The 72,089-nt window shown below is 41.1% G+C and overlaps 4 protein-coding genes across 4 annotated transcripts in view; 2 read left to right on the plus strand and 2 right to left on the minus strand.

Moving 5' to 3' along the window:
- Positions 1 to 179, minus strand: part of LOC139433410 (zinc finger protein 583-like) — a 5,759-nt gene extending 5,580 nt beyond the window's left edge. The window contains exon 1 of the mRNA XM_071202412.1: positions 8 to 179. Within this exon, the coding sequence (XP_071058513.1) occupies positions 8 to 179 (172 nt within the window). The remainder of the gene's footprint in view (positions 1 to 7) is intronic.
- A 9,895-nt stretch (positions 180 to 10,074) lies between these two features.
- LOC139433411 (zinc finger protein 570-like) lies at positions 10,075 to 21,720 on the plus strand. The gene is made up of 3 exons (XM_071202413.1): positions 10,075 to 10,354; positions 19,793 to 19,894; positions 20,232 to 21,720. The coding sequence occupies exons 1-3, from the start codon at positions 10,162 to 10,164 to the stop codon at positions 20,990 to 20,992; spliced, it is 1,056 nt and encodes a 351-aa protein (XP_071058514.1). The 5' UTR covers positions 10,075 to 10,161; the 3' UTR covers positions 20,993 to 21,720.
- Positions 21,721 to 27,928: 6,208 nt separating this feature from the next.
- LOC139433404 (zinc finger protein 260-like) lies at positions 27,929 to 41,822 on the plus strand. Its single transcript, XM_071202406.1, has 2 exons — positions 27,929 to 28,208; positions 37,661 to 41,822. Exons 1-2 carry the CDS (start codon positions 28,016 to 28,018, stop codon positions 38,860 to 38,862), a joined length of 1,395 nt encoding a protein of 464 aa, XP_071058507.1. The 5' UTR covers positions 27,929 to 28,015; the 3' UTR covers positions 38,863 to 41,822.
- Positions 41,823 to 60,721: 18,899 nt separating this feature from the next.
- Positions 60,722 to 62,778, minus strand: LOC139433406 (zinc finger protein 501-like). Its single transcript, XM_071202409.1, has one exon. The coding sequence runs from the start codon at positions 62,775 to 62,777 to the stop codon at positions 61,773 to 61,775; it is 1,005 nt and encodes a 334-aa protein (XP_071058510.1). The 5' UTR covers position 62,778; the 3' UTR covers positions 60,722 to 61,772.
- Between the last annotated feature and the right edge of the window lie 9,311 nt (positions 62,779 to 72,089).

Here is a 72,089-nt window from a genome sequence, read left to right on the forward strand (position 1 = left end):
TACATACCTTTCCTGAAGTTCATAATCAGGGTCTGATTGTTGTCTGACTGTTCTGTTGCCTGCTGTTGACTCTGTGTTCGTCGTTGTGTTGTCGCTTTGCTGTGTTCGTTGCTGCTGAGCTGGAGCGGTTGTGCGGCTGCCTCTGCTACGTCTGTGCGTAAAGCAGCCGCTGCTGGCATTATTCATACTACGCAGGATCCTATCTCTGGAACCCATTGGTCGATTTGGGTGATTGACACCTTTTTTGAAACTTTAGAGCCAATAGAATGGAGGGAGAGTTAGTAAATCCCGCTTTTAACTTACGTCAAGGAGAGAGAGGCTTGCGTAAACAGCACATTAGACACCCTGAGCCCCGGACTGCAACACTTTATACCTACTCTGCGGCCATGAATGTAATGATGGATTATCAACAACAATTCTAAAGTGACAAAGAGACATTGGATTAACCTTGAGCAGCGTTTTTATTCCCTTGAACACGACTTTTGATCACAAAACAGCAACGGTAAGACATAATTATTGTTTTGGTTTAGAACACTGTTGTTGTTTTCTTGCTCTGTTCTGGCTGATAGCTCAGTGAGTTTGTGTCCTACAGTGATGATACTTATATCAAAAATAATCTGTGGAGTATCAGCTTTCAGTTGATATGTAGTTATGCAGACCATATTAAGTTTTTAAAGATCGTTTAGCTAGTTAGCACCGGATAGTAGCATCAGTCTGTTTTCACTAAGGGCTAATGCTAACGCTTCTTGGGAGACTTGTGTTTTGTTTCGGTAAAAATGGCTCATATCTTCAGGTTGCTGAGTTTTTTCCTGTTATTTGAGTATAAGAAATTCATAGGTTTTTAAATATTAAGAAGCCCCCCAGACGCTGTCCCCTGCAGTGACACGGGGGGGGGGGGGGGCTTAAGAGGTTAACAAAAAGGAAAACTGTAAAAATGGAATACATTATTTATCAGTTTTTAATTGTGAATTTAACAAAACTAACCAAAAAAATAAATGATTTTCTGTTGGCAAATTAGCTGCATTTTCTGTAATTTAACTAAAAAAATACTTTTGTTATGCCTATATATCACTGTCAAAATACATAATACTGTTAATACTCATTTAAAAAATTATAATTGCAAGTCAATATATGAGTAAAGAAAGAAATATTTTGTAATTTTGCTTAATTTAACCACTACCTTATATTGATAAACTGAAAAACACAGGTATTGACATTCCCATTATAGTAAAAAACTACATTTTAACCACATTTTGACTTACATTACATTGTTAGTGATGAGTCAGATTCTGTCCCCCAGGGTGGTCTTTCAGCTTTTCTGCTTTAACTTTTGACTTTCACTTTTAACACGGGAGAATAAGCGGAATCTCTCTCTCTCAGCTCTCTGCTCTCTGCTCCAGTAATGAGTGACCCGGCAGTGAAGAATAAGCATATTATAACAAATGTAGCTTGTTTCAGAGCTAGATCCAAATAGCTATTTGATATATATATATAATTTCTGCTTCAAACACGTTGCATACCGCCATTTTATTGTCCTTTTCGGACACTTAAAATACGCCAGACTGGTGAAGCCATTTTGGTGAGCTGTTTTGCCGCGCACAGAGAAAAGTGTCATGTATTTTACGTCATGAGGCTCGCGATCGGCATTTTAGGAGAGCCCGATCGATCGGTAGAGAGTGAGTATCGGCCGATATTGATCGGTGGCCGATCGATTGGAGCATCCCTAATATTTATTCATTGATTTCTTTATGAATTATTTGTCACATATGCAATACAATGCATACAGAGTTAAGGCTGTTATGACAGTGTTACGACATGCTTTTACGGCATGCGATGGACTGCTTTACTTCAGAGTAAGCCCGCGAGTTGTGTGGTTGCTGCCTACTGTAATGTCCTTGACTTACTGTATAATAACCTGAGTCGTGAAAGATACTCGACCCTCGATCATTCTACATGGTGTCAGGAATTAAACAAGACAAAGTAGAGGAATATAGACGACGGAAATGGCCAAGTTTAATCCCCCAGTGAACTTTTCGTTTGATAAGCCGACTGAATGGCCAGAATGGAGGCACGCTTTGAGCGGTACAGACTCGCTCCCAGGCAGAAAACATATTCAAGTCTTTCACTTTTGCCGAAGAAGATGACGGCGATGACTTTGCCGTTGTGGTGGGAAAGTTCAACGAGTACTTTTTCCCGAGGAGGAACGTTATCCACGAGAGGGCATGTTTCCACCAGCGGGTCCAGCGGCCAGGGGAGAAGGCAGAGGGTTTCATCCGAGCCCTGTATGATCTATCTGAACACTGTGAGTTTGGCGTAAGCCGAGATGAGAATATATGAGACCGAATTGTGTGTCGGGAAACGAGACAGAGCTCTCGCGCAGGCTGCAGCTGACGGCGGACCTAACACTAGCACTGACGATACGGACCATCAGGCAGTCAGAGGAGGTCGCAGCACAAGTGAGTCTGCAGGAAGACACAGTGGGATCAGTACAGGAGGTGAGATTCAAAGAAAAAAATAAACAAATGGAACCTCAACAACATCAAGGCAAGTCAAAAGACAGAAAATGGGGGGGGGAAGTGAAAGGAAATGTGGTAAATGTGGGAAATCACACAGCATAGCAAGGAAGAAGGGTGTCCTGCAGCTAAAGCTACATGCACAAGTGCAATAAAATAGGACATTGGGCCAGAGTGTGCCGAAACAGCAACATGATCAGTGAATGACTGGTCACATGGACTGTACAGGCTGAGCAGACCCCTTATTGCTTAGGCTCAGTGTGCAGTGCAGATGAGAAAGAGCAGTGGACAGTACAGCTCCAGGTGGATTCTACTCCAATGGAATTTAAAATTGACACAGGAGGTGATGTCAGCGTCTTATGTGAGGATGCATTTCACACACTCACTCCACCCAAAACACTGAAACCAGCTGACATCCCATTCGACAGCCCAGGAGGTGAACTGTTGTGTCTGGGACGCTTTAATGCTACAGTTAGTTACAAGGGAAAGAATTACCTATTTGAAGCACATGTAGTCCGTGGCCAGAGTGTCAGTAACCTACTCAGCCGGGATCTGTCAGTGGAGATGAACCTGGTGAGGCGTGTTGATGAAGTGAAATTCACTACCAGTGAACACCTTCAAGCCTCTGGTGAGCACGGCACACTACAAACTGAACCTGTTCAAATCCAATGAAAGGATGGGGCTCAACCATATGCAGTGCATACAGCACGTCGTGTGGCCTTCCCAATGTTACAGTATGGTAAAAGAGGAACTGCAGAGGATGGAGAAGAACGGTGTCATCGAGAAGGGAAACACAGCCAACTGAATGGTGTTGCTCCTATGGTGCCCGTTCTAAAGAAAACCACAGGCAGAGCCAGGATCTGTGTGGACCTGGGAAAGACTGAATGAGTCAGTCAAAGGAGAGCGCTACATCTTACCACCTCTGATGAAATAACTGCAAAGCTAAGTGGTGCAACTGTGTTTTTCCTCTCTCGACGCTGCAAGTGGGTTCTGGCAAATCCCACTGCACCCAGTCAGCTGTAATTAACAACCTTTATAACACCGTTTGGCAGGTACCGTGTTCAAAAGGTTACCTTTCGGGATTTCCATGTGCGCCTGAGATCTTCCAGCGGAAAATGCTAGAGACTCTGCAGGGGCTGGAAGGCGTTGAAGTCTTCATGGACGATATCCTGGTCTATGGGACATCGACAGAACAGCACGACGCCAGACTCGAGAAGGTACTACAGCGTGTTGTAGTCAGCAGGCTTAAAAACGTAATAACTTCCCAGCCTGTAAGCGCCAACACACCAGAGACTGTTACCCATGAAAACCAAGTGAGGTGGACGACCCACCACCAACACCAGGACGTGTTTCAGACCAGGTCTGGCCGTGTCAGTAAGCCGGCCACTAGGTTGGACTTGTAGACAGGAGTATTTTGGGGTGTTTCACAATGACCTCTGGGGTGAGAGAGAAAAAAAACACCTATGGCCTTTGGGGGGTGGGGGAAACACAGGTGGACTCTGAGTCTGCAGCAATTCTGGGGTTCTGTTTATTGTCGATGTTATGCACAAGTGATATTACTGCTGCAATGTTTAGAAAAGAAAAATTGCATCTTGAAATTTTATAACAGCACTACTGAAGGTATTGGTTACCCATCTTTATCAACATTAAGTTACCCTGTATCAGAGGACACTTTTGGTTGGTCAGTACGACTGAATGAACATTTGCTATCACAGTTTGACTGTTGTTTACTATTACAGGATGAAGCTGTGACTAATCTGTCAAAACTCTTTACCAGTTATTTAAAATTAAATAACTAGGAAAAAGGGGGAGATGTCACCAGATGCATACAATGCAAACAGAGTTAAGGCTGTTAGACAGTGTTGCGACATGCTTTACGGCATGCGAGGGGACTTGCTTTACTTTCAGAGTAAGCACCGCGAGTTGTTTGGTTGCTGCCTACTGTAATGCTTGACTTACTGTACAATAAACCTGAGCCGTGAAAGATACTCGACCCTCGATCATTCACATTATTCTCCCGGCAATTTTGAATCATAATCCAAAGTATTTGTTTTGTTTTTACACATTTTAAAAGAAAAGTTGAATAAAGAAGCACATTAAAACTAAAGTATCAATGTATGTCACAATTTAACCACTACTAGTGCCGCACATGCATGGGTCATATGTTAAATCAGTACATTAAATGGCATATTATTCACATGTATGTATTTTTATAAATATATTTATTTTGGTAGGTTTGCTCTTCCGTAATACATTTCAATTATTAATAATAAAGTGCATGTGTCTAATAATACTTACATTAATTTTACTTACGATATGAATGCAGTACTTTAACTTGTAATGGATTATATTTCACAGTGTGGTGTTTGTACTTTTACTTCAGATCTGCTACCTGCAGCAAGTGCTGATAAAGGGTCTAAAGTGTTATTAATGTGATAATAAAGTGGCTACTGAAGAGTTGTAAAAGTGTTAATGAAGGGTAAGGGAACAGACCTGCTCTGTGGATCCGAAGCTGAGGCTGTAAAACAGCGTCCCAGTAGCTTCTGGAGTCTCTTGTTCTCCTCTTTGGAAAGAAACAGCTCCTCCTCGAGCTCTGCTATTGTTTGTTCAACAGAGCAAATAATCTCTTCATTAGCAGCAGTGACTCGCTGCTTCTTCAACGACAGCAGCATTTGGACTTTACTCATGTTTCCTAGTCACCTTTTCCTGCAGACTCCGTTAAATCACACCGTTTCTCTCTCCATCAAACTCTCAATCTGACTAGTGTTGCTAACGTGTTTCCAGCTAGCATGCTAAGCTAGCTCCTGTAGTCCGAGGTAAACGCTCCAGAAAAAAGAGCACACAGTCCATTCGGAGGTTTATCCAGACACACAGACGATGGATCAGTAGAGCTGGAGCTCACACACACGTTCTCAGGAACACAGAGAGAGAATCGTAGCGACGAGACGCCAAGTGGATCCAGGTTCTTCTTCTTCTCCTTCTTCCATAGCCGCGGGAAGTAGGGGTGCTGGGGGTGCTGCAACACCCCCTGTTGGCGAGTGGTGTACATTTGAAAAACTGAGTGACCACCTAAATAAAAATGATGAAACTACATAAAATAGTTATGATTTTACTTAAAATAAAATTGGCTGTATACAGTAGCATATAATAGTCATAGTATATATTTGTATCAGTCAGGTGGCTTGAATTTATTTTCCAATTTTTTTTTTTAAATGATGAGTACATTATGATGGAAAATATGACAAATTAATCATACAGCTTAATACGTTTTCTTAATATATATTTGTATTAATAATCAGTTATTCTCTAAAAAATGTTTGTATTATCTTTTGTTTGTCATTCATTACATTGATGGTGTCCTTCTGTTATAAACATTCTTAACACAATATTAAACAGTAATATCAACAGTAAACATATTTTAAAAGCATTTTTAAAGTGATTTCTGTCTTTATAATATTATATAATTTTGAACAGTAATATGAACAATTAACATATATTTTTAGCATTTTGAAAGCTACTTATGCCTTAATAATATTATTAGAGCCGGGACTCGATTAAAAAAATTAATCTAATTAATTAGAGGCTTTGTAATTAATTAATCGAAATTAATTGCATTTTTTAATCAAATATACATATTTGACCTGAGAACAGTGAGAAGGCAATTTTCACATGGATTTTACTCCAAGTGGAGTGCAATCCAGTGAGCCAGGGAGTTGGTTATTTTCTCAGACGTGGACTTACTTATCCTGGCCCTGACACCAGTCTAGTTGAGTGTGGGTTGGGTCAGGGTGTGGTTCCTTGCACTCGGAGTCGGGCTAACGTCCACGCTAGCTGCTACATGCTTTGCATTTAGGTGATACTTTAGGCTTGATGTGCTGCGGTGATATGCAAATTCTTTTTTGCATAATTTGCACACAACCGTGCTCTTATCGACGCTTCCATCCGTCCGTTTTTTTAAAACAAAGTGTCCCATCCACGGGGCCGACCAAAGCGTCTCATCAGCTTGTTCGTTCATGTTTGACTATTGTTCACCGTGGTTTGTTGTTGTTTGAAGTCCCATGCTGAAGTCATGAACGTTAGTTGGTGCTCCAGTATAATCGGTACGCCTGAAACTCATCCAGTAAGAAACGTTCCGCTGTGCAAAAATAAGTGCGATTAAAGTGCGATTAAAATTGCTCAGGGGGTGCTGCTAAAAGTGGGGAGGGGGCCACTTCGGCTGTCAGCGATACGAGCCGCATACATTGTTTGTTAAAGGCGAGACACCACAGGGGTCAGGGGTCTTAAACCAAGAAACGAAATCTCATTGGCTGGTGTCAATTTCTGACAACGTGATTCGTTCGGATGCGTCACGTGGTGTGCTAAAACACTTCCTACACTTTCCGCTAGAAATGTAAATCTCAAAATGGCAAAAGAATGGCGAAAAAAACGTTCACAGAGAAGACAACAACAATTGTCACTTGCACGAAGCAAGGTTATACAAAAAACAAATGACCCCGAACATGAAATGCCTTCACGGAGTGCGTCGAGGCGCAAGCTGTCATCCAAAGAACAGGAGGGTTTAGCTCGCGCCTCAAGGCAATATTAAAAGGTCGTTTTCTCAAAATGAGTTTTTTCTCCTACTCTGAGTCCGAAATTTCCACTTCAGTAGCACTTACATACACCAAACCTTCCAGTTATATTTATATCAATATTATGAAGGCTTTTACAGAAGGGTTTGTTCATATATCATTCATAGCCTGAATTATATAAGATTGTATACCTAGAATTTAGAAACATGGCAAAATTTGATATTTTAGGGCTGTTGACAGTATTTTCTGATTTATGGAGTGATAAAAAGAGATATCCAAAATCCCTTCTGTAAAAGCCTTAGATACTAATATGACTACAAAATGAAACGAGAATTTTGAACCTGGCTTTATCCAAAGTTCAGATTTCGGTTCCTGAAATGTGTTAAAATATGCGCACATTTAATGAGATAATAGATAATTTGCATATTCAGAAAACTTGTAATCCAAGAAAAAATTGCCTCATTGTAGGTAATTAACTGTAGAAATGTCTAGCTGATATCTTTAAGTGAAAAAAAAATTACCCTATTCACCTGGGGTGTCTCGCCTCTGTTAGGCTTAATCAGAGTTGGGTACTGTAATAATATTACTTTGTCGGTAACGGAGTAGTGTAACGCGCTACTTTTATAATTCGGTAATCACACTACAGTTTACTAACATTGCCCCGACACGCGTTACTTCGTTACTTTCTAAAATCAGTCATAATCAAACCTCAACAAACACCTGCAAAGAACACATGCTAAGGTGAAGCTAACGCACATAGCTGTTGTTTATTTATATCACACACGTAGTCTGTTCTTCTTCTCTGTTTTCCGTTTGTTGCCTGTTTTGAATGACGAATACACACTACCGCCGCCTGCTGGTAAGGAGAGTTATTGCCACCTACGCATGCGCAGTTCGTACGTGCTCGGCTGAAGTCTTTGCGGTGTGCTCCAGTCTGGCTCCAGTGCAACATGGCCAACACGCAGGAGAACACGCTGACGCAACAGCGTGAGCAGAGGTAGACTGCGCAAAATATACAGATAGCAGGAGACAGAGGACAGCCACGGTCAGATAGGAAAACATTCAGGATCTGGATCAGTCTTATGCGACAATGGAAACTGAACTAAACATGAACATTTGAAACTTTAGCAGTCTGCGTGATCTGACTGTAGGGAGCAGCGGGCCGGCCCTGCGAGTAAAGTAACGAGTAAAGTAACAAGTAAAGTAACTAATTACTTTATGTAGAGAGTAACGAAGTAGTGTAATATATTACTTTCTTTTTAAAGTAATATATTACTTTTTTTTAGTAACGACCCCATCTCTGGGCTTAATAAACCATTATAGACCTACATCACTAACTATGGGTCTTACAAACCTACATAACATTACAAATAGTCAGAAAATATTATTTACAATATTAATAAGACTATGAATTCAATTGTAACTGATTGACCAGGCAAAACACTGCACAGCGGCAGCAGCATTAAAGGAAACATATCGTTTTACCTTGTGTTGGGGCTTCACAAAACTCCAAATGTAGCCTGGGGTGGCACTAATGAAGACCCTCATTAGAGCAGATACATCCACATTGTCCAAAATGTTACTATGGACATGCATCAAAGTCAGATGTGTCCGTCTCTTCTGTGTCATATTACTCTAGTTGTAGAGGTGGTGGGCTGAGGAGTGGTCCACTCTTTTTATTGGATTGTTTGTTGGAGAAAAAAAAAAATCCAAAATCCTTTTTTGAGCCATTTAAGAAAGTTGTCACAGTGTGTGTGTCGCGTTAATTACGTCACTCTCCCACGACCTATGACCTAGATCAGTGTTTTTCAAAAAAAAATTTATAGATGTTATTAATAATTGCATATCTATCAATCTATGTGTCCTTTGATGCCAATCTTTTAATATTTTTTATTTATTAATATTTTATTTTATTGTTTTTAAATCTCATGACCGCCCTTCAAGCCAATCAGAATCGAGCTGCCTCTACTGAGCGTGAAACTGTGTATCTGCTCAGCTTTTGGAGCAAGTGAGAGCTAGTGAATATTTCGCTCTGCAGCTGGATGAGAGCACGGATGTAACAAATATTGATGTTTATATATATGAATATAAATATGTTTATTGTTAATATTACTGTTGAATATTATATATAATATTATTAAGGCATAAGTAGCTTTCAAAATGCTAAAATATATGTTAATTGTTCATATTACTGTTCAAAATTATATAATATTATAAAGACAGAAATCACTTTAAAAATGCTTTACTGTTGATATTACTGTTTAATATTGTGTTAAGAATGTTTATAACAGAAGACACAATCAATGTAATGAATGACAAACAAAAGATAAATACAAACATTTTTTAGAAGAATAACTGATTATTAATTATTAATACAAATATATATTAAGAAAACGTATTAAGCTGTATGATTAATTTGTCATATTTTCATCATAATGTACTCATCATTTAAAAAAAAAAAATTGCAATGGAGGGGTCCCCGCTAGACGATAATGCTATATGGGGTCCTTGGCATGGCAAAGTTTGGGAACCCCTGACCTAGATGACTCGGATTTTATTTATTTGGAAAATAAATTCAAGCCACCTGACTGATACAAATATATACTATGACTATTATATGCTACTGTATACAGCTAATTCTATTTTAAGTAAAATCATAACTATTTTATGTAGTTTCATCACTTTTATTTAGGTGGTCACTCAGTTTTTCAAATGTACACCACTCGCCAACAGGGGGTGATGCAGCACCCCCAGCACCCCTACTTCCCGCGGCTATGGAAGAAGAAGGAGAAGAAGAAGAACCTCGATCCACTTGGCGTCTCGTCGCTACGGTTCTCTCTCTCTCTGTGTTCCTGAGAAAGTGTGTGTGAGCTCCAGCTCTACTGATCCATCATCTGTGTGTCTGGATAAACCTCCGAATGGACTGTGTGCTCTTTCTTCTGGAGCGTTTACCTCGGACTACATGAGCTAGCTTAGCATGCTAGCTGGACACACGTTAGCAACACTAGTCAGATTGAGAGTTTGATGCAGAGAGAAACGGTGTGTTTAACGGAGTCTGCAGAAAAGGTGATCTAGGAAACATGAGTAAAGTCCAAATGCTGCTGTCGTTGAAGAAGCAGCGAGTCACTGCTGCTAATGAAGAGATATTTGCTCTGTTTGAACAAACAATAGCAGAGCTCGAGGAGGAGCTGTTTCTTTCCAAAGAGGAGAACAAGAGACTCCAGAAGCTTCTGGACGCTGTTTTACAGCCTCTGCTTCGGATCCACAGAGCAGGTCTGTTCCCTTTACCCTTAATTAACACTTTACACTCTTCAGTAGCACTTTATTATCACATTAATAACACTTTAGACCCTTTATCAGCACTTGCTGCAGGTAGCAGATCCTGAAGTAAAAGTACAAACACCACACTGTGAAAATACTCCATTACAAGTTAAAGTACTGCATTCATATCGTAAGTAAAATTATGTAAGTATTATTAGACACATGCACTTTATTATAATAATTGAAATGTATTACGGAAGAGCAAACCTACCAAAATAAATATATTTATAAAAATACATACATTGAATAATATGCCATTTAATGTACTGATTTAAATATGACCCATGCATGTGGGCACTAGTTGGTTAAATGTGACATACATTGATACTAGTTTTAATGTGCTTCTTTATTCAACTTTTCTTTTTAAATGTGTAAAAACAAAACAAATTCTTTGGATTAATTCAAATTGCGGGAGAATAATGTAGAATGATCGAGGGTCGAGTATCTTTCACGGCTCAGGTTTATTGTACAGTAAGTCAAGACATTACAGTAGGCAGCAACCACACAACTCGCGGGCTTACTCTGAAGTAAAGCAGTCCCTCGCATGCCGTAAAGCATGTCGCAACACTGTCATAACAGCCTTAACTCTGTTTGCATTGTATGCATCTGTGACATCTCCCCCTTTTTCCTAGTTATTTAATTTTAAATAACAGTAAAGAGTTTTGACAGATTAGTCACAGCATCTTCCTGTAATAGTAAACAACAGTCAAACTGTGATAGAAAATGTTCATTCAGTCGTACTGACCAACCAAAAGTGTCCTCTGAATACAGGGTAACTTAATGTTGATAAAGATGGGTAACCAATACCTTCAGTAGTGCTGTTATAAAATAAAATTCAAGATGCAAGTTTTCTTTTCTAAACATTGCAGCAGTAATATCACGTGTGCATAACATTGACAATAAACAGAACCCAGAATTCTGCAGACTCAGAGTCCACCTGTGTTTCCCCCCCCCCCCAAAGGCCATAGGTGTTTTTTTTCTCCTTCACCCCCAGAGGTCATTGTGAAACACCCAAAACACTCCTGTCTACTAGGGGTGTAACGGTTCACAAACATTTCGGTTCGGTACGTACCTCGGTTTTTAGGTCACGGTTCGGTACGTTTTCGGTACAGCAGAAAAAATTATCACAAAACATAACATATTTTTTTTAAATTATTATTAAACTGTGAATAATGTATTCACTCACATAAATACAAAATATAATAAAATAAACATTAAGGTGCAGCATTTCGATGAACTGAAATAATCTGTATTTGAACTTTACTGTACTAGTACTCACAAAACATAAACTATTAGTTTTGGGTTTTTAATTATTATTAAACTATGAATATTCACTCAAATAAATATAAAATATAATAAAATAAACATTAAGGTGCAGCTTTTCGATTAAATGAAATAATCTGTATTTGAACTGTACTGTACTAGTACCTAAGCAGCCAGTTTGACATTAGGACTTGCTTGTCATTGTATTTTCATGTTTTTTTAAAGAAAAATGTACTTGTCCACATTCCTTGCCGAAAGGGCAGATCTGCTGGCACTAGCAATGTCTCCTGCTGTGGAGAACACACCCTCTCGCTAGGGACAGAGGTAGTAGCAGATACAGCCAGGTAGCACTTTGCTAACATGGCAACATAAGGATATTTGCCGTTTGTAATAGCTTTGGCTCGGTCTGAAGTTTTTGCGAGTGGTGGAGGCTTAAATGCTAGCGGGAGTTGGGTTTGCACTTCAGTCTTTTGGTACCGGTGATATTCACGTTCGGGGGATGCCTTTTCAAATGAGTGTGCAAGTTTGATGTATTGCCAGCCGCGTAACCAATTTTAGTTGAACAATGCCGACAAACAGCTTTGGTTCGGTCCACCTGTCTTTGTCCGTCATCCTTGTACGTAACTGCGAAACCAAAATGTTCCCAAACCGGAGACTTCAATGATGCTGGAGGATTTTCGTGCTCAACTTTATCTGCGTTCGCCATTTCGACAGTTCCTCAAATTACTGACTACATTGAACGCATCCCTCTGACCAGCTCATCCAATGAAATGACTTGCTCGCTCTATGACGCGTTGATCACAATGGGTGCAAATTACTCTGAATGCTGCGACGCAGCACCTGAGATTACTTCCAAGAAGTTGTTCACGTTCTCAATTTTTTCCGTTTAACATTATATGCGTTCGGTACACTTCGGTACAAACGTGTACCGTACCGAAGGGCCCGTACCGAATAATTTCGGTACGGGTACGTGTACCGTTACACCCCTACTGTCTACAAGTCCAACCTAGTGGCCGGCTTACTGACACGGCCAGACCTGGTCTGAACACGTCCTGGTGTTGGTGTGTGGGTCGTCACCTCACTTGGTTTCAGGGTAACAGTCTCTGGTGTGTTGGCGCTTACAGGCTGGGAAGTTATTACGTTTTAAGCCTGCTGACTCAACACGCTGTAGTACCTTCTCGAGTCTGGCGTCGTGCTGTTCTGTCGATGTCCCATAGACCAGGATATCGTCCATGAAGACTTCAACGCCTTCCAGCCCCTGCAGAGTCTCTAGCATTTTCCGCTGGAAGATCTCAGGCGCACTGGAAATCCCGAAAGGTAACCTTTTGAAACGGTACCTGCCAAACGGTGTTATAAAGGTTGTTAATTTACAGCTGACTGGGTGCAGTGGGATTTGCCAGAACCCACTTGCAGCGTCGAGAGAGGAAAACACAGTTGCACCACTTAGCTTTGCAGTTATTTCATCAGAGGTGGTAAGATGTAGCGCTCTCCTTTGACTGACTCATTCAGTCTTTCCAGGTCCACACAGATCCTGGCTTTGCCTGTGGTTTTCTTTAGAACGGGCACCATAGGAGCACACCATTCAGTTGGCTGTGTTCCCTTCTCGATGACACCGTTCTTCTCCATCCTCTGCAGTTCCTCTTTTACCATCTGTAACATTGGGAAGGCCACACGACGTGCTGTATGCACTGCATATGGTTGAGCCCCATCCTTTCATTGGATTTGAACAGGTTCAGTTGTAGTGTGCCGTGCTCACCAGAGGCTTGAAGGTGTTCACTGGTAGTGAATTTCACTTCATCAACACGCCTCACCAGGTTCATCTCCACTGACGGATCCCGGCTGAGTAGGTTACTGACACTCTGGCCACGGACTACATGTGCTTCAAATAGGTAGTTCTTTCCCTTGTAACTAACTGTAGCATTAAAGCGTCCCAGACACAACAGTTCACCTCCTGGGCTGTCGAATGGGATGTCAGCTGGTTTCAGTGTTTTGGGTGGAGTGAGTGTGTGAAATGCATCCTCGCATAAGACGCTGACATCACCTCCTGTGTCAATTTTAAATTCCATTGGAGTAGAATCCACCTGGAGCTGTACTGTCCACTGCTCTTTCTCATCTGCACTGCACACTGAGCCTAAGAAATAATGGGTCTGCTCAGCCTGTACAGTCCCTGTGACCTCATTCACTGATCTATTGCTGTTTCGGCACACTCTGGCCCAATGTCCTATTTTCTTGCACTTGTGGCATGTAGCTTTAGCTGCAGGACACCCTTCTTCCTTGCTATGCTGTGATTTCCCACATTTACCACATTTCCTTTCACTTCCCCCCCCATTTTCTGTCTTTTGACTTGCCTTGATGTTGTTGAGGTTTCCATTTGTTATTTTTTTCTTTGAATCTCACCTCCTGTACTGATCCCACTGTGTCTTCCTGCAGACTCACTTGTGCTGCGACCTCCTCTGACTGCCTGATGGTCCGTATCGTCAGTGCTAGTGTTAGGTCAGCTGCAGCCTGCGCGAGAGCTCTGTCTCGTTTCCCGACAACAATTCGGTCGCGGATATTCTAATCTCGGCTTACGCCAAACTCACAGTGTTCAGAGAGATCATACAGGGCTCGGATGAAACCCTCTGCCTTCTCCCTTGAGCGCTGGACCCGCTGGTGGAAACATGCCCTCTCGTGGATAACGTTCCTCCTCGGGAAAAAGTACTCGTTGAACTTTCCCACCACAACGGCAACATCATCGCCGTCATCTTCTTCGGCAAAAGTGAAAGACTTGAATATGTTTTCTGCCTGGGAGCGAGTCTGTACCGCTCAAAGCGTTGCCTCCATTCTGGCCATTCAGTCGGCTTATCAAACGAAAAGTTCACTGGGGGATTAAACTTGGCCATTCCGTCGTCTATATTCCTCTACTTTGTCTTGTTTAATTCCTGTGACTCACCGGTCACTTCTGACACCATGTAGAATGATCGAGGGTCGAGTATCTTTCATGACTCAGTAAAGCAGTCCATCGCATGCCGTAAAGCATGTCGTAACACTGTCATAACAGCCTTAACTCTGTATGCATATGTGACAAATAATTCATAAAGAAATCAATGAATAAATATTAGGGATGCTCCAATCGATCGGCCACCGATCAATATCGGCCGATACTCGGGCTCTCTAAAAATGACGTAAAATACATGACACTTTTCTCTGTGCGCGGCAAAACAAGCTCACCAAAATAGCTTCACCAGTCTGGCAGTATTTTAAGGTGTCTGAAAAGGACAATAAAATAGCGGTATGCAACGTGTTTGAAGCAGAAATGATATATATCAAATAGCTATTTGATCTACTTCTGGAACAAGCTAAATTAGTTATACATATGCTTATTCTTCACTGTCGGGTCACTCATTACTGGAGCAGAGAGCAAGAGAGCGAGAGAGAGAGCTTCCGCTTATTTCTCCCGTGTTAACAGTGAAAGTCAAAAGTTAACAGAACAGCGAAGACCACCTGGGGACAAGAATCTGACTCATCACTAACAATGTAATGAAAGTCAAAATGTGTTAAAATGTAGTTTTTTTTACTATAATGGGACAGTAAATACCTGTGTTTTTCAGTTTATCAATATAAGGTAGTGGTTAAATTAAGCAAAATTACAAAATATTTCATTCTTTACTCATATATTGTCTTGCAATTATAAATTTTTTAAACGAGTATTAACAGTATTTTGTATTTGACAGTGATATATAGGCATAACAAAAGTATTTTTAGTTTAATTACAGAAAATGCAGCTAATTTTGCCAACAGAAAATCATTTATTTTTTCGGTTAGTTTTGTTAAATTCACAATTAAAAACTGATAAATAATGTATTCCATTTTTACAGTTTTTTTTTGTTAACCTCTTAAGCCCGGCCCCCCCCCCCCCCCCCGATACCGGGGGGAAAAACGTGTCACTGCAGGAGACAGCATCTGGGGGCTTCTTAATATTTAAAAACCTATGAATTTCTTATACTCAAATAACGGGAAAAAACTCTGAAGATATGAGCCATTTTTACCGAAACAAAACACAAGTCTCACAAGAAGCGTTAGCATTAGCCCTTAGTGAAAACAGACTGATGCTACTTCCGGTGCTAACTAGCAAAAACGATCTTTAAAACTTAATATGGTCTGCACAAACTACATATCAACTGAAAGCTGATACTCCACAGACTATTTTGATATAAGTATCATCACTGTAGGACACAAACTCACTGAGCTATCAGCCAGAACAGAGCAAGAAAACAACAACAGTGTTCTAAATCAAAACAATAATTATGTCTTACCGTTGCTGTTTGGTGATCAAAAATCGTGTTCAAGGGAATACAAACGCTGCTCAAGTTTAATCCAATGTCTCTTTGTCACTTTAGAATTGTTGTTGATAATCCATCATTACATTCATGGCCGCAGAGTAAGGTATAAAGTTTTGCAGTCCGGGGCTCAGGGTGTCTAATGTGCTGTTTACGCAAGCCTCTCTCTCCTTGACGTAAGTTAAAAGCGGGATTACTAACTCTCCCTCCATTCTATTGGCTCTAAAGTTTCAAAAAAGGTGTCAATCACCCAAATCGACCAATGGGTTCCAGAGATAGGATCCTGCGTAGTATGAATAATGCCAGCAGCGGCTGCTTTACGCACAGACTAGCAGCAGAGGCAGCCGCACAACCGCTCCAGCTCAGCAGCAACGAACACAGCAAAGCGACAACACAACGACGAACACAGAGACAACAGCAGGCAACAGAACAGTCAGACAACAACCAGACCCTGATTATGAACTTCAGGAAAGGTATGTACTCTCTCTGTTTGTATCTATTAGTTGTGTATTTGGTGTAATCTATAGTAATGCCACACTCGCAAAATACAACATGGACGCCGCTTTGTTGTTGTAGCGTTATCGTTCCGTGAGAAACTAAAACAATGGGAACATCATGTTGGTGAACGTATAAATAGATTAATTGTATTTCGTGACTATAACACGGCAGTATATAAAAAAAGCTGTATTGTATATCAACCCAGTCTATATATATATATCAGGGTTTCCGCTAGGATTTTTTCTCGCCGGTCAAATGTCCGGGCAGAATTTATTTTACCGGACTAATTTGAAACTTACCGGTCATATTTCAATAATAATAATAGTTGTGTAGCAGAGTTTCCGTAGCAGGTAATTACCGGACTATGAGCAGATATGCTTCAGTTTAAAACTCAGTTCACGGGGCTCATTTTTATATTGCTTCAGTTTATAATCGTAACAGATCGAAAAATTCAGATTCCTTTTTCAATAAATGATTCCACAAACAACAACAACATAATTATTACATTCAAACAAACTACTTGTAGTAGATAACGTACATTATTCAGAAGTTTACATCAACTTTGAATAATAACACGGGAGAAACGGATCCTCTCCCTCCCTCTCTCTCTCCACGTCAGTTTCTCATGCAGCTCGCTAAACAGAGGGCGGGGCTTCAGGTGATCCTGCAGAAGCTGCGTGTCTCGGTCAGACTCAGCAGCTGATCTGATCTCTCTCTCGCTCCGGTTACACTTCACTTGCGTTTATGTCCATATGGATCAGATCCAGCTCTCCTGATCGGCCTTTATAGAGAGCACCGATCAAACTATTAAGAGTGAATATCGGCCGATAATGACCGGCGGCCGATCGATCGGAGCCTCCCTAATTATTACCAGACATTTTGACCGTCAGGTTTTTAATTTACCGGTTTTTTATAATTTTACCAGCTAAAAACCGGTAATCTCTAACGGAAACCCTGATATATATATATATATATATATATATTACTGTTATTCCATCACACGCCAAATAGATGCTCTTTTGTAGTTCGACAGGACATTGACTATAGCAGTTTATAAATAAAGCTGTATTGTATATCAGTCTATATGTATCATGTTTATTTCACACACGCTAAAATGGAGGAATTATTTCTGATTTGAGTTACATTTTTAAAAGAATAAGCCAGTGAAGTAATCAAAGTAATTGTTTTTTCCACATTTGTTTTCACAGTGATGAGGACGAGTATCAAATGGCTTCTGGATCACAGCCATCAACATCTGCCTCATCCGAGCTACGACGGGCATCAGATCAGCCTACAGGTGCCCCAGAGCCATCAACATCCAGCTGCGCCGCTAGACGTCTACACCAGTACTACCCAGCCTCCCATCTGCATCTTCTGATTCAGTGGACCGACTGTCAGGAGGAAAGTGAAAGGGCTGGTGTGTGGCAGACTAAGATTGTTACCGTTCCTGACGCTTGTGGTGGACTACAACAAAAGCAATGAGCTGCGTGGATGTGTCCGATGCTTGATTGGGTACTACAGCGTTCACCACAAAACCATGAATGGTACAAGACTTGTTTTTACCATTTTCTGGACACTGCAGTGGGGACAGCTTCCTTCTCTACAAGGAGCTGTACACAAGATGAGGGGTGACCCCTGGCAGGATGAAGCCACACACCCAGAAGTCCTTCAGGGAGCAGCTTGCTGCAGACACGAGGGGTGAAGTCCTGCAGCACCACCACCACTCCCCCCCTCATCACTGCATTCCCAAGTATTATGGGGAAGATGCCACCCGCGCTAAGGAGGGTGCTCACAACGGTGAAGACCTATCTACTGCACTAAGTGCCTGGTGCCTCAATTCAAAAACCACTAACCACATTCAGGTTGTGGAAATTCTTTCTTTTTTGCCAGGTGTTTACAAAAAATGCTTGTGGTGTTATTCGGTTTTAGTGTAGTTTTTTAGTGTGTTATTCTTTAAATAAATCTGCTCCTGTTGGGACTAATTTATCCTATGTTTCCTAATTTGTATTGTGTAAGTAAACATTCCTATAAGTGTTAGTCTGGTGATAAACATGTAAGGACTGCGGCAAAGTCCACACACACACACACACACACACACACACACACACACACACACACACACACACACACACACCACACACACACACACACACACACACACCATTTACATTAAAAAAAAATGTAATTTAAAAAAAATATTTTTTTATAAAAACACTTGTATTGATGGAATGATTACCTATAGTGATAATAAAATTATTTTTACAGTATGGTACCTAATGTAACTTGTTTTGCATCAATCTTGATACAGGGTACTTATTATATGTTCTACTTTGGATTACTAAAGCTTTTAGTCTACCATACCATCATTCAAGCGTGGTTTTCACTATGAGTAATGGTTTTTTTTTTGGCGGAGTTAAGAATTTACCTTTTTTTACTATGTTCCATCTGAATTTACTCTGACACAGAAACATCTATATTGATTCCGACACTTCTACATCCAACTCACAGATGTAACCTTACTTTGATAAAAGAAATTATTCATATAACCCTTTTAGAAGTTAAGTTATAGTCATTTGTTTTGGGCATAGCATTTTCGAGCCTGAAACCTGAAAAACAGGCTCAGGGCTTAAGAGGTTAAAATACATGACACATTTCAATAAACCGTTTATTCTTGTAAATTGATTATGATTTCCTGTAATTATGAAATACACTTTTTTTTTACAGTGTGTTACTGTATATAAAAAACACATTTGAACATTTAGCAGGTTCCCTCATCCATAATAATTTATACAAGCGCAACTTCGAACATGTACAGCAGTAAAATGCAACATACAAAATAATCAAGAAAACAACATAAATTAAACACTGACAGGGAACATTTTACTGCACCATCATTACTGTTTCATAAGAAGGTGCCGTCAAATGTTCTGTTAATACTTGCATACTTTTACTTAAATAAGGTTTGAATGCAGGATTTTAATTTGTAACGGAGTATTTTCATTCTATACTGTAGGCGTAGTGTATCTGTGAACGATCGCAAATAAAATTCATTGTTTACATTGCGGCTTGTGCTATGCCAGAAGAAAAAACCCTTTTACATTTTGAACTGGAAGTGGAAAGGGGCTGGGCTACATGAGGTGACTTGAGCCAACACAAATACACAATGGGTGGGACTAAGAAAGATAATGTGAAAATATAAAAACAAAGGCATTAATTAGGGCTGCAAAATGTCTCCCATTGTAATGGTGATGAGGTTTTTAAATGCTAACACTTAACAGTTTGTTCTGACTGTGTTTCCTGTTTCCTGCAGATGTCCAGCAGCTGGTGGTGGTTAAAGAAGAGCTTCTCCATGACCAGCAAGAGTGGAGCACCAGTCTGGACCAGGAGGACCCAGAGCCCCCCCACACATTAAGCAGGAACAGGAGGGAGAGCAGCTTCAGGAGCTGGAGGAGGCTGATATCACCAAGTCCACTTGCACTCCTGACCCTGTGAAGAGTGAAGATGATGAAGAGAAACCTCAGTCCTCTCAGCCTCATCAAAGACAAACTGAACACATGGAAACAGAAGCTGATGGAGATGACTGTCGAGGACCAGAACCAGCCAGAAACTCAGATCCAGAGAGCAGTTTACAATCAAAGACTGAGGACCACACTGAAGACTCTTCTGAACCTGACACTGGAGACTCTTCTGAACCTGACTCTGAAGACTCTTCTGAACCTGACACTGAAGACAGTGCTGATTGGAAAGAGACCAGAGAACCTGCATCAGGCTCAAACTCACTGAAAATAGACATGAATCTGTCAGTGATCCACAACATAGTGCTGCAAAGAAACCATTCAGCTGCTCAGTCTGTAAGAAAGCTTTTTCATTCAGTGGAGAATTAAAGGCACACATGAGAGTCCACCCAGGAGAGAAACCATTCAGCTGCTCAGTCTGTAAGAAAGCTTTTCCACAGATTGGATATTTAAAGAAACACATGATAGTCCACACAGGAGAGAAACCATTCAGCTGCTCAGTCTGTAAGATAGCTTTTCTACGGAGTGGAGATTTACAGGCACACATGAGAGTCCACACAGGAGATAAACCATTCAGCTGCTCAGTCTGTAAGAAAGCTTTTCCACAGAGTGGATATTTAAAGAAACACATGAGAGTCCACACAGGAGATAAACCATTCACCTGCTCAGTCTGTAAGAAAGCTTTTTCACTTAGTGGAAACTTAAAGAGACACATGAGAGTCCACACAGGAGAGAAACCATTCAGCTGCTCAGTCTGTAAGAAAGCTTTTCCACAGAGAGGATATTTAAAGATACACATGATAATCCATACAGGAGAGAAACCACATAGCTGCTCAGTCTGTAAGAAAGGTTTTTCAACGAGTGGATATTTAAAGATACACATGAGAATCCACACAGGAGAGAAACCACTCACCTGTACAGTCTGTAAGAAAGGTTTTTCACAGATTGGACATCTAAAGTCACATATGAGAATCCACACAGGAGAGGAAAAATAGATCTGCGAAGTTTGTGACAAAATATTTAAATGGCGTAACGTTTAAAAAGACCAAGTGTGTTGGTAAGGGAATACATTTGTCTATTTTGTATCCTGATGACCTAATGCCGTTACATGTAATACGTTACTCCCTAAGCCTGTTTTCACCCACCTGCAACCGATTCGCTAATAATCACAAATGTTTATTTCTTCGACCCCTTGAGACTATTTCTTGTTTAATAATGGTTACATCTCCTCAGGACCAGTGTTGGGACTAACGCGTTACTCTAACGCAACTACTTTTTGCGGTAACTAATAGGGTTACTAGTTACCTATTCCCATTCAGTAACGCCGTTATAGTCACTGTGATTTAAATGGGTGCGTTACTGCGTTACATTATGTGATGGAACTGAACCGAATCTCCCAGCGGATGTAACTTACAGGCGAATACAGCGATGTTCTCTCACAATACCATGTAAAAGTGAAAGTAACCAGAGAGGAGTGATGATTGGTTAACGCTAGGGGTTTCACAACTACCAATATTTACTAGTCGACACGTTTTTCAAAATAGCAGTCGACTAGTCGTTACGTCATAATAAAGACACACAAAGAGAGGTGTCCAACTGTAATTTATATTGGAACTCATACAGTTACATTACACACTGCATTTTAATTTGTGTTACATGGCTGAGTAAATAACAAACAGTAACTGGACTTAGTAATTAACAAACAGTAACTGGACTCACCAAAATCGACAGCAAAAACTCTGTTTACTGAAATACCACGTAAATCCAGTGCGCAACACTTTACTCGCTGTCCTCCACGATAACGTCCACCTTTCCAGATTTTGGTTTGCGTTGAGGAACACCAACGCATCGACATGTGAGGGAAGGAGGCTTGACCGCTTTCGGGTGACAGTGTTGCCTGCCAGGGGAAAAACCCTCTCACTCGGGGTGCCTGTGGTGCCGCTGGAATAGCTAGGTAGCTCCTCGAAAGCTTGGCTAAACGGGGGACGCGATGCGCGTTTTCGGCCCACCACTCCAGTGGGTTATTCACTGTGGGGATATGCAGTGTCCGCTGGCAGTAATCCCGTAGCTCATCATCCGCATCACTGTAGACCCGTTTCATGTTGCTGCTCGTCTGCCTCTGTCCTGTGCTGACGCCGGTCCGTTGCTCACTGGTGTTAGCATTACTGCTAGTGCTAGCTGTCGGCAGCGGGTGTCTCATCTTCAGATGGTTGCGCATAGCAGATGTCATTTCATTTCATTTCAAACCTTTATTTAACCAGATTGGTCCCATTGATGTATTTGTGTTGTACAGCTGTACACAACTGACACTTCACTGTGGAGTTGGTTACATCTTTGTTGAAGTACTGCCATACATAAGAATGTCGGACAAGTTTTGGAGCATTTTGCAGCACCTCGTTTACCTCCATTTTGTTCACGACTAGTTGACTAGGGCCTACAGCGCCGACTAGTGGTAAAGGTAGTCGACTAGTCGATTAGTTGGTGGTGAAACCCCTAGTTAACGCGCGGTTCGGTGGCATGGGTAACATTCAGGGTAAGCCAAGCAGAGACAGAGTTGGGCGGGTCTTGCCTTATGGGGAAAATACACATACACGAACACTTGCTAATGTTAACACAAACACACGGCAACGCTCACCACCAGCACACACACACAATGGCAGATGCAAGTATCAGCGAGAGCAGCAGCGCATTTGCAACTTGGAAATATAACCACTATTTTCAATTTGTGTGGATTGTTGAGAGCTTCTAGTATGAAGTAAATGAAAGTTAATTATAAATCATATGATCAATCATATTCTTGTATGAATCCATGAGGAGAATGCTTCTTGATGGTTTTTGAATATGTATGTATGCTTACAATTTTAGTTGTTGCTGTTTGATAACTTTGCGTTTTAAAAAGAGGGTGTTGAGAGCTTCATAGTATGTTGAATACTTAAAACGAAAGTTAGTTGTAATCAAATATAATCAATTATATTCTTGTATAACCCACAATGAAAATGCTTCATATTTTAGGTTTTTCTATATTTACAGCATAAACAAAACAAAGTGGTTTGTTAAGATTGAGTGTAAGACCTATAATGATTTATGCCCTACTCTCTGATAAGAGAGTAGGCAGGTTCTTTCTTCTCCTCTCACAGCAGGGAGGGGGGCTCCGGACTTAAGGAGAAACACATTGAGGCCTCAAAAGGGTGGTTATGTCATAGTCATAGAATATGTCTAGTCATGTTTTTTCACAAACTTGGGAAGGTGTGTCTTATGCCATAGCCAATGGAATATGGTTGGGTATAGAGGAGGTGTTTGTGGGTTTCTATCCGTTTTTTTGAGCATAAAAAGACTTTTTTGGATTTCGGGGGGAGAGGGGGAAACCCCTGGTATACTCTCCTGGTAAGCTCTGTCCTTCAGAGCTGGGTTAATAGTTCTCGGTAAGGTTCTCTCAAACTTGGTAAATATCTCTTGAATTTCTTGGTTGAAATGCTGAGTGAATTTCTTGGATGAAATGCTGAGTGAATTTCTTTGAATGCTGAGTGAATTTCTTTGTTTGCTGAGTGGAATGATTTGATGGGAGATGTGTTTGAGTATTAGTACCCGCCACCTGTGAGGACCTTCCTCCGAATTCATGTGGATAGGAATGGGTTTTGAATGTTAGTACCCGCCATCTGTGACGGAAAAAAGGTATAGAATTGATGTGAATTGATTTGGTGAAAGTGCTTTTTATTATCACCGGTCTTTTGATGAGGAAATGCCTCTAAATTATATCGGGAGATTTTGAAATGTCACAACTGAATTGGGTAATAAATGTAAGACTGTGAATTAAAGTTTCATATTTGAACATGATCACAGCATCATTTTTTTTAGTATGATTATAATGTTGTAAAGAGAGAAGGTAAAAACCCTGTATTAGTTTGGACCTATTTTTTAGAGCCGGGACTCGATTAAAAAAATTAATCTAATTAATTAGAGGCTTTGTAATTAATTAATCGAAATTAATTGCATTTTTAATCAAATATACATATTTGACCTGAGAACAGTGAGAAGCAATTTTCACATGGATTTTACTCCAAGTGGAGTGCAATCCAGTGAGCCAGGGAGTTGGTTATTTTCTCAGACGTGGACTTACTTATCCTGGCCCTGACACCAGTCTAGTTGAGTGTGGGTTGGGTCAGGGTGTGGTTCCTTGCACTCGGAGTCGGGCTAACGTCCACGCTAGCTGCTACATGCTTTGCATTTAGGTGATACTTTAGGCTTGATGTGCTGCGGTGATATGCAAATTCTTTTTTGCATAATTTGCACACAACCGTGCTCTTATCGACGCTTCCATCCGTCCGTTTTTTTAAAACAAAGTTCCCATCCACGGGGCCGACCAAAGCGTCTCATCAGCTTGTTCGTTCATGTTTGACTATTGTTCACCGTGGTTTGTTGTTGTTTGAAGTCCCATGCTGAAGTCATGAACGTTAGTTGGTGCTCCAGTATAATCGGTACGCCTGAAACTCATCCAGTAAGAAACGTTCCGCTGTGCAAAAATAAGTGCGATTAAAGTGCGATTAAAATTGCTCAGGGGGTGCTGCTAAAAGTGGGGAGGGGGCCACTTCGGCTGTCAGCGATACGAGCCGCATACATTGTTTGTTAAAGGCGAGACACCACAGGGGTCAGGGGTCTTAAACCAAGAAACGAAATCTCATTGGCTGGTGTCAATTTCTGACAACGTGATTCGTTCGGATGCGTCACGTGGTGTGCTAAAACACTTCCTACACTTTCCGCTAGAAATGTAAATCTCAAAATGGCAAAAGAATGGCGAAAAAAACGTTCACAGAGAAGACAACAACAATTGTCACTTGCACGAAGCAAGGTTATACAAAAAACAAATGACCCCGAACATGAAATGCCTTCACGGAGTGCGTCGAGGCGCAAGCTGTCATCCAAAGAACAGGAGGGTTTAGCTCGCGCCTCAAGGCAATATTAAAAGGTCGTTTTCTCAAAATGAGTTTTTTCTCCTACTCTGAGTCCGAAATTTCCACTTCAGTAGCACTTACATACACCAAACCTTCCAGTTATATTTATATCAATATTATGAAGGCTTTTACAGAAGGGTTTGTTCATATATCATTCATAGCCTGAATTATATAAGATTGTATACCTAGAATTTAGAAACATGGCAAAATTTGATATTTTAGGGCTGTTGACAGTATTTTCTGATTTATGGAGTGATAAAAAGAGATATCCAAAATCCCTTCTGTAAAAGCCTTAGATACTAATATGACTACAAAATGAAACGAGAATTTTGAACCTGGCTTTATCCAAAGTTCAGATTTCGGTTCCTGAAATGTGTTAAATATGCGCACATTTAATGAGATAATAGATAATTTGCATATTCAGAAAACTTGTAATCCAAGAAAAAATTGCCTCATTGTAGGTAATTAACTGTAGAAATGTCTAGCTGATATCTTTAAGTGAAAAAAAAATTACCCTATTCACCTGGGGTGTCTCGCCTCTGTTAGGCTTAATCAGAGTTGGGTACTGTAATAATATTACTTTGTCGGTAACGGAGTAGTGTAACGCGCTACTTTTATAATTCGGTAATCACACTACAGTTACTAACATTGCCCCGACACGCGTTACTTCGTTACTTTCTAAAATCAGTCATAATCAAACCTCAACAAACACCTGCAAAGAACACATGCTAAGGTGAAGCTAACGCACATAGCTGTTGTTTATTTATATCACACACGTAGTCTGTTCTTCTTCTCTGTTTTCCGTTTGTTGCCTGTTTTGAATGACGAATACACACTACCGCCGCCTGCTGGTAAGGAGAGTTATTGCCACCTACGCATGCGCAGTTCGTACGTGCTCGGCTGAAGTCTTTGCGGTGTGCTCCAGTCTGGCTCCAGTGCAACATGGCCAACACGCAGGAGAACACGCTGACGCAACAGCGTGAGCAGAGGTAGACTGCGCAAAATATACAGATAGCAGGAGACAGAGGACAGCCACGGTCAGATAGGAAAACATTCAGGATCTGGATCAGTCTTATGCGACAATGGAAACTGAACTAAACATGAACATTTGAAACTTTAGCAGTCTGCGTGATCTGACTGTAGGGAGCAGCGGGCCGGCCCTGCGAGTAAAGTAACGAGTAAAGTAAAAGTAAAGTAACTAATTACTTTATGTAGAGAGTAACGAAGTAGTGTAATATATTACTTTTTTTTAAAGTAATATATTACTTTTTTTTAGTAACGACCCCATCTCTGGGCTTAATAAACCATTATAGACCTACATCACTAACTATGGGTCTTACAAACCTACATAACATTACAAATAGTCAGAAAATATTATTTACAATATTAATAAGACTATGAATTCAATTTTAACTGATTGACCAGGCAAAACACTGCACAGCGGCAGCAGCATTAAAGGAAACATATCGTTTACCTTGTGTTGGGGCTTCACAAAACTCCAAATGTAGCCTGGGGTGGCACTAATGAAGACCCTCATTAGAGCAGATACATCCACATTGTCCAAAATGTTACTATGGACATGCATCAAAGTCAGATGTGTCCGTCTCTTCTGTGTCATATTACTCTAGTTGTAGAGGTGGTGGGCTGAGGAGTGGTCCACTCTTTTTATTGGATTGTTTGTTGGAGAAAAAAAAAATCCAAAATCCTTTTTTGAGCCATTTAAGAAAGTTGTCACAGTGTGTGTGTCGCGTTAATTACGTCACTCTCCCACGACCTATGACCTAGATCAGTGTTTTTCAAAAAAAAATGTATAGATGTTATTAATAATTGCATATCTATCAATCTATGTGTCCTTTGATGCCAATCTTTTAATATTTTTTATTTATTAATATTTTATTTTATTGTTTTTAAATCTCATGACCGCCCTTCAAGCCAATCAGAATCGAGCTGCCTCTACTGAGCGTGAAACTGTGTATCTGCTCAGCTTTTGGAGCAAGTGAGAGCTAGTGAATATTTCGCTCTGCAGCTGGATGAGAGCACGGATGTAACAAATATTGATGTTTATATATATGAATATAAATATGTTTATTGTTAATATTACTGTTGAATATTATATATAATATTATTAAGGCATAAGTAGCTTTCAAAATGCTAAAAATATATGTTAATTGTTCATATTACTGTTCAAAATTATATAATATTATAAAGACAGAAATCACTTTAAAAATGCTTTACTGTTGATATTACTGTTTAATATTGTGTTAAGAATGTTTATAACAGAAGACACAATCAATGTAATGAATGACAAACAAAAGATAAATACAAACATTTTTTAGAAGAATAACTGATTATTAATTATTAATACAAATATATATTAAGAAAACGTATTAAGCTGTATGATTAATTTGTCATATTTTCCATCATAATGTACTCATCATTTAAAAAAAAAAAATTGCAATGGAGGGGTCCCCGCTAGACGATAATGCTATATGGGGTCCTTGGCATGGCAAAGTTTGGGAACCCCTGACCTAGATGACTCGGATTTTATTTATTTGGAAAATAAATTCAAGCCACCTGACTGATACAAATATATACTATGACTATTATATGCTACTGTATACAGCTAATTCTATTTTAAGTAAAATCATAACTATTTTATGTAGTTTCATCACTTTTATTTAGGTGGTCACTCAGTTTTTCAAATGTACACCACTCGCCAACAGGGGGTGATGCAGCACCCCCAGCACCCCTACTTCCCGCGGCTATGGAAGAAGAAGGAGAAGAAGAAGAACCTCGATCCACTTGGCGTCTCGTCGCTACGGTTTCTCTCTCTCTGTGTTCCTGAGAAAGTGTGTGTGAGCTCCAGCTCTACTGATCCATCATCTGTGTGTCTGGATAAACCTCCGAATGGACTGTGTGCTCTTTCTTCTGGAGCGTTTACCTCGGACTACATGAGCTAGCTTAGCATGCTAGCTGGACACACGTTAGCAACACTAGTCAGATTGAGAGTTTGATGCAGAGAGAAACGGTGTGTTTAACGGAGTCTGCAGAAAAGGTGATCTAGGAAACATGAGTAAAGTCCAAATGCTGCTGTCGTTGAAGAAGCAGCGAGTCACTGCTGCTAATGAAGAGATATTTGCTCTGTTTGAACAAACAATAGCAGAGCTCGAGGAGGAGCTGTTTCTTTCCAAAGAGGAGAACAAGAGACTCCAGAAGCTTCTGGACGCTGTTTTACAGCCTCTGCTTCGGATCCACAGAGCAGGTCTGTTCCCTTTACCCTTAATTAACACTTTACACTCTTCAGTAGCACTTTATTATCACATTAATAACACTTTAGACCCTTTATCAGCACTTGCTGCAGGTAGCAGATCCTGAAGTAAAAGTACAAACACCACACTGTGAAAATACTCCATTACAAGTTAAAGTACTGCATTCATATCGTAAGTAAAATTATGTAGTAATTATTAGACACATGCACTTTATTATAATAATTGAAATGTATTACGGAAGAGCAAACCTACCAAAATAAATATATTTATAAAAATACATACATTGAATAATATGCCATTTAATGTACTGATTTAAATATGACCCATGCATGTGGGCACTAGTTGGTTAAATGTGACATACATTGATACTAGTTTTAATGTGCTTCTTTATTCAACTTTTCTTTTTAAATGTGTAAAAACAAAACAAATTCTTTGGATTAATTCAAATTGCGGGAGAATAATGTAGAATGATCGAGGGTCGAGTATCTTTCACGGCTCAGGTTTATTGTACAGTAAGTCAAGACATTACAGTAGGCAGCAACCACACAACTCGCGGGCTTACTCTGAAGTAAAGCAGTCCCTCGCATGCCGTAAAGCATGTCGCAACACTGTCATAACAGCCTTAACTCTGTTTGCATTGTATGCATCTGTGACATCTCCCCCTTTTTCCTAGTTATTTAATTTTAAATAACCAGTAAAGAGTTTTGACAGATTAGTCACAGCATCTTCCTGTAATAGTAAACAACAGTCAAACTGTGATAGAAAATGTTCATTCAGTCGTACTGACCAACCAAAAGTGTCCTCTGAATACAGGGTAACTTAATGTTGATAAAGATGGGTAACCAATACCTTCAGCAGTGCTGTTATCAAATACAATTCAAGATGCAAGTTTTCTTTTCTAAACATTGCAGCAGTAATATCACGTGTGCATACATTGACAATAAACAGAACCCAGAATTCTGCAGACTCAGAGTCCACCTGTGTTTCCCCCCCCCCCAAGGCCATAGGTGTTTTTTTTCTCCTTCACCCCCAGAGGTCATTGTGAAACACCCAAAACACTCCTGTCTACTAGGGGTGTAACGGTTCACAAACATTTCGGTTCGGTACGTACCTCGGTTTTTAGGTCCCGGTTCGGTACGTTTTCGGTACAGCAGAAAAAATTATCACAAAACATAACATATTTTTTTTAAATTATTATTAAACTGTGAATAATGTATTCACTCACATAAATACAAATATAATAAAATAAACATTAAGGTGCAGCATTTCGATGAACTGAAATAATCTGTATTTGAACTTTACTGTACTAGTACTCACAAACATAAACTATTAGTTTTGGGTTTTTAATTATTATTAAACTATGAATATTCACTCAAATAAATATAAAATATAATAAAATAAACATTAAGGTGCAGCTTTTCGATTAAATGAATAATCTGTATTTGAACTGTACTGTACTAGTAACCTAAGCAGCCAGTTTGACATTAGGACTTGCTTGTCATTGTATTTTCATGTTTTTTAAAGAAAAATGTACTTGTCCACATTCCTTGCCGAAGGGCAGATCTGCTGGCACTAGCAACTGTCTCCTGCTGTGGAGAACACACCCTCTCGCTAGGGACAGAGGTAGTAGCAGATACAGCCAGGTAGCACTTTGCTAACATGGCAACATAAGGATATTTGCCGTTTGTAATAGCTTTGGCTCGGTCTGAAGTTTTTGCGAGTGGTGGAGGCTTAAATGCTAGCGGGAGTTGGGTTTGCACTTCAGTCTTTTGGTACCGGTGATATTCACGTTCGGGGGATGCCTTTTCAAATGAGTGTGCAAGTTTGATGTATTGCCAGCCGCGTAACCAATTTTAGTTGAACAATGCCGACAAACAGCTTTGGTTCGGTCCACCTGTCTTTGTCCGTCATCCTTGTACGTAACTGCGAAACCAAAATGTTCCCAAACCGGAGACTTCAATGATGCTGGAGGATTTTCGTGCTCAACTTTATCTGCGTTCGCCATTTCGACAGTTCCTCAAATTACTGACTACATTGAACGCATCCCTCTGACCAGCTCATCCAATGAAATGACTTGCTCGCTCTATGACGCGTTGATCACAATGGGTGCAAATTACTCTGAATGCTGCGACGCAGCACCTGAGATTACTTCCAAGAAGTTGTTCACGTTCTCAATTTTTTCCGTTTAACATTATATGCGTTCGGTACACTTCGGTACAAACGTGTACCGTACCGAAGGGCCCGTACCGAATAATTTCGGTACGGGTACGTGTACCGTTACACCCCTACTGTCTACAAGTCCAACCTAGTGGCCGGCTTACTGACACGGCCAGACCTGGTCTGAACACGTCCTGGTGTTGGTGTGTGGGTCGTCACCTCACTTGGTTTCAGGGTAACAGTCTCTGGTGTGTTGGCGCTTACAGGCTGGGAAGTTATTACGTTTTAAGCCTGCTGACTCAACACGCTGTAGTACCTTCTCGAGTCTGGCGTCGTGCTGTTCTGTCGATGTCCCATAGACCAGGATATCGTCCATGAAGACTTCAACGCCTTCCAGCCCCTGCAGAGTCTCTAGCATTTTCCGCTGGAAGATCTCAGGCGCACTGGAAATCCCGAAAGGTAACCTTTTGAAACGGTACCTGCCAAACGGTGTTATAAAGGTTGTTAATTTACAGCTGACTGGGTGCAGTGGGATTTGCCAGAACCCACTTGCAGCGTCGAGAGAGGAAAACACAGTTGCACCACTTAGCTTTGCAGTTATTTCATCAGAGGTGGTAAGATGTAGCGCTCTCCTTTGACTGACTCATTCAGTCTTTCCAGGTCCACACAGATCCTGGCTTTGCCTGTGGTTTTCTTTAGAACGGGCCACCATAGGAGCACACCATTCAGTTGGCTGTGTTCCCTTCTCGATGACACCGTTCTTCTCCATCCTCTGCAGTTCCTCTTTTACCATCTGTAACATTGGGAAGGCCACACGACGTGCTGTATGCACTGCATATGGTTGAGCCCCATCCTTTCATTGGATTTGAACAGGTTCAGTTTGTAGTGTGCCGTGCTCACCAGAGGCTTGAAGGTGTTCACTGGTAGTGAATTTCACTTCATCAACACGCCTCACCAGGTTCATCTCCACTGACGGATCCCGGCTGAGTAGGTTACTGACACTCTGGCCACGGACTACATGTGCTTCAAATAGGTAGTTCTTTCCCTTGTAACTAACTGTAGCATTAAAGCGTCCCAGACACAACAGTTCACCTCCTGGGCTGTCGAATGGGATGTCAGCTGGTTTCAGTGTTTTGGGTGGAGTGAGTGTGTGAAATGCATCCTCGCATAAGACGCTGACATCACCTCCTGTGTCAATTTTAAATTCCATTGGAGTAGAATCCACCTGGAGCTGTACTGTCCACTGCTCTTTCTCATCTGCACTGCACACTGAGCCTAAGAAATAATGGGTCTGCTCAGCCTGTACAGTCCCTGTGACCTCATTCACTGATCTATTGCTGTTTCGGCACACTCTGGCCCAATGTCCTATTTTCTTGCACTTGTGGCATGTAGCTTTAGCTGCAGGACACCCTTCTTCCTTGCTATGCTGTGATTTCCCACATTTACCACATTTCCTTTCACTTCCCCCCCCATTTTCTGTCTTTTGACTTGCCTTGATGTTGTTGAGGTTTCCATTTGTTATTTTTTTCTTTGAATCTCACCTCCTGTACTGATCCCACTGTGTCTTCCTGCAGACTCACTTGTGCTGCGACCTCCTCTGACTGCCTGATGGTCCGTATCGTCAGTGCTAGTGTTAGGTCCGCCGTCAGCTGCAGCCTGCGCGAGAGCTCTGTCTCGTTTCCCGACAACAATTCGGTCGCGGATATTCTAATCTCGGCTTACGCCAAACTCACAGTGTTCAGAGAGATCATACAGGGCTCGGATGAAACCCTCTGCCTTCTCCCTTGAGCGCTGGACCCGCTGGTGGAAACATGCCCTCTCGTGGATAACGTTCCTCCTCGGGAAAAAGTACTCGTTGAACTTTCCCACCACAACGGCAACATCATCGCCGTCATCTTCTTCGGCAAAAGTGAAAGACTTGAATATGTTTTCTGCCTGGGAGCGAGTCTGTACCGCTCAAAGCGTTGCCTCCATTCTGGCCATTCAGTCGGCTTATCAAACGAAAAGTTCACTGGGGGATTAAACTTGGCCATTCCGTCGTCTATATTCCTCTACTTTGTCTTGTTTAATTCCTGTGACTCACCGGTCACTTCTGACACCATGTAGAATGATCGAGGGTCGAGTATCTTTCATGACTCAGTAAAGCAGTCCATCGCATGCCGTAAAGCATGTCGTAACACTGTCATAACAGCCTTAACTCTGTATGCATATGTGACAAATAATTCATAAAGAAATCAATGAATAAATATTAGGGATGCTCCAATCGATCGGCCACCGATCAATATCGGCCGATACTCGGGCTCTCTAAAAATGACGTAAAATACATGACACTTTTCTCTGTGCGCGGCAAAACAAGCTCACCAAAATAGCTTCACCAGTCTGGCAGTATTTTAAGGTGTCTGAAAAGGACAATAAAATAGCGGTATGCAACGTGTTTGAAGCAGAAATGATATATATCAAATAGCTATTTGATCTACTTCTGGAACAAGCTAAATTAGTTATACATATGCTTATTCTTCACTGTCGGGTCACTCATTACTGGAGCAGAGAGCAAGAGAGCGAGAGAGAGAGCTTCCGCTTATTTCTCCCGTGTTAACAGTGAAAGTCAAAAGTTAACAGAACAGCGAAGACCACCTGGGGACAAGAATCTGACTCATCACTAACAATGTAATGAAAGTCAAAATGTGTTAAAATGTAGTTTTTTTTACTATAATGGGACAGTAAATACCTGTGTTTTTCAGTTTATCAATATAAGGTAGTGGTTAAATTAAGCAAAATTACAAAATATTTCATTCTTTACTCATATATTGTCTTGCAATTATAAATTTTTTAAACGAGTATTAACAGTATTTTGTATTTGACAGTGATATATAGGCATAACAAAAGTATTTTTTAGTTTAATTACAGAAAATGCAGCTAATTTTGCCAACAGAAAATCATTTATTTTTTCGGTTAGTTTTGTTAAATTCACAATTAAAAACTGATAAATAATGTATTCCATTTTTACAGTTTTTTTTTGTTAACCTCTTAAGCCCGGCCCCCCCCCCCCCCCCCCCGATACCGGGGGGAAAAACGTGTCACTGCAGGAGACAGCATCTGGGGGCTTCTTAATATTTAAAAACCTATGAATTTCTTATACTCAAATAACGGGAAAAAACTCTGAAGATATGAGCCATTTTTACCGAAACAAAACACAAGTCTCACAAGAAGCGTTAGCATTAGCCCTTAGTGAAAACAGACTGATGCTACTTCCGGTGCTAACTAGCAAAAACGATCTTTAAAACTTAATATGGTCTGCACAAACTACATATCAACTGAAAGCTGATACTCCACAGACTATTTTGATATAAGTATCATCACTGTAGGACACAAACTCACTGAGCTATCAGCCAGAACAGAGCAAGAAAACAACAACAGTGTTCTAAATCAAAACAATAATTATGTCTTACCGTTGCTGTTTGGTGATCAAAAATCGTGTTCAAGGGAATACAAACGCTGCTCAAGTTTAATCCAATGTCTCTTTGTCACTTTAGAATTGTTGTTGATAATCCATCATTACATTCATGGCCGCAGAGTAGGTATAAAGTTTTGCAGTCCGGGGCTCAGGGTGTCTAATGTGCTGTTTACGCAAGCCTCTCTCTCCTTGACGTAAGTTAAAAGCGGGATTTACTAACTCTCCCTCCATTCTATTGGCTCTAAAGTTTCAAAAAAGGTGTCAATCACCCAAATCGACCAATGGGTTCCAGAGATAGGATCCTGCGTAGTATGAATAATGCCAGCAGCGGCTGCTTTACGCACAGACTAGCAGCAGAGGCAGCCGCACAACCGCTCCAGCTCAGCAGCAACGAACACAGCAAAGCGACAACACAACGACGAACACAGAGACAACAGCAGGCAACAGAACAGTCAGACAACAACCAGACCCTGATTATGAACTTCAGGAAAGGTATGTACTCTCTCTGTTTGTATCTATTAGTTGTGTATTTGGTGTAATCTATAGTAATGCCACACTCGCAAAATACAACATGGACGCCGCTTTGTTGTTGTAGCGTTATCGTTCCGTGAGAAACTAAAACAATGGGAACATCATGTTGGTGAACGTATAAATAGATTAATTGTATTTCGTGACTATAACACGGCAGTATATAAAAAAAGCTGTATTGTATATCAACCCAGTCTATATATATATATCAGGGTTTCCGCTAGGATTTTTTCTCGCCGGTCAAATGTCCGGGCAGAATTTATTTTACCGGACTAATTTGAAACTTACCGGTCATATTTCAATAATAATAATAGTTGTGTAGCAGAGTTTCCGTTAGCAGGTAATTACCGGACTATGAGCAGATATGCTTCAGTTTAAAACTCAGTTCACGGGGCTCATTTTTATATTGCTTCAGTTTATAATCGTAACAGATCGAAAAATTCAGATTCCTTTTTCAATAAATGATTCCACAAACAACAAACAACATAATTATTACATTCAAACAAACTACTTGTAGTAGATAACGTACATTATTCAGAAGTTTACATCAACTTTGAATAATAACACGGGAGAAACGGATCCTCTCCCTCCCTCTCTCTCTCCACGTCAGTTTCTCATGCAGCTCGCTAAACAGAGGGCGGGGCTTCAGGTGATCCTGCAGAGCTGCGTGTCTCGGTCAGACTCAGCAGCTGATCTGATCTCTCTCTCGCTCCGGTTACACTTCACTTGCGTTTATGTCCATATGGATCAGATCCAGCTCTCCTGATCGGCCTTTATAGAGAGCACCGATCAAACTATTAAGAGTGAATATCGGCCGATAATGACCGGCGGCCGATCGATCGGAGCCTCCCTAATTATTACCAGACATTTTGACCGTCAGGTTTTTAATTTACCGGTTTTTTATAAATTTTACCAGCTAAAAACCGGTAATCTCTAACGGAAACCCTGATATATATATATATATATATATATATATATATTACTGTTATTCCACACACGCCAAATAGATGCTCTTTTGTAGTTCGACAGACATTGACTATTAGCAGTTTATAAATAAAGCTGTATTGTATATCAGTCTATATGTATAATGTTATTTCACACACGCTAAATGGAGGAATTATTTCTGATTTGAGTTACATTTTTAAAAGAATAAGCCAGTGAAGTAATCAAAGTAATTGTTTTTTCCACATTTGTTTTCACAGTGATGAGGACGAGTATCAAATGGCTTCTGGATCACAGCCATCAACATCTGCCTCATCCGAGCTACGACGTGCATCAGATCAGCATACAGTTGCCCCAGAGCCATCAACATCCAAGCTGCGCCGCTAGACGTCTACACCAGTACTAACCCAGCCTCCCTCTGCATCTTCTGATTCAGTGGACAGACTGTCAGGAGGAAAGTGAAACGGGCTGGTGTGTGGCAGACTAAGATTGTTACCGTTCCTGACGCTGTGGTGGACTACAACAAAAGCATGAGCTGCGTGGATGTGTCCGATGCTTTGATTGGGTACTACAGCGTTCACCACAAAACCATGAAATGGTACAAGACTTGTTTTTACCATTTTCTGGACACTGCAGTGGGGACAGCTTCCTTCTCTACAAGGAGCTGCACAAGATGAGGGGTGACCCCGGCAGGATGAAGCCACACACCCAGAAGTCCTTCAGGGAGCAGCTTGCTGCAGACACGAGGGGTGAAGTCCCTGCAGCACCACCACCACTCCCCCCATCATCACTGCATTCCCAAGTATTATGGGGAAGATGCCACCGCGCTCAGGAGGTGCTCACAACGGTGAAGACCTATCTACTGCACTAAGTGCCTGGTGCCTCAATTCAAAAACACTAACCACATTCAGGTTGTGGAAATTCTTTCTTTTTTGCCAGTGTTTACAAAAAAATGCTTGTGGTGTTATTTCGGTTTTAGTGTAGTTTTTTAGTGTGTTATTCTTTAAATAAATCTGCTCCTGTTGGAGACTAATTTATCCTATGTTTCCTAATTTGTATTGTGTAAGTAAACATTCCTATAAGTGTTAGTCTGGTGATAAACATGTAAGGACTGCGGCAAAGTCCACACACACACACACACACACACACACACACACACACACACACACACACACACACACACACACACACACACACACACACACACACACACACCATTTACATTAAAAAAGAAATGTAATTTAAAAAAAATATTTTTTTATAAAAACACTTGTATTGATGGAATGATTACCTATAGTGATAATAAAATTATTTTTACAGTATGGTACCTAATGTAACTTGTTTTGCATCAATCTTGATACAGGGTACTTATTATATGTTCTACTTTGGATTACTAAAGCTTTTAGTCTACCATACCATCATTCAAGCGTGGTTTTCACTATGAGTAATGGTTTTTTTTTTGGCGGAGTTAAGAATTTACCTTTTTTTACTATGTTCCATCTGAATTTACTCTGACACAGAAACATCTATATTGATTCCGACACTTCTACATCCAACTCACAGATGTAACCTTACTTTGATAAAAGAAATTATTCATATAACCCTTTTAGAAGTTAAGTTATAGTCATTTGTTTTGGGCATAGCATTTTCGAGCCTGAAACCTGAAAAACAGGCTCAGGGCTTAAGAGGTTAAAATACATGACACATTTCAATAAACCGTTTATTCTTGTAAATTGATTATGATTTCCTGTAATTATGAAATACACTTTTTTTTTACAGTGTGTTACTGTATATAAAAAACACATTTGAACATTTAGCAGGTTCCCTCATCCATAATAATTTATACAAGCGCAACTTCGAACATGTACAGCAGTAAAATGCAACATACAAAATAATCAAGAAACAACATAAATTAAACACTGACAGGGAACATTTTACTGCACCATCATTACTGTTTCATAAGAAGGTGCCGTCAAATGTTCTGTTAATACTTGCATACTTTTACTTAAATAAGGTTTGAATGCAGGATTTTAATTTGTAACGGAGTATTTTCATTCTATACTGTAGGCGTAGTGTATCTGTGAACGATCGCAAATAAAATTCATTGTTTACATTGCGGCTTGTGCTATGCCAGAAGAAAAAACCCTTTTACATTTTGAACTGGAAGTGGAAAGGGGCTGGGCTACATGAGGTGACTTGAGCCAACACAAATACACAATGGGTGGGACTAAGAAAGATAATGTGAAAATATAAAAACAAAGGCATTAATTAGGGCTGCAAAATGTCTCCCATTGTAATGGTGATGAGGTTTTTAAATGCTAACACTTAACAGTTTGTTCTGACTGTGTTTCCTGTTTCCTGCAGATGTCCAGCAGCTGGTGGTGGTTAAAGAAGAGCTTCTCCATGACCAGCAAGAGTGGAGCACCAGTCTGGACCAGGAGGACCCAGAGCCCCCCCCACACATTAAGCAGGAACAGGAGGGAGAGCAGCTTCAGGAGCTGGAGGAGGCTGATATCACCAAGTCCACTTGCACTCCTGACCCTGTGAAGAGTGAAGATGATGAAGAGAAACCTCAGTCCTCTCAGCCTCATCAAAGACAAACTGAACACATGGAAACAGAAGCTGATGGAGATGACTGTCGAGGACCAGAACCAGCCAGAAACTCAGATCCAGAGAGCAGTTTACAATCAAAGACTGAGGACCACACTGAAGACTCTTCTGAACCTGACACTGGAGACTCTTCTGAACCTGACTCTGAAGACTCTTCTGAACCTGACACTGAAGACAGTGCTGATTGGAAAGAGACCAGAGAACCTGCATCAGGCTCAAACTCACTGAAAAATAGACATGAATCTGTCAGTGATCCACAACATAGTGCTGCAAAGAAACCATTCAGCTGCTCAGTCTGTAAGAAAGCTTTTTCATTCAGTGGAGAATTAAAGGCACACATGAGAGTCCACCCAGGAGAGAAACCATTCAGCTGCTCAGTCTGTAAGAAAGCTTTTCCACAGATTGGATATTTAAAGAAACACATGATAGTCCACACAGGAGAGAAACCATTCAGCTGCTCAGTCTGTAAGATAGCTTTTCTACGGAGTGGAGATTTACAGGCACACATGAGAGTCCACACAGGAGATAAACCATTCAGCTGCTCAGTCTGTAAGAAAGCTTTTCCACAGAGTGGATATTTAAAGAAACACATGAGAGTCCACACAGGAGATAAACCATTCACCTGCTCAGTCTGTAAGAAAGCTTTTTCACTTAGTGGAAACTTAAAGAGACACATGAGAGTCCACACAGGAGAGAAACCATTCAGCTGCTCAGTCTGTAAGAAAGCTTTTCCACAGAGAGGATATTTAAAGATACACATGATAATCCATACAGGAGAGAAACCACATAGCTGCTCAGTCTGTAAGAAAGGTTTTTCAACGAGTGGATATTTAAAGATACACATGAGAATCCACACAGGAGAGAAACCACTCACCTGTACAGTCTGTAAGAAAGGTTTTTCACAGATTGGACATCTAAAGTCACATATGAGAATCCACACAGGAGAGGAAAAATAGATCTGCGAAGTTTGTGACAAAATATTTAAATGGCGTAACGTTTAAAAAGACCAAGTGTGTTGGTAAGGGAATACATTTGTCTATTTTGTATCCTGATGACCTAATGCCGTTACATGTAATACGTTACTCCCTAAGCCTGTTTTCACCCACCTGCAACCGATTCGCTAATAATCACAAATGTTTATTTCTTCGACCCCTTGAGACTATTTCTTGTTTAATAATGGTTACATCTCCTCAGGACCAGTGTTGGGACTAACGCGTTACTCTAACGCAACTACTTTTTGCGGTAACTAATAGGGTTACTAGTTACCTATTCCCATTCAGTAACGCCGTTATAGTCACTGTGATTTAAATGGGTGCGTTACTGCGTTACATTATGTGATGGAACTGAACCGAATCTCCCAGCGGATGTAACTTACAGGCGAATACAGCGATGTTCTCTCACAATACCATGTAAAAGTGAAAGTAACCAGAGAGGAGTGATGATTGGTTAACGCTAGGGGTTTCACAACTACCAATATTTACTAGTCGACACGTTTTTCAAAATAGCAGTCGACTAGTCGTTACGTCATAATAAAGACACACAAAGAGAGGTGTCCAACTGTAATTTATATTGGAACTCATACAGTTACATTACACACTGCATTTTAATTTGTGTTACATGGCTGAGTAAATAACAAACAGTAACTGGACTTAGTAATTAACAAACAGTAACTGGACTCACCAAAATCGACAGCAAAAAACTCTGTTTACTGAAATACCACGTAAATCCAGTGCGCAACACTTTACTCGCTGTCCTCCACGATAACGTCCACCTTTCCAGATTTTTGGTTTGCGTTGAGGAACACCAACGCATCGACATGTGAGGGAAGGAGGCTTGACCGCTTTCGGGTGACAGTGTTGCCTGCCAGGGGAAAAACCCTCTCACTCGGGGTGCCTGTGGTGCCGCTGGAATAGCTAGGTAGCTCCTCGAAAGCTTGGCTAAACGGGGGACGCGATGCGCGTTTTCGGCCCACCACTCCAGTGGGTTATTCACTGTGGGGATATGCAGTGTCCGCTGGCAGTAATCCCGTAGCTCATCATCCGCATCACTGTAGACCCGTTTCATGTTGCTGCTCGTCTGCCTCTGTCCTGTGCTGACGCCGGTCCGTTGCTCACTGGTGTTAGCATTACTGCTAGTGCTAGCTGTCGGCAGCGGGTGTCTCATCTTCAGATGGTTGCGCATAGCAGATGTCATTTCATTTCATTTCAAACCTTTATTTAACCAGATTGGTCCCATTGATGTATTTGTGTTGTACAGCTGTACACAACTGACACTTCACTGTGGAGTTGGTTACATCTTTGTTGAAGTACTGCCATACATAAGAATGTCGGACAAGTTTTGGAGCATTTTGCAGCACCTCGTTTACCTCCATTTTGTTCACGACTAGTTGACTAGGGCCTACAGCGCCGACTAGTGGTAAAGGTAGTCGACTAGTCGATTAGTTGGTGAAACCCCTAGTTAACGCGGGGTAACATTTCAGGGTAAGCCAAGCAGAGACAGAGTTGGGCGGGTCTTGCCTTATGGGGAAAATACACATACACGAACACTTGCTAATGTTAACACAAACACACGGCAACGCTCACCACCAGCACACACACACACAATGGCAGATGCAAGTATCAGCGAGAGCAGCAGCGCATTTGCAACTTGGAAATATAACCACTATTTTCAATTTGTGTGGATTGTTGAGAGCTTCATAGTATGAAGTAAATGAAAGTTAATTATAAATCATATATGATCAATCATATTCTTGTATGAATCCATGAGGAGAATGCTTCTTGATGGTTTTTGAATATGTATGTATGCTTACAATTTTAGTTGTTGCTGTTTGATAACTTTGCGTTTTAAAAAGAGGGTGTTGAGAGCTTCATAGTATGTTGAATACTTAAAACGAAAGTTAGTTGTAATCAAATATAATCAATTATATTCTTGTATAACCCACAATGAAAATGCTTCATATTTTAGGTTTTTCTATATTTACAGCATAAACAAAACAAAGTGGTTTGTTAAGATTGAGTGTAAGACCTATAATGATTTATGCCCTACTCTCTGATAAGAGAGTAGGCAGGTTCTTTCTTCTCCTCTCACAGCAGGGAGGGGGGCTCCGGACTTAAGGAGAAACACATTGAGGCCTCAAAAGGGTGGTTATGTCATAGTCATAGAATATGTCTAGTCATGTTTTTTTCACAAACTTGGGAAGGTGTGTCTTATGCCATAGCCAATGGAATATGTTGGTTGGGTATAGAGGAGGTGTTTGTGGGGTTTCTATCCGTTTTTTTGAGCATAAAAAGACTTTTTTGGATTTCGGGGGGGAGAGGGGGAAACCCCTGGTATACTCTCTCCTGGTAAGCTCTGTCCTTCAGAGCTGGGTTAATAGTTCTCGGTAAGGTTCTCTCAAACTTGGTAAATATCTCTTGAATTTCTTGGTTGAAATGCTGAGTGAATTTCTTGGATGAAATGCTGAGTGAATTTCTTTGAATGCTGAGTGAATTTCTTTGTTTGCTGAGTGGAATGATTTGATGGGAGATGTGTTTGAGTATTAGTACCCGCCACCTGTGAGGACCTTCCTCCGAATTCATGTGGATAGGAATGGGTTTTTGAATGTTAGTACCCGCCATCTGTGACGGAAAAAAGGTATAGAATTGATGTGAATTGATTTGGTGAAAGTGCTTTTTATTATCACCGGTCTTTTGATGAGGAAATGCCTCTAAATTATATCGGGAGATTTTGAAATGTCACAACTGAATTGGGTAATAAATGTAAGACTGTGAATTAAAGTTTCATATTTGAACATGATCACAGCATCATTTTTTTTAGTATGATTATAATGTTGTAAAGAGAGAAGGTAAAAACCCTGTATTAGTTTGGACCTATTTTTCTTCAAATAAACTGATCCCACCTTTTGGACTGGGACAACTTAAAGGACATCTGTGCTCTCCTCTCCTGCTTCAAAGGTAAGATTGCACCCTGCCACACTCACTCTTAGGTAGGAACACACCCCATTTACTGATATAAAAATCCTTCGGGATCGCTTAAACAGATTTAAAAGAGTTGTCTGAATTGAAACAGCAGTTAATTGAACCTGGTTCTTCGGGGAGTTAATAGAGGTGAGATCTTGCTGACGTTGGTGGATCTGAGCCAAGCAGTAAACTTACATAGACTCAATAACTTCGGTCAGGTCAATTAGTAGGTCAGAGTAATTTACCGGAATAAATTATCAGGACCTCACCTACTCTAAACAGGATAAAGGACGCAAAAAATCATACGGTAAAATGTAAACTGTGTGCAGGACAGAAAGCATTGTCCACATCGAAAAACAGCAATGCCAATCTCCTGAAGCACCTAACTAATTTCCATGGGGCTATAAAACTAGTGGCCAAAGACCCCACCGTCTCAACCACCTGCAGTGACCCAGATGGAGCAACACCATCTAAACAGCCACAAAAAAAAATTAAATCGCCACATGTCACCCAGAGTCAACTAAACAGATTGATTGCCAGGTATGTTGTTGAGGACATGCTGCCCATCGCAACGGTCGAGTCTGTTGCATGCCTTCAGAGAACTAGTCAGCAAAAAACAACACAAAAACTTGTATTTTTATTGTTATTATTTTTAAAGTAAAGTAACTTGTTACTAGTTACTTTTATAATTTAATAGTAACTAATCTAAGGTGGGAGGTGCTGCTACCTGTCTGTCTGAAGAGACTGTAAAGTGGGAGGTGCTGCTACCTGTCTGTCTGAAGGGACAGTAAGGTGGGAGGTGCTGCTACCTGTCTGTCTGAAGGGACTGCAAGGTGCTGCTACCTGTCTGTCTGAAGGGACTGTAAAGTGGGAGGTGCTGCTACCTGTCTGTCTGAAGGGACAGTAAAGTGGGAGGTGCTGCTACCTGTCTGTCTGAACGGACAGTAAGGTGGGAGGTGCTGCTACCTGTCTGTCTGAAGGGACAGTAAAGTGGGAGGTGTTGCTACCTGTCTGTCTGAAGGGACAGTAAAGTGGGAGGTGCTGCTACCTGTCTGTCTGAAGGGACAGTAAGGTGGGAGGTGCTGCTGCACGTGTCTGGTGGGGACATTTGTCTTTGTTATCATGTTTAATTTCCAGTTAGTTTTTCAGCTGTTATTAAAAGATCTTTGTGCTCATTATTGTCTCTGTGTTTGTGTCCCCGGCTTTCTCTCGTTTTAATCTGCACAAACAAACTGAAAATGGTTCATATCACAGTCTGATCCACGTGGCAGCTGCAGGCAACATGTTTGACTGCAATAATTGGATTTATTTTAAATTAAACCTCACTGAGAAGAGTCCTCAAACCAGAGAAGAAACTGCAGAGGAAAAATCTAAGTGAGGGTCGGATGTCGAGCAGAAGGGTGGGCAAATAAATACACAGATGTTCTGACTATGTTAAACATGTTATTCCTTCCATACCATATGTACTGTACTGCTTACTAACCTGGTTCATCCAACCCGGTATCACGGCAAGACGTGAACATGTGACGATTTACCATGCTGGGAGACGTGAAGATGTCACGATTTTATCCCTTCAAACGTGACAGCTACACGGTATTGTTAACCCACGTTAACCAGTGGAGAAATAACCGGAAATGCCAAGCAAATGCTACCCCGACGTAATGATTTATTTTGTAATAGTCACACTCGATTACGCAGATTTTCTTGTTGCCCCAGCTGGTCGACACCTCTTTTAGCAGAAGCAAAGGCTACATTAATGTATTAAATCGATGTTAATCCATGCATGTTAATCCATGCGCGTGGATGTGGAATTAACGGACGTGACGTTGTGCGATTAAGAGCTTCGGTTCATGTTAATTTACAAACTCTTCAACTACAACCGTAGGTATATTTAAAAACATGTTAAAAGGCCTCACGAAATACTTTAATGCAAATTCAAATGTAAATGTAAAGGAACAAAATACATATACATCCATCATGGAAAACAGGCGTAGGCAAGATCCTCAGCTCGATGATTGGATGGTTTAGCCGCAATGCATGCTGGGAGTTGGTGTTTATGTGATATGAAATGTGAAAACGTTTTTTTAAAAATAAAATAATACTTTATTCCGAGTGTGCTTGCTTTTCTCTTTGGAGGTCATCACATAACGGCATTGTAATACACGGTTCGGCTGCATTACATATTACATATCTGCCGTAGTTCTCTATTTATAGAGCCCTGATGAGAAGACTTCTAGACAAACAGGGGAACTGCCACCAAAACTGAAAACGTGACGTGGATCATAAATATATCAGCAATTAAACAACATCTTACATTTCTTTTCACACAATATGTCTCCTTGCAGTATCAACACTAATTCGGCTGACTTTTATATTTGATCCAATTGGTAGATAGTCTGTATTTACACCATAACGGTGCACAGCTGATATAAAGGGACACCTAGTGGTTGAAGAACATTATTGAATTTTATTATTTTATTATTAGATATTTAACTCTAGCGAACCGCTAGCCTTTCAATTTAATTTCCCATAGGGGTTAGCATGAAGCTAACGCATCGTTTATGATATGGTTGTTAACATACGCGTGACATGTATGATATGTTAAATGATTGCTATGCTTGAAATGAATGTACATTTTCTTGTGTGTCCAGTTGTACAGTGCTTTCTGAGTAAAACTTTAAAACGGAACTTCTTAAGCAGAGTGATCTTCCTGTTGTCTGTCTGCCCCGATACGGGAGCGGGGGCAGAATAGTGTTGTTTTAAAAGTGTAAAACCGTTTTATTGAATAAGAATTGCATTTGATGTTACTTAATAATTATATTAAAATATTACCTACATATTAATTAAATGAAAGATAAGAATAGCAAGTAAAAATAGCAGACCCCTGCCATAGTTTATGGGCGCTATACGCTATGTATACCTAGTTCTGCTAAGAAAGGATAATATAATACTTTATTGATCCCAAATTGGGAAATTGTTTTGTTATCAAATATTGTTAATAGTATTCATATATTTGTTTTCTTCCCCCCAATTTCTGGCACCCCCCATGGATGGATGTACCCTTAGCATTCGCCTATACTGCCTATGCCAGTGGTTCTCAACTGGGGTCTGGGACCAGTTTAGAGTGGGTGATACAGTTCAGCTTTGGTTCCTTCATCTCATTAAACCTTTTTTTAAATCATTCTTTAGTTATGGGACGGGTGGCGCAGTGGTCTGTGCATCAGATCAAGGGGGCTGCTGGGGAACTCCAGTTCGAAACCCGCTCCTGCCGCCACTGCGTCAGGCCGTTGTGTCCTTGGGCAAGACACTTCACCCTGATTTGCTCCTGTGGGTATTGTCCACAGTACATGTATGATATCAATGTGTACTTGTAAAAGCGCCTCGATGACTTTGAGGCGTGAAGATGGATGGTGTGGCGCAGTGCGCTGTGCAATGATAATCAGATCAAGGGGTGAAACCCGCCGCTGCTGCGTCTGTAAATCCGTTGTTTCCTTGGGCAAGACACTTCACCTGAAATTGCTCCTGTGGGTATTGTCCACAGTGGTGACCATTGCATGTATGATATGTGTTATTTGTATTTTGTAAAGCGCTTTGAGCATCTGGAAAACCGCTATAATAAATGTAAGGAATTATTATTATTATTATTAGTTCTGTGAAGGGATATGAGGGACATATGCACTGTACTTCACTTTAATTAATATATGCTGAAAAGTGTATATATTACAACACGACTTTTTGTTGAATATATTTGAGTGGTTCAAAACTTCGGGTCGCGATTTGTTGACAAAGGAAACAAGTGGTTCTTGAGGTCTCACACGTTGAGAACCACTGGCCTGTGCCACGGGCCGGCCCTATTTGACACAGAGATTACTTTAATACTAACCTGTTACAACTAAAGCCTTGAGGTTTAGTTCTAACACAGAAACAAAGCAAACTGCATTTTCCAACCAGGAGAAACACTTTTAAAATCAGCTCACTCTCAGAGTTTCATGGATTATTAAAGTGTCATGGCCATTTCTACTAGTTATCAGAGTAAGCATAACTTCATTGCTGTTTAGCATCCAAATAAGCAGAGGAATAATGAAACATCAGAGACAGTGGCATTTCATTCAACGGACTCTCCCATTGGAGGCGTGGCTTTATTTATACCCATCATGACCTTTAACCTGTTACGCTATTGGCTTCCGGTCATGCACAACAAATAACACAAATTGGTAACACCTTTACCTCAATGTTAACACCCCCACTTGATATCACATTTGTGGTTTTTTAACAAATAAAAACATTATAAGGTTCTCTACTTTACAGAAATTGTTACTCTCCAAACATAAACTTTGCAAACTTAATCAACTTAAAACTTTGGTGCAGGTTTAGTCATAACATCTGCCACCATCTGGTCTGTTGGACAATACATCAGATTTGTTTGTCCCCCTTTCACAGTTGACCTCAGAAAACGATACTTGATGTCAATATGCTTGCATCTCTGTTTCAGGGCTGCCAAGTTTCAGTAAAAAGTAGGAGTGAGACTTTTGGGGTTGATGCGTTCGACGGCGATTTTTTTTCGCCTTTTTTAACGTCGATTTAGAGGAATATCTCAATTTAAATTAACATTAAGACTGTTGTGATGTCTTCACCCCCATGCCAGCTGCTCTCCCTGCACCGTCGGCCTTCTCATGCTTATATAGTGTTAATAATTGACCATCACAAGTAGAAATGAAAACAATTGTAACAAGAAAAAGTTTAACAAATAAAATACATTTATTTATAAAATGTCAATATAATGAAACAATAGCAGCCTTTTAAGAACCAATAGCAGCCTTTTCCTTTAGTGCATTTTTTCTTTAAGTGTAACAACATTAGAACCTGAATAATATATATATAATATATATTATAAAAAAATAAAGTGCATGTCTTTGTTTATGTTTTTTTCTTTGACATGACATGTCTCATGTTGTAGGTGTTTGTGGCTGATTTTGATGCCTTGATGACAGAGGGAGGGGGCTCCCATTTGAAACACTGTGGCTCAAGGTTTGCCATCTTCACAGTCATGATGGATGACAGAGTTCATCAAGAGCCAAACTGTTTCGGGTTTTGGTTTTGTTCAGTCCCACCACAGAGAACACTCGTTCAGCATCAGCATTTGAATGCGGAAGTACCAACACCAACTTGGCAATACGAGAGAGCCTCCCAAATCTGCTCATCCCGGTCACCTTTGAAAAATGTAGGAAGCCTAATTACTCTCAAGTATTTTTGTATAGAATTAAGTTGATTACGTCAATGGGTATTTCAAAGGGTGCAGAATAATTCTTACCTTATTCTTCATTGATGCCATGTTCCCCCAAAAGTTCTCTATGTCGAACGTGGCTGGGTCTTCGGGCATGGCAATGTCCATGGATTGGTAGTCCAGAAACTCCTCACCCAGTTTGTCATGCTCATCAGGTCCGTTGTATGGGAGAAGTTCAGGAAACCTAAAAAGAACACAATGTGCACTGATCTGGTAAAGTAATGTAGCTGAAACAGGTTGTTTTCAGATGTGGTCATTAAACTTTACAATCTATTAAGAAAATGTGCCAATAGTCTTTAACCTGCTCTACTTATTAAGTATATTGAGATAACTTGTGTTGTGATTTGGCACTATAGATAAATGTACTTGACTTGATACCCCAACTAACCTGTGGACAAAGTACAAGGTGTCTTCCACTCCACACTCTGCCCTCTGCTGGACATCCAGAAACATGGCATGTTTTATGAGGGGCTCTCTCATGGGGAGTTTCTTCATGGCATACTCCACAGCCCTCACCAGAACACTGCTGCCTGCTGGAACCTCTGCACTTGCTGCGGTGTAATGTCTCCTGCATCAAGGAGCCTGTTGAGTGTACCTCGAGTAGTGAAGCCGATCACCAGCTTTTCTCCTACGAGAGACACAATAAATCAACAACGTCACCTCATTAAGGTGCTGTATGCGATTCTGGAGAAAGATTGATGCAATATGTTCTCATTCCCAACACCAACATGTCAGTATGAGACTGGGAATAAGACCGGTGTTGAGTCACTTTAGCAATCATCAACAACCACAATAGCTAACTTGAAAGCACCCCTTTAAGTATCTTCATCACATCAGTGACACAAGGTACAGGCACTCATTTGGGCTAAAAGGATAACATAGGAAAGTCCTGTGGACTTGTTTCCATTGTGGTCGTGTGTGATGAGATGAGATGATCAAACTCATAACTTGTCTGCACAAGCAGCCCTCTAACAAACACCAACAGTACGCTGTGAGTGAGATCAGTGAGTGGATAGTGTATGTGCATCTGCTGATGTGAAACTTGGAGGATTACCTGGCAGTTGGTTTGATGGGTCCTTATAGAGGATGTCATGCAATTCCTGGTGCTGCAGTGCTGCGGGCTTCAGAAACTTCGAAAGCAACTTGCGGATGAAACTCCGTATCTACAAATTTGTATTTCAGAAAAGATTTTCAAAATTAAATGTAATCTAGAAGTAGAGTGCTAATGAAAAAAGGAACAAACATAGTACATTATTACTAGCATACTGTATCCCAACCTTCCCAATGTACCTCATCATGTAGAAGGAAGATGGAGGACTTCTCTCTTTGGAGGAGGAGGTTGAAGGTGGAGAAGACTGGCAACGTTGCTTGATAGAACAGCAGGTACACCTCTGTCATTGGGTTAGAGAATGCTTCCAACAGCCTCCTGAACCTTGGTTGTTTCTCATCTGTGAATACAAAAAACACAGGTTGTGCATACTACATACATTTACTTACTTCAGTCTGTTATAATACTCGTTCGTTCATTTGGATCATTGAAATATAATGCCTACCTGATGACTTGAAGTAGCTGGCCAGTGGCTCATACTGCTGCAGGATACGAGTCAAACACCTCTCCAGGCTCAACCATGGAATGGAAACGTGCATAAGTATTTCTAAATACTCGCTTCCATCGAGCTCACAGAATTCTATGACAAGAATGGAACATCTTAATTTCAATTTAATTTAACTCTTCTGCATTTCATTTGGACTGCACATACCTGTCAGGTAACCTTTACGATTGGTGCTTCCTTTAAACCAGTTTCCCACATCCACAGTCAGATCCTCTGGATCAAATCCACACACCTGCAATACATTATGATTTATAATCACATGACACCACAGCATAACAAACAACCTGTTAGACTTGACATTAGGCATAACGGATATGGTTGGTCATAGAAATCACACGTGATTCAACTCACCTCCAAAAAGCCCAGGGCAGCCTGTTTGGCAGTGTTGTGGATGACGTGACAGGGCACCGATGGATGTAGATGTCTTCTACATCATCATCTTCTGTCTCCTCTGCAGTCTCATTCTCTGTGCCCTCTGGACACTCATTTTCCTCCGCTCTGTCATTCACTGAGAGATCCAAAGCCTCCTCCACTGTTTCCTCTGACCTGGCAAGTTTGGCCCAGAATGACAGCAGATTTCTTCTTCTCCTCCTCCTCCTCCTCCTCCTCCTCCTCCTCCTCCTCCTCCTCCTCCTCCTCCTCCTCCTCCTTCTCCTCCTTCTCCTCCTTCTCCTCCTTCTCCTCCTTCTCCTCCTCCTCCTCTGACATCTTTCAGACTTTCAAACTAACAGACAAACATCAGACAGAAATCGAAGTACAGTTAAGGAATGAATGATCCAGTCTTAAAAGATAGCTACATGTTACTGTTTGATTGATTGAATATGTTATTAGACAGGAATGCAAACAACACAGGTACAGTACTGTAAATGCCCTTAGCTCATTAGCAAGCATCCATTAGCTCACACACGCGTGATGATTTAACTAACACGGCTATAACTCACGGTTGTTTGTTGTTAAACCCACCGCAGCAACCTGCCACACTGCTCACCAGCAGCTTGTGTAACGCTCACGTAGTCAGACTCACCGTTGACTTCATAAAAATAAAAATAATGTGCTTGTAAAATTAAAATGAAGTGATTACCTACCGTTTGACCTCCCGCTTCAGATGAAAATGGGTTCTTCATAGGATAGAGACCAGACGCAATGACCCGCCCTAAGCTGCCTCTGATTGATTTATATACGGTGCCTTTCTCGGTCAGCCAATCGGGGGCAGAATAGGGCGGGCTCACCCTATCCCTGACTCGAACTACGGCAAACCTCAAGCAACAAGTTATGGAAATATATCATTAAATAAAAAAATAATTATAAAGTAGTGAGAGGGGGGGAAAAGCATGTGAAATGGCAAGTGTGGCGTGAGGCGTGTGAAGAGGTTAAATTGCGTGACTCTCACTCTCAAAGGGTGAGACTTGGCAGCTCTGCTGTTTGTTAAAAGGATTCTTTGCCAACGCTATTGTGCCCTGGTTGTCTTCGTAATTCGTAGGTAGTGTATATTCACATTTGTCAATGCCCTCTAGTAGTTGTATTAAGTACATACACTCCTGCATAGTAGCTGCTAAAGCCATATACTCAGCTTCACAAGTTGATAAAGCGACAGTTGGCTGCTTTTTGGTTTTCCTGTAAACCAGTGGCCCGCTCTCATTAAGGCTAACACAATAACCTGACACACTCCGTCTGTTGGTTAGGTCAGCAGCCCAATCTGCATCGCTGTATTTATATAATATAATATACAACTTCCCCAGATAGTTACTTACGTCAAGTCAGTATTTTCCCCTGAAATGTTATGTTTAAATGCAGATTATCTTTAAATCTATAGATACATTCAGACATGGTAATAAAACGAACACCATTTATATTAGGGCTGTCAGTCGATTAAAAATCGCAAATTAATCGCACATGTTTTATCTGTTCTAAATTTACCTTAGAGGAATATTTTTCTAGTTTTTAATACTCTTATCAACATATGACTGGACAAATATGCTTTATGCAAATGTTTATTATCATTTGAACAATGACAAATATTCTCATGAATATTAAACAACACCCTCTGAACATTACAAATATTCGCCTTAATTCAACCTGGAACCTCTCTCATACAATAATACCAACCCAGTCTCATAAAAAAACGTGTAATAACTACGTTGGTCCACAACGTAGGACGTAGTATTTCTACAAAAACGCCTCAGAAATTGTAAAATGCCTACGTTTTTTTTCACCATTCATTCCAAAGGCTGGCGTCTATGTCACGTGATCTTCAAATTTCTCCCTGCAGAAAAAAAAAACATGGCCGACATTCGTTTTATTCTCGGTGGAAAATGCCTATTTTAAGGTTAGTTTGGCCATTAAAATGCGTTTTGATGTCATTTGATGCGAGAATTATGAGTTGTTATTTCAGATTATGTGTGCAGTGGATGTACATGATCTTTAGTTTGCTAGTTATTACGAAGATTACTTCAAGAAATTGTGTCTATACACATAGCCGTGGGAAGTAGGGGTGCTGGGGGTGCTGCAACACCCCCTGTTGGCGAGTGGTGTACATTTGAAAAACTGAGTGACCACCTAAATAAAAATGATGAAACTACATAAAATAGTTATTATTTTACTTTAAATAGAATTAGCTGTATACAGTAGCATATAATAGTCATAGTATATATTTGTATCAGTCAGGTGGCTTGAATTTATTTTCCAAATAAATAAAATCCGAGTCATCTAGGTCAGGGGTTCCCAAACTTTGCCATGCCAAGGACCCCATATAGCATTATCGTCTGGCAGGGAACCCCTGTTGCCTTTTTTTTTTTTAAATGATGAGTACATTATGATGGAAAATATGACAAATTAATCATACAGCTTAATACGTTTTCTTAATATATATATATATATGTATTAATAATTAATAATCAGTTATTCTTCTAAACAATGTTTGTATTTATCTTTTGTTTGTCATTCATTACATTGATTGTGTCTTCTGTTATAAACATTCTTAACACAATATTAAACAGTAATATCAACAGTAAACATATTTTTAAAGCATTTTTAAAGTGATTTCTGTCTTTATAATATTATATAATTTTGAACAGTAATATGAACAATTAACATATATTTTTAGCATTTTGAAAGCTACTTATGCCTTAATAATATTATATATAATATTCAACAGTAATATTAACAATAAACATATTTATATTCATATATATAAACATCAATATTTGCTACATCCGTGCTCTCATCCAGCTGCAGAGCGAAATATTCACTAGCTCGCACTTGCTCCAAAAGCTGAGCAGATACTCAGTTTCACGCTCAGTAGAGGCAGCTCGATTCTGATTGGCTTGAAGGGCGGGCATGAAATTTAAAAACAATAAAATAAAATATTAATAAATAAAAAATATTAAAAGATTGGCATCAAAGGACACATAGATTGATAGATATGCAATTATTAATAACATCAAAAAAAAAAATGTAACTTTAAAAAAAAAAAAATAGATTCCCCTCTCCCTCAAACTTTGCGTGACCCCCCTGGCGGCCCCCCGGGGGTCGGGGCCCCACTTTGAAAAACACTGATCTAGGTCGTAGGTCGTGGGAGAGTGACGTAATTGACGCGACACACACACTGTGACAACTTTCTAGAATGGCTCAAAAAAGGATTTTGGATTTTTTTTCTCCAACAAACAATCCAATAAAAAGAGTGGACCACTCCTCAGCCCACCACCTCTACAACTAGAGTAATATGACACAGAAGAGACTGACACATCTGACTTTGATGCATGTCCATCGTAACATGTTGGACAATGTGGATGTATCTGCTCTAATGAGGGTCTTCATTAGTGCCACCCCAGGCTACATGTGGAGTTTTGTGAAGCCCCAACAAGGTAAGACGATATTTTTCCTTTAATGCTGTTGCCGCTGTGCAGTGTTTTGCCTTGTCAATCAGTTAAAATTGAATTCATAGTCTTATTAATATTGTAAATAATATTTTCTGACTATTTGTAATGTTATGTAGGTTTGTAAGACCCATAGTTAGCGATGTAGGTCTATAATGGTTTATTAAGCCCAGAGATGGGGTCGTTACTAAAAAAAAGTAATATATTACCTATTACATATTACTTTTTAAAAAAGTAATATATTACACTACTCCGTTACTCTCTACATAAAGTAACTCGTTACTTTACTCGTTACTTTACTCGTTACTTTACTCGCAGGGCCGGCCCGCCCCTCCTTGCAGGCAGATCACGCAGACTGCTAAAGTTTTAAATGTTCTCTTTAGTTCAGTTTCCATTGTCGCATAAGACTGATCCAGATCCTGAATGTTTTCCTATCTGACCTTGGCTGTCCTCTGTCTCCTGCTATCTGTATATTTTGCGCAGTCTATCTCTGCTCACGCTGTTGCGTCAGCGTGTTCTCCTGCGTGTTGGCCATGTGTTGCACTGGAGCCAGACTGGAGCACACCGCAAAGACTTCAGCCGAGCACGTACGAACTGCGCACGCGTAGGTGGCAATAACTCTCCTTACCAGCAGGCGGCGGTAGTGTGTATTCGTCATTCAAAACAGGCAACAACCGGAAAACAGAGAAGAAGAACAGACTACGTGTGTGATATAAATAAACAACAGCTATGTGCGTTAGCTTCACCTTAGCATGTGTTCTTTGCAGGTGTTTGTTGAGGTTTGATTATGACTGATTTTTAGAAAGTAACGAACTAACGCGTGTCGGGGCAATGTTAGTAACTGTAGTGTGATTACTGAATTATAAAAGTAGCGCGTTACACTACTCCGTTACCGACAAAGTAATATTATTAATTATTATTCACCCAACTCTGATTAAGCCTAACAGAGGCGAGACACCCCAGGTAAATAGGGTAATTTTTTTTCACTTAAAGATATCAGCTAGACATTTCTCCAGTTAATTACCTACAATGAGGCAATTGTTTCTTGTATTACAAGTTTTCTGAATATGCAAATTATCCATTATCTCATTAAATGTGCGCATATCTTAACATATTTCAGGAACCGAAATCTGAACTTTTGATAAAGCCAGGTTCAAAATTCTCGTTTCATTTTGTAGTCATATTAGTATCTAAGGCTTTTACAGAAGGGGTTTTGGATATCTCTTTTTATCACTCCATAAATCAGAAAATACTGTCAACAGTCCTAACATATCAATTTTCGCCATGTTTCTAGGTATACAATATTATATAATTCAGGCTATGAATGATATATGAACAAACCCTTCTGTAAAAGCCTTCATAATATTAATAGGAATATAACTGGAAGGTTTGGTGTATGTACGTGCTACTGAAGTTGACATTTTGAACTCAGAGTAGGAGAAAAAACTCATTTTGAGAAAAACTTTTTTTCACCATTCTTTTGCCATTTTGAGATTTACATTTCTAGCGGAAAGTGTTTTAGCACACCACGTGACGCATCTGAACAAATCACGTTGTCAGAAATTGACACCAGCCAATGAGATTTCGTTTCTTGGTTTAAGACCCCTGAAACAAAGGGAATGACCATATTTGGATCCGATGAGATTGTGCAGGAGAGTCGGAGCTTTCGAACGATATCTCTGTTGACATGGTGCACACAGCGGTCGCGGTACTTTATGTTACGTTAGAATGCTAACTTTTGGTGAATTTAGGAGAAATCTACAGACGCAAATAGACAAACTATAGTAAAATAAACACTTAAATGTGTATTTTGTACGTTTTCCTTCCAAAAGCCTGAAAGAAAACATGTTATAGAATCAAAATAGCACAACATCTCAAAATTGACCAGTGCATGAAAAACGATGTTTTTGCCTGTGGTGTCTCGCCTTTAACAAACAATGTATGCGGCTCGTATCGCTGACAGCGGCCCCCTCCCCACTTTTAGCAGCACCCCCTGAGCAAAATGACTTCCCGCGGCTATGCAGGGGAAACAAAAGGCTGCGTCTGCTTTGAACGAATCTTCAAGCCGGTCTGTTTGCTGTACCATGCAGCGCAAAAGAGCGCTTCTTTCCTCGGTTTTTGGCGGATTGCAAACAGCTTTCAGGTGCATACCGCCACCTACTGTACACTAAAGTGTATCACCATATCATCCTATCACCACTTGTGGAATTATACCATTGTGTTGTTTTAAATTCTTCCAATCAATCCTGTTCCACTCAAATACTTAAGAATGGCCTTCCTGCCTCTCTTACCTCCTCACCTTCTGTTCCCAGTGTCCCCATCAGGCTCCACTCCCTTCCTGCCTCTCTTACCCCCTCACCTTCTGTTCCCAGTGTCCCCATCAGGCTCCACTCCCTTCCTGCCTCTCTTACCCCCTCACCTTCTGTTCCCAGTGTCCCCATCAGGCTCCACTCCCTTCCTGGTAGCTCTTACCCCCTCACCTTCTGTTCCCAGTGTCCCCATCAGGCTCCACTCCCTTCCTGCCTCTCTGACCCCCTCACCTTCTGTTCCCAGTGTCCCCATCAGGCTCCACTCCCTTCCTGCCTCTCTGACCCTGTCTCTTAGTTGTTCCCTCTCTGTTTTGTACATGTTACAGTGTAATATGATGCGTTCCACATTTTCTTTCACTCCACACCCCCTGCATTCTTCAACTTTGCTTTTTCCCATTATAAACATTGTTCCGTTTAATCCTGTATGATCCAATCTGAGTCTAGTGATGATCTCCTCCCGTCTGTTCCTTTCTGTATAGATCTTTATTATGACTGATTTCTGTAACTTGTGCTATCTCCTCCCTTTCTGATCTTCCTCCCACCTTGTCTGGGTAGGAACATATTTCCATACCCTTCTTCTTAATTGCTTTTCCTTCTCCTTTTACAAGTGAAACTGGTATTGCTATTTCCTTTTCTAACGCTAACTTATCAGCATGCTCATTGAACCCACTCATGTGTATGGCATTATATTTGTGCCTCCATCCTGAGCACGCAATGAAACATGTTGAGCATAAAAAATGCTATTGAGCACGCACTTCAACATTTTTGAGCACAGAGAAATATATATAATATATTTTCTCTCATAAAATTCCTGTTCCGTGCGCAAGCAGACGGCTGCACACGGCTGCACACGCTCTCTCTCCCAATGCGTTCTCACTCCCAACCCGTCACATGTTGACGGACGGTCAGGACCCCTCCCCGTCACTCTATTACGGACAGGGCACCCCTTGAGAGTCAGCTTTCAACGGGCAGGGCGTCCCATAAGCCGCGTTCACACTTTTCCCACAAAGGTTCATGCGAACTTAGTTCATGATCGCGTTCACACCAAAAAGAGCCGGTACTAAAAGTAGTTAATGCGAACCTTTTTACCCCCTCGAAAGTCCCTGCTCTCTAGCAGGGACTTTCGAACGGCTCTTTTTTGAGAAAAGAGCTATATTCCTGATTGGCTGGGTGAATTGCAAACCACGCCCCGTAAAACTCCCAACAAGTTTTGTGAAGCCGCCATTTTATTATCCTCGCGTTAGCATTATTAGCATTAGCATTAGCATTATTAGCATTAGCCCAGCGCAGAAACGCAGAGAGACTAACTTATGGCAACACAAAATAAAACATGGGAGCGGTGGAGATGAGGAGGTGTCGGCGTTCTGGCGATTTACTCGGAAGGCTTCAGTAGAAGCTGCTGGGACTCCCAGCAGCTTCTACTGAAGCCAGTCCCCAACTCCGGGGACTTCCGGCCAGGGACTTTGGGCGGCAGTATACGCCGTGAAGTGGTTTGCGGCCTGCCAGTAAACCCAAAGCAGAAGAAGAAGAAGTGACGTCAGCGGCTTCATTTGCCTAATCCTCCCCCAGGGACTTTTTCTGGTGTGAACGCGATCTGTACTTAGTTCATGAGAACTAAAGAGTTCGCATGAACTAAGTTCACATGAACCTTTGTGGGAAAAGTACCGCAGTGTGAACGCGGCTATAGACCTTCATAGACCTCCCATAGCGTTGATTATAGACCAACAAGTCCTCCAACTCATACGACCAAATATGTCGTTTGTTCAAGCGCTTAATACGTCCTGCCCCCGTTGAATGCAAACGTTACAGATCTTCGTTTATTCACAAATAACCCTCTCTGTAAAATCCTGAATTGTAGGATAGTTTGGCATTAAAACGCTTTTTGATTAGATTTCTAGCGAGAAGTGTATATTGTACTTTTAGAATCCACGTCCAGTCGATATGTAGGATCTATAGTTTGATAGATATTAGGAAGATGATTTGAGGCATGCGGCAGCCTCCATGTAAAGTTACGGGTTGAAAACAGTATTTCCGGTCTCGACGTTTTCATAATAAAACCAATGATCAAATGATTTAACAGTGATCTCTGCACAAGGTTGGGTTGTAACGGAATACATGTAATGGCGTTACGTAATCAGAATACACAAATCAAGTAACTGTATTCAGCTCGCGTTACATTTGAAAAACGAGTAATCTGATTACAGTTACTTTCGTAAACCTGAAGTGAATACATTTTTGGATTACTTATTGGAATTATTGGTGGAAAGATTTCCTCACAACATTTAATATTCATTACTAAAGGTACAGCCGAATCATCACAGCGCACAAAACCTATTCGCAGATGGACCAAAAAGGGGAGCGTTTGAAAAAAAAAAAAGGGGCGGGTCCGCTCAGTGAAACGATAACAACGAAACATGGAGGAACACAAGTCTGCGTTTAAATCGTGTGTGTGTGTGGGTGTGTGTGTGTAGAGGTGTGTGTGGTTAAAACACATCAGCCTGCGCTCACTCTTAGCCTTTCTAATGATTCTGAAGGTAAACACCGTGAAGGCGGTGCGTGAAAGGCGGTGCGTGAAAAGCACTGCACGCTGCTCTTCTCAGAGGCTGAGTTAACCCTCCCGTGCTGCAGAGATTTCATGAAGTGAAGGAGGCTTTCCTTCTATAAAACAGCTGTGGGCATGCAGCAGAATGTCATGGACATGACTTCATAGATCAAGGCAGACTGGTCAACCCATCCTCACTCCCAGGTCGGCCTATGTTGACGTTATGTCAAGTCCCTGTGTCGGCTTTTTCCAACGCAAGGGGGGGGGGGCCTTAGAGTCAATTTTCAACGCAAGGGGGGGGGCCTTAGAGTCAATTTTCAACGCAAGGGGGGGGGGCCTTAGCGTCCGTTTTGGCCAGTTTTGGACAGTCTGCCGTGGTTCCATCCCATTTCAAGTGCTGTTCGAGGCTCGGTAACCCTCCACACTCTCCAATCACAGAGCTTGAGGACTATCACGGGGTTTGTCAAACAGAGCACATGGTGTAGTCCAAACGATAGCTGGGGATTCTGGGTAGTGTAGTGTCTTCTGCCATCCTTTACTCCGAAAAAACATTTGTTTTTCCGAATCGAAGGGGAAAAATACAAAAGCATTGCACACAATTTAAACCAATCAATGTTGTGTAATTAACAAGGATAATCTGGTGTTTTTTAGTCGATGAGTAGTGCAGATATCACTGTAAAATCAATCGACAGTAAGGGGAATACTTACTTCCGGGTGTACAATTCTCCGTTATCCAATGGGAATGGACGCTCACATTGCCTTTAAGGGCAGTCGACACAAACGAATGCCGTGCTTCCCGGAGCGTCCATAGAAGCATATGGACATCCCGGAAAGCTGAAAATGGACGCTAAGGGCCCCCCACTTGCGTTGAAAATGGACTCTAAGGCCCCCCCCCCTTGCGTTGGAAAAAGCCGACACAGGGGACTTGACATAACGTCAACATAGGCCGACCTGGGAGTGAGGATGTGTTGGATGTATTATGTATTTTGTTCCTTCAACTTTACATTTGAATTTGCATTAAAGTATTTCGTAAGGCCTTTTAACATGTGTTTAAATATACCTACGGTTGTAGTTGAAGAGTTTGTAAATTAACATGAACCGAAGCTGTTAATCGCACAACGTCACGTCCGTTAATTCCACATCCACGTGCATGGATTAACATCGATTTAATACATTAATGTAGCCTTTGCTTCTGCTAAAAGAGGTGTCGACCAGCTGGGGCAGCAAGAAAATCTGCGTAATCGAGTGTGACTATTAAAAAATAAATCATTACGTCGGGGTAGCATTTGCTTGGCATATCCGGTTATTTCTCCACTGGTTAACGTGGGTTAACAATACCGTGTAGCTGTCACGTTTGAAGGGACGAAATCGTGACATCTTCACGTCTCCCAGCATGGTAAATCGTCACATGTTCACGTCTTGCCGTGATACCGGGTTGGATGAACCAGGTTAGTAAGCAGTACAGTACATATTGTATGGAAGGAAAACAATGTTTAACATCTGTGTATTTATTTGCCCACCCTTCTGCTCGACATCCGACCCTCACTTAGATTTTTCCTCTGCAGTTTCTTCTCTGGTTTGAGGACTCTTCTCAGTGAGGTTTAATTTAAAATAAATCCAATTATTGCAGACAAACATGTTGCCTGAAGCTGCCACGTGGATCAGACTGTGATATGAACCAGTTTCAGTTTGTGCAGATTCAAACGAGAGAAAGCCGGGGACACAAACACACAGAGACAATAATGAGCACAAAGATCTTTTAATAACAGCTGAAAAACAAACATGATAACAAAGACAAATGTCCCCACCAGGCACGTGCAGCAGCACCTCCCACCTTACTGTCCCTTCAGACAGACAGGTAGCAGCACCTCCCACCTTACTGTCCCTTCAGACAGACAGGTAGCAGCACCTCCCAACTTACTGTCCCTTCAGACAGACAGGTAGCAGCACCTCCCACTTTACTGTCCCTTCAGACAGACAGGTAGCAGCACCTCCCACTTTACTGTCCCTTCAGACAGACAGGTAGCAGCACCTCCCACTTTACTGTCCCTTCAGACAGACAGGTAGCAGCACCTCCCACTTTACTGTCCCATCAGACAGACAGGTAGCAGCACCTCCCACTTTACTGTCACTTCAGACAGACAGGTAGCTGCACCTCCCACCTTACATTCCCTTCAGACAGACAGGTAGCTGCACCTCTCACGTTACTGTCCCTTCAGACAGACAGGTAGCAGCACCTCCCACCTTGCAGTCCCTTCAGACACACAGGTAGCAGCACCTCCCACTTTACTGTCTAATGTTATGCCGGCTTTTCTTGGCTTGTTTGAAGCTGAGTGGTGATGAACAAATGACTAAGCTGCCAGTGCCTAGAGTTTACAGCTAATTAGCCAAAAGAAAAACAACAAATGTAGCCTAGTCCTAGCTACCTGGAGCAGGTAAAGCATACAACAGATACTTTCAGCATTATCGGAGCACGCAGTGGAAGCTTGGATGAAACACAGCGGACTTCTAAACAATGAACACCCGCAACTTGGAAGAAATAAAGTTGGGTTTTATGCGTTCTAATATTGCAATGAAAACCCATGATGTAATGACAGTCATTCAGAATAATTGAGTCATTGAATGCTCATTTCAGTCGATTTAATCAAACAAAACACAAACATATTGGACATGGCCTCAAGACTGTAACCTCTTCACATTCTGTTGAAATAGTCAATTACTAGCCTTATCTCACGCATTGCTGTTTTGAATCTCTAATATGTGGATGACAGTTGAACTGCATGATGTAACATGTACGCCATCTGCTGGAAAGAAGACGTATCGCTCTGTTGGCGTTGTTTAGAGTCAGACAACAAAAACAGAATGAAGTTCACATTTCATCAACAATCTTTGAGTACAGACAGCGTCCTGCAGAGAGCACACAGCCCAACAGCACGTTGTTGGTCTAGCATCACTTTACAAAACGTTTGAATTAAGACACTAAGACTAGCTGGTCCCTTGTAAAGGTGAGTCCACCTTAAATGAGCAGTGGGTGATCAGCAGGTGAAAGGCAGGACAAGGGAACTTGGTCCTGAGCAGTGTTGGGCAAGTTACTTTTAAAAAGTAACTAGAAATAGTTATTACTCTTCTCAAAAAAGTAACTAGTTACTTTATTAGTTACTAAATTATAAAAGTAACTAGTAACAAGTTACTTTACTTTAAAAATAATAACAATAAAAATACAAGTTTTTGTGTTGTTTTTTGCTGACTAGTTCTCTGAAGGCATGCAACAGACTCGACCGTTGTGATGGGAAGCATGTCCTCAACAACATACCTGGCAATCAATCTGTTTAGTTGACTCTGGGTGACATGTGGCGATTTAAACTTTTTTTTTTTGGCTGTTTAGATGGTGTTGCTCCATCTGGGTCACTGCAGGTGGTTGAGACGGTGGGGTCTTTGGTGACTAGTTTTATAGCCCCATGGAAATTAGTTAGGTGCTTCAGGAGATTGGCATTGCTGTTTTTCGATGTGAACAATGCTTTCTGTCCTGCACACAGTTTACATTTTACCGTATGATTTTTTGCGTCCTTTATCCCCACAAATTGAAAATAGTGGTTATATTTCCAAGTTGCAAATGCGCTGCTGCTCTCGCTGATACTTGCATCTGCCATTGTGTGTGTGTGTGTGTGTGTGCTGGTGGTGAGCGTTGCCGTGTGTTTGTGTTAACATTAGCAAGTGTTCGTGTATGTGTATTTTCCTCATAAGGCAAGACCCGCCCAACTCTGTCTCTGATTGGCTTACCCTGAAATGTTACCCCGCGTTAACCAATCATCACTCCTCTCTGGTTACTTTCACTTTTACATGGTATTGTGAGAGGACATCGCCTGTAAATTACATCCGCAGGGAGATTCGGTTCAGTTCCATCACATAATGTAATGCAGTAACGCACCCATTTAATCACAGTGACTATAACGGCGTTACTGAATGGGAATAGGTAACTAGTAACCCTATTAGTTACCGCAAAAATTAGTTGCGTTAGAGTAACGCGTTAGTCCCAACACTGGTCCTGAGGAGATGTAACCATTATTAAAGAAGAAATAGTCTCAAGGGGTCGAAGAAATAAACATTTGTGATTATTAGTGAATCAGTTGCAGGTGGGTGAAAACAGGCTTAAGGAGTAACGTATTACATGTAACGGCATTAGGTCATCAGGATACAAAATAGACAAATGTATTCCCTTACCAACACACTTGGTCTTTTTAAACGATTACGCCATTTAAATATTTTGTCACAAACTTTGCAGATCTATTTTTCCTCTCCTGTGTGGATTCTCATATGTGACTTTAGATGTCCACTCTGTGAAAAAGCTTTCTTACAGACTGTACAGGTGAATGTTTTCTCTCCTGTGTGGATTCTCATGTGTATCTTTAAATATCCTCTCTGTGGAAAAGCTTTCTTACAGACTGAGCAGCTGAATGGTTTCTCTCCTGTGTGGACTCTCATGTGTGTCTTTAAGTTTCCACTAAGTGAAAAAGCTTTCTTACAGACTGAGCAGGTGAATGTTTTCTCTCCTGTGTGGATTCTCATGTGTATCTTTAAACTTCCACTCTGTGAAAAAGCTTTCTTACAGACTGAGCAGCTGTGTGGTATCTCTCCTGTGTGGATTATCATGTGGTCCTTTAAACGTCCACTCTGTGAAAAACCTTTCTTACAGACTGTACAGGTGAGTGGTTTCTCTCCTGTGTGGATTCTCATGTGTATCTTTAAATATCCACTCGTTGAAAAACCTTTCTTACAGACTGAGCAGCTGTGTGGTTTCTCTCCTGTATGGATTATCATGTGTATCTTTAAATATCCTCTCTGTGGAAAAGCTTTCTTACAGACTGAGCAGCTGAATGGTTTCTCTCCTGTGTGGACTCTCATGTGTCTCTTTAAGTTCCCATTAAGTGAAAAAGCTTTCTTACAGACTGAGCAGGTGAATGGTTTCTTTTCAGCACTATGTCGTGGATCACTGACAGATTCATGTCTATTTTTCAGTGAGTTTGAGCCTGATGCAGGTTCTCTGGTCTCTTTCCAATCAGCACTGTCTTCAGTGTCAGGTTCAGAAGAGTCTTCAGAGTCAGGTTCAGAAGAGTCTTCAGTGTCAGGTTTAGAAGAGTCTTCAGTGTTGGGTTCAGAAGAGTCTCCAGTGTCAGGTTCAGAAGAGTCTTCAGTGTGGTCCTCAGTCTTTGGTTGTAAACTGCTCTCTGGATCTGAGTTTCTGGCTGGTACTGGTCCTCGACAGTCATCTCCATCAGCTTCTGTTTCCATGTGTTCGGTTTGTCTTTGATGAGGCTGAGAGGACTGAGGTTTCTCTTCATCATCTTCACTCTTCACAGGGTCAGGAGTGAAAGTGGACTTGGTGATATCAGCCTCCTCCAGCTCCTGAAGCTGCTCTCCCTCCTGTTCCTGCTTAATGTGTGGGGGGGGCTCTGGGTCCTCCTGGTCCAGACTGGTACTCCACTCTTGCTGGTCATGGAGAAGCTCTTCTTTAACCACCACCAGCTGCTGGACGTCTGCAGGAAACAGGAAACACAGTCAGAACAAACTGTTAAGTGTTAGCATTTAAAAACCTCATCACCATTACAATGGGAGACATTTTGCAGCCCTAATGAATGCCTTTGTTTTTATATTTTCACATTATCTTTCTTAGTCCCACCTATTGTGTATTTATGTTGGCTCAAGTCACCTCATGTAGCCCAGCCCCTTTCCACTTCCAGTTCAAAATGTAAAAGGGTTTTTTCTTCAGGCGTAGCACTAGCCGCAATGTAAACAAGGAATTGTATTTGGGATCGTACACAGATACACTATGCCTTCAGTATAGAATGAAAATACTCCGTTACAAATTAAAATCCTGCATTCAAACCTTATTTAAGTAAAAGTATGCAAGTATTAACTGACAGAACATTTGACGGCACCTTCTTATGTAACAGTAATGATGGTGCAGTAAAATGTTCCCCGTCTGTTTAATTTATGTTGTTTCTTGATTATTTTGTATGTTGCATTTTACTGCTGTACATGTTCAAAGTTGCGCTTGTATAAATGATTATGGATGAGGGAACCTGCTAAATGTTCACATATGTGTGTTTTTTATATACAGTAACACACAGTAAAAAAATCTTTTTTTTACAGTTTTTTTAGTGTATTTCATAATTACAGGAAATCATAATCAATTTACAAGAATAAACGGTTTATTGAAATGTGTCATGTATTTTAACCTCTTAAGCCCTGAGCCTGTTTTTCAGGTTTCAGGCTCGAAAATGCTATGCCCAAAACAAATGACTATAACTTAACTTCTAAAAGGGTTATATGAATAATTTATTTTATCAAAGCAAGGTTACATCTGTGAGTTGGATGTAGAAGTGTCGGAATCAATATAGATGTTTCTCTGTAAGAGTAAATTCAGATGGAACATAGTAAAAAAAGGTAAATTCTTAACTCCGCCTAAAAAAAACCCATTACTTATAGTGAAAACCACGCTTGAATGATGGTATGGTAGACTAAAAGCTTTAGGAATCCAAAGTAGAACATATAATAAGTACCCTGTATCAAGATTGATGCAAAACAAGTTAAATTTGACCTTTTTAGAGAGGTTTAGCAAAAAGTAGTCCAGGCGGACTGACCTTTGGGCACATTTTGGCACATTTGGATACCATCAGTGCCATTTGACCTTAATCAGGTACCATACTGTAAAAATAATTGTATTATCACTATAGGTAATCATTCCATCAATACAAGTGTTTTTATAAAAAAATATTTTTTTTAAATTACATTTCTTTTTTAATGTAAATGGTGTGTGTGTGTGTGTGTGTGTGTGTGTGTGTGTGTGTGTGTACTTTGCCGCAGTCCTTACATGTTTATCACCCAACTAACACTTATAGGAAGGTTTACTTTCACAATAAAAATTAGGAAACATAGGATAGATTTGTCTCCAACAGGAGCAGATTTATTTAAAAAATAACACACTAAAAAACTACACTAAAACCGAAATAACACCACAAGCATTTTTTTGGTAAACACTGGCAAAAAAGAAAGAATTTCCACAACCTGAATGTGTTTAGTGTTTTTGAATTGAGGCACCAGGCACTTAATGCAGTAGATAAGTCTTCACCGTTGTGAGCACCTCCTGAGCGCGGTGGCATCTTCCCCATAATACTTGGGAATGCATACGAGTGATGATGGGAGTGGTGGTGGTGCTGCAGGGACTTCACCCCTCGTGTCTGCAGCAAGCTGCTCCCTGAAGGACTTCTGGGTGTGTGGCTTCATCCTGCCGGGGTCACCCCTCATCTTGTGCAGCTCCTTGTGGAGAAGGAAGCTGTCCCCACTGAAAATGGTAAAAACAAGTCTTGTACCATTTCATGGTTTTGTGGTGAACGCTGTAGTACCCAATCAAAGCATCGGACACATCCACGCAGCCCATGCTTCTGTTGTAGTCCACCACAGCGTCAGGAACGGTAACAATCTTATGGCGCATTTCCACTGCAGCGGGTAGCCCCGTTTAAGCGTCCTGAACCGTCCTCAAGCGGCCAGGCCAGTTTTTGGTGGCATTTCCGTATAGCCTAGTACCGGCTAGCGGGTACTTTTTCCGGCCCCATAAAATCGTGGTTCTATCAGACCAGGCCAGGGCTGTGACGTCAACACTCGACTGCTGATTGGTCAGAGAGAATCGTCACAAGATCGCGCGCGAGATCATCCCTCGCGTCACATATATATCAAGAAGCAAGCTTGCAGCATTTTGTAAACGGAGGAGCTATAAAAATGGCAACGTCGAAGAAAAGCACACCGTGGTCGACCGAGGAGGTGACGACGTTCCTACATCTCATTGGGGATGATAAAATCCAGCGGGAGCTCGACGGAACAACGCGAAATGTGAAAGTGTTCCAGGATGTCTCTGCACAGATGTCCGAATGCGGATTTTCGAGGACTTTCCTGCGATGTAGGGAAAACGGCAACGGCTTTACTGGAGTCCCTGCAAGGTACGCTCACTTCTAACAAAGAAGTCTATTTTATCCTTACATTAATGTTCGACAACCCGTGCTTTTATGGAGCCCCGAAGAGCTACATAGCTAGCTAAGGCAGATAGCCTAGGCAGATAGCCTTAGCTAGAGCTATTGTTTGCCAACACCATATGTGCCATTGTTTACGTTCAGTTTTTCTTTTCTATAGTTGTTGTTGCTATTTAGTATTGTGCTGCAGTAGTTTGTGGAATTAACAAGTCATTTTTCTGTTCTAGATGATTACATTGGGACTCGTGAGGAGGAACATTCCCGAACAACGGTTGATGGCAGTGTTCCGTCCACATCGTCATCGAATCCAGAACGGACCCCAGCCGAAGAATCGACACCAACTCAACCACCAACACCGAGTGCCATCACGACACCGCAGCGTGTGGTTCTAGGTAAGAAATAGAAATGGCAGAGCGACTGGAATTGTGTTTTGTTTTTTTAAACCTTGGATGATCCATCGTCAGTAATTAAAATAAGCTATACCACTGAAGATGAAGATGAACTTTTATTAATCCCTCATGGGGAAATTATTTCTCTGCATTTGACCCATCCTAGTGTTAGGAGCAGTGTGCTGCCATTTTGAACGGTGCCCGGGGAGCAATGTGGGGAACGGTGCCTTGCTCAGTGTGTGGAAATGCTCTGTTACAAGTAAAGTCTTAGCTAGTAAGCAGCTAGTACAGTTGTGTGTGACATCCTATCATATACATATATTTATATGCATTATCAACAGGCTGGACATAATGTAATTCACTTTCACAATCATTGTAAACATCTAGGGCCAGAACTTTCTTTAGTTCACCTTACTGTTGTTCTGTTTATACATGTTATTCTTATATCCTTGTGTGACCTGTACCTGTCCTGTGTTTTTTCCTTATTGCTAATTATTAACCTGATGCATTTATGAATATAGTTTTGCTGTGTTTTACACTTTAGTATTTATGTTTATAGTTAGCTTTGATATTCGCTTAATTTATTAGAAAGATTTTCTTTTCATGATCTGATATTTCCTCAAATGTACTTACTGGTGCTTGAAATTCAAATATTTACTAAATATTCAATTCAGATAACATTTGTTTAAAAAAATTTGACAAACACATGTATATGAAAAAAAAAAGATGTATTTATGTTCAATACAATGAATACAATACAATGCATATGTAGGTATTCAGGTAGCGCATCAAAGACACCTTGAGACACTGCTACCCCAGGCTCTGCTGCATTCCACCCATCATCATAGTCCTCTCCATGACTCTCGCAGAGGTTATGCAGAGCATAGCATGTCAGCACCATGGATTTCACAATAAACAAGAAAACGATCGCTTCCACATCCTCCATTGTTGTGTGTGTTTTGTGAGTTGTGTCGCATTGAAAATGACGCCACTGCAGTTTTACCCAGCGTCGCTCCGCCCAAAAAGCCGATCGTCCCGCCTACACTGCGTTGCTACCCCAGGTCCTAAACTGTAATGGAAATGCGCCACGGCCTCGGACGGCCAGCGAGGCAGCCGAGGCCTGAGCGAGGACGCTTTGGGACGCTTAAACGGGGCTACCCCGCTGCAGTGGAAATGCGCCATTAGTCTGCCACACACCAGCCCGTTTCACTTTCCTCTTGACAGTCTGTCCACTGAATCAGAAGATGCAGAGGGAGGCTGAGTTAGTACTGGTGCAGACGTCTGGCGGCATAGCTTGGATGTTGATGTCTCTGGGGCAACTGTATGCTGATCTGATGCACGTCGTAGCTCGGATGAGGCAGATGGCTGTGATCCAGAAGCCATCTTCATCACTGTGAAAACAATTACTTTGATTACTTCACTGGCTTATTCTTTCAAAAATCAGAAATAATTCCTCCATTTAGCGTGTGTGAAATAACATTATACATATATATATATATATATATATATATATATATATATAGACTGATATACAATACAGCTTTATTTATAAACTGCTAATAGTCAATGTCTGTCGAACTACAAAACAGCATCCATTTGGCGTGTGTGGAATAACAGTATATATATATATATATATATATATATATATAGACTGGGTTGATATACAATACAGCTTTTTTTATATACTGCCGTGTTATAGTCACGAAATACAATTAATCTATTTATACGTTCACCAACATGATGTTCCCATTGTTTTAGTTTCTCACGGAACGATAACGCTACAACAACAAAGCGGCGTCCATGTTGTATTTTGCGAGTGTGGCATTACTATAGATTACACCAAATACACAACTAATAGATACAAACAGAGAGAGTACATACCTTTCCTGAAATTCATAATCAGGGTCTGATTGTTGTCTGACTGTTCTGTTGCCTGCTGTTGTCTCTGTGTTCGTCGCTGTGTTGTCGCTTTGCTGTGTTCGTTACTGCTGTGTTGGAGCGGTTGTGCACCTGACTCTGCTGCTAGTCTGTGCGTAAAGCAGCCGCTGCTGGCATTATTCATACTACGCAGGATCCTATCTCTGGAACCCATTGGTCGATTTGGGTGATTGACACCTTTTTTGAAACTTTAGAGTAGGGATGCACGATATTGGTTTTTTGAAACCGATACCGATAACTTCCTGCTTCTCAAGACCGATACTGATAATACAAAAAAAATTATGCCACTAATTATTTTAACGCGATTAACGCATGTGTATTCTTTTTACCTTGGCTGCCCAGTATTTCAGAGCGCATCGAGTTTAAAATACCATCTACAAGCTGATGCTGACAGCCCCGCTCCTGCCGCCCGCTTGTGGCAGACCACACTTCCACGCTCACCGGCAGCCACCGACTGGCCATCAGGAGGACCGGGAGGGTGTGTGTATGTGTGGTCCTAGCGAGCGAGAGAGAGACCTTACGTGCATTGTTGTTGTTAGCATCTGGTGCTAGCTAGCTGCGCTAACGGATATAAGGAGCTGTTTAAATGAAAACAGAGGAGCGACATTTCGCCACAACTGCGCCGAGCACTTGACTTTATGCAGGAAGCCAGACAGTGGGACATTGTACGAAAAGTCAGCACACTCAGCAACATGATTGCAGCGTCCAGGCAGCTCCGGTTCGAGCATATGCCTTGACTTGCACATAGCTCCAACGCGCGCGCAGACACACTTTGTATTGTATTATTGTCTTCGTACGCTTTTAACACACCATCGTAGCGATGGCGATGTTTCAGGTGACTGATCAGGTTCGAAGTACTAGGGAGCTCTGGATTTGTGAAGAACTCCCCTCTTCCTAAACCACTAATACTACAGTACTGGCAAAACGGGAGGAGCCGAGTGAAAAACAAGCGCCCCTCATCCCAATCCACCCACACCGGAGTATTTTTTTCTTTTTTTTACCCAAAAAATATATTTAAGCAATAGCTCACGACAGGCCGTGGTATATGCTCATTATATCACAGCTAAGGGGCGTGGTTCGGCCCGACGCGAAGCAGAAGCTCACTTCAGGCCGTGATATATGCGCAGGCCGCATATATCACGGCCTGAAGTGAGCTATTGCTTTTATAAAACGGTTACCAAGTGTGGCAATATGAAAAAAAAAATACACTCTAATTTAAATAGTTTTTATTAGTAAACAATGATGTTCAAAATAAAATAGTCCCTCCGTCTCCTTCTGCGCGAAACATAGTGCGAGGTGGTTGCTATGCAACAACACTAACAGCTAGCGAACATATTAGACAGAGAGCGTTGATCCATTATTTGGCTATTTATTTACATTCATTTGTATGTTGCGTGTATTGTGCAGCCACTGAAAACCTGTCCAGCATCAGTAGCATGGCTTACGTGGTTACTTGTTGAGGTTGTTCTAGGCTGTTGCTTGGCGTGGTGAGAATATTCCTCCACTTTCTCCGGTCCCCGAGATTCGGCTTCCAGTAGCTCTAGAGAGAGAGCTTTCGCACCTGTGGCCACTAACGGTCATCAGTTCCCTGCTTTGTTTCAAGATCCGCATCAGAAAGCTTTTGAATGGTGGTACTTTTCCAGTTGGTCTACCTGCTCTTCACGTAGCTCTGCATGTCGTCGTTTAGGTGCTTTCCCCCCCTGGAGATAGGCACTGCTCAATCCACTCCTCCATAGTAAGACCTCCCCGGAGGTCGAAGTTAATCTTAAATGTTTCCATCTTATGCTTTGTAAGTTTGTTCCGTAACGGAAGAAATGTAAACATATTTATAAAACTGACAAGTCAAATCAAGCAATCTGATTGGCCGATAGTGTTTTTGCGGACCTCTTTGATTACAGATTTGAAAACATCGTTGCTTGCTTTAAAAGTAGCACAATTCATTATGTCAAACCTTGGAAAGTATCTAGATATCCCTGCCCTAATGCCAAAGGAACTGCACACTGTATGTTTTGCCGTTTGATGTCTATGTCTGGACCGCTGCGTAAAAAGGAGGGTTTCTGCCCCGTTACTTCTCCGCTGCTTTCTTGTTCCAGTATGAAAAGCAAACTGCAGGCAGTTTGCTTTTCAGCCCAACGGTATACTGTTTTTCTCAGACGCGGAGGGATACTGATTTGTTGTGAAAAGTAACTTACAATTCTACCCGTGGTATACGCTCAGTATATCACGGCTAAGAACCAATCAGATTGCTTGATTTGACTTGTCCGTTTTATAATGTATATTATCGGGGCTATTAATACTGGTATCGGGTTTATCGGGATGACGTCATAATTCCTAATATTGGACCGATAATTATCGGGCCGATAATTATCGTGCATCCCTAGTCTAAAGTGTTATTATCAGAGACGTGCACACAGACTCTCGGTAGTGCTTGAGCACCTGCCCGTTTTGCCCTCTGGACAGCAATGTGCCCTTTTGAAAGTTCGTTTTTTTTTTTTTTTTTACAGTGTACTGTATGTGGCTCATGGTAACAACGATCAATTCTGGATTAAAAGCTTCTAATATATACAACAATGCCCCAAATGCGTGTTGTAATTTTGTCAGACATCCCCACACGTGCCCCGCGGCACTCCCGTACGTGCCCTGGCTGCAGCCCCTCCCTTCCCTGCTCTCAAGGTGAACGCGCAGCGCGCAGAGTCAGACAGACAGGCCACGGCGGGTGTGTGGTGCAGCAGCACGATTAAAAATGCCCTAGTGACGACCAAGTAAGTAACCACCAGGTAACAAATACAACGAGTGTATGGTTTAATCCCCTAAATCAGATGCTAAACTATACAGGGTTCGTACGGTCATTGAAAACCTGGAAAAGTCATGGAAATTCAAAATGCAAATTCCAGGCCCTGGAAAAGTTATGGAAAACAATATGTTTCCCAAAGTTTTGGAAAAGTCATGGAAATGTAACTAAAGTTGCGTCAAATATAATTTACATTTTATCTAATCGCCGAAATAATCTGTGGTCGCGATGGCACATAACAGTTTATGTTATGTGTTATGTTATGGCACATAACAGTTTATGTGCCATCATGACGCGCATGGTGTTATTTTTTTATATATGAAGTGCGAGCTTTGTGCTCGAGTCTTCTTGCCTGTCGGGCCGGCTGAACTCTGCTGCTCCGGGATGAGGGTCAGCTACATTATCTACGGTGTGTTCGTTAACTGTGCGGAGTCACTGTGGCACAGACTGAGCCGCTGGTGAACAGCTGTTAGAACAGGCCGTTCAGGTGTTCAGAGCAGAGCGGCAGAGCTGATGTGAACTGAAAAGTTTTTCTGTCGCAATATCATTGTCACTATCTGCTAACGTTAGCTTTCGTTTTCTAATAGTTTTTGTCATAGGCTATAAACAGAGGTGGTATAAGTATAGAGATTGTACTAGAGTAAAAGTAGAAGTACCAGAGTGTAGGAATACTCTGTTACAGTAAAAGTCCTGCATTCAAAATGTTCAAGTGAAAGTAGAAAAGTATTATACAAATACTAAGAGGCATGAAAATACATTTTCAAAATGCTCAACAGTGCTGCCAAAATTAAAAACTGACTGCTACACAATTAAAATAAATGCTTTTATATATTTCTATTAGATGTAACTCTTTGGTTGTATTACCTGCTGCTTTAGTTGTTCTGACTGCTAAAATCCTCTGTTATTCCTAATTTTAAAGCCGATATTCCGTGGGGTCGGGGGGCTCGGATCCTTGTCACCTTTTTCATACCTGATGAGTTTGCATCCTTGACTACAGTTGCTTTAGCATGGAGAAGCTAGTAAGCCTACTATTTGATTTGTTTTAGATAGGCATCTGCATCAGACAGCATATGGTAATTGAAATAAATATATGCAATTACGACATACAAGATGTGCCTTTAATAAATCTCACATTACTAAGGCAGCGGGCGGTTCCACCAGGGGCGTCAATCCCGGGGGGGGGGGGGGGGTTCGTCCCCCCCTAGCTTCAGATTGGACTCCCCTAAGTCATTTAGAATAATAAAAATAAGTTAAAATAATTTATTTTTTGATAATAAATCAGTAAAATCAGGCAAAAATAAGAATTAAATAACATAACCCTAACTTAACCCTAACGGTACGTCCACACAGCAGCTTTTCAAAAATCTTGAAAATCTTGGAGCTGGGCGTGTCTGACAGCTTGGGGATTTTTTGCGAGCAATGCGACCAACAACCAATCACATGAATCTCCCACCCCCGA

Source organism: Pseudochaenichthys georgianus, unplaced genomic scaffold (genome assembly GCF_902827115.2).
Source record: "Pseudochaenichthys georgianus unplaced genomic scaffold, fPseGeo1.2 scaffold_423_arrow_ctg1, whole genome shotgun sequence".
Taxonomy (NCBI): Eukaryota; Metazoa; Chordata; class Actinopteri; order Perciformes; family Channichthyidae; genus Pseudochaenichthys; species Pseudochaenichthys georgianus.

Excerpts from the sequence above, each read along its gene's own strand:
- LOC139433411 (XM_071202413.1), top strand. The coding sequence starts at position 10,162 with ATGAGTAAAGTCCAAATGCTGCTGTCGTTGAAGAAGCAGCGAGTCACT. Across the intron at positions 10,355-19,792 it reads GCTTCGGATCCACAGAGCAG|ATGTCCAGCAGCTGGTGGTG; the intron begins GTCTGTTCCCTT and ends TGTTTCCTGCAG. Across the intron at positions 19,895-20,231 it reads AGAGCCCCCCCACACATTAA|ACCAGAGAACCTGCATCAGG; the intron begins GCAGGAACAGGA and ends GATTGGAAAGAG.
- LOC139433404 (XM_071202406.1), top strand. The coding sequence starts at position 28,016 with ATGAGTAAAGTCCAAATGCTGCTGTCGTTGAAGAAGCAGCGAGTCACT. Across the intron at positions 28,209-37,660 it reads GCTTCGGATCCACAGAGCAG|ATGTCCAGCAGCTGGTGGTG; the intron begins GTCTGTTCCCTT and ends TGTTTCCTGCAG.
- LOC139433406 (XM_071202409.1), bottom strand. The coding sequence starts at position 62,777 with ATGGAAACAGAAGCTGATGGAGATGACTGTCGAGGACCAGTACCAGCC.